The sequence below is a fragment of the Tursiops truncatus genome, chromosome 19 (genome assembly GCF_011762595.2).
Source record: "Tursiops truncatus isolate mTurTru1 chromosome 19, mTurTru1.mat.Y, whole genome shotgun sequence".
Classification (NCBI taxonomy): domain Eukaryota; kingdom Metazoa; phylum Chordata; class Mammalia; order Artiodactyla; family Delphinidae; genus Tursiops; species Tursiops truncatus.
The window spans coordinates 44,163,901-44,221,357 of record NC_047052.1 but is presented as its reverse complement, the minus strand read 5'-3'; the positions used below and the strand labels follow the sequence as shown (position 1 = coordinate 44,221,357).

The 57,457-nt window shown below is 39.4% G+C and overlaps 1 protein-coding gene and 2 long non-coding RNA genes across 8 annotated transcripts; 2 read left to right on the top strand and 1 right to left on the bottom strand.

Annotated features, from left to right (window-relative positions):
- Positions 1-9,867: 9,867 nt before the first annotated feature.
- ZNF527 (zinc finger protein 527) lies at positions 9,868-50,510 on the bottom strand. 6 transcript variants are annotated; one of them, XM_073796458.1, is made up of 8 exons: positions 50,408-50,510; positions 44,571-44,696; positions 43,970-44,068; positions 22,601-22,722; positions 21,507-21,581; positions 20,038-20,164; positions 19,311-19,406; positions 9,868-12,071 (listed from the first exon to the last, which is right to left on the bottom strand). In XM_073796458.1, exons 5-8 carry the CDS (start codon positions 21,537-21,539, stop codon positions 10,498-10,500), a joined length of 1,830 nt encoding a protein of 609 aa, XP_073652559.1. In that variant the 5' UTR covers positions 21,540-21,581; positions 22,601-22,722; positions 43,970-44,068; positions 44,571-44,696; positions 50,408-50,510; the 3' UTR covers positions 9,868-10,497. The 6 variants fall into 6 exon arrangements, with proteins under 6 accessions (XP_073652559.1, XP_073652558.1, XP_073652560.1 ...); XM_073796457.1 differs by having other exon boundaries at positions 43,970-44,065; XM_073796459.1 differs by having other exon boundaries at positions 20,048-20,164; positions 43,970-44,065.
- Positions 11,861-16,029, top strand: LOC141277195 (uncharacterized). The gene is made up of 2 exons (XR_012328178.1): positions 11,861-11,977; positions 14,003-16,029. It is a non-coding gene; the product is annotated as an uncharacterized lncRNA (long non-coding RNA).
- LOC141277199 (uncharacterized) lies at positions 25,899-29,043 on the top strand. Its single transcript, XR_012328182.1, has 3 exons — positions 25,899-26,019; positions 26,301-26,785; positions 28,044-29,043. It is a non-coding gene; the product is annotated as an uncharacterized lncRNA (long non-coding RNA).
- Positions 50,511-57,457: the final 6,947 nt, after the last annotated feature.

The following is a 57,457-nucleotide window of genomic DNA, read 5'->3' as shown; positions in this document are numbered from 1 at the left end:
ACGCTCAGGTGCGAAGGGCTCTGGGGCTTGTAGTTTAGGAGGGAGACGCCGGTGCTCGGAGAGCTGTAACGCGCGCGAGGGACGGCCCCGGATACGCCCCAGAGCTAAAGAAAGCCCCGACCCGTCCTCTGATCCGCTGGAAGAACTAGGGCTGGGGTCCCAAGTGGTGCCCTTGCACAGACAAGGGGCATTGCAGGGAGGGGTTGGACGGAAGGCACCGAAATCAGAAGTGGAAAGGAATAAGCTCCGTTCGGGGGAGTGGAGGAGGTGAGGAGAGGGTGAGTAGGGGTGAGACCGGAAGGAAGGGGTCAAGCCCCAGAGGTGGGAGGATCTTCCTAGGGGAGGAGCGCTCAGGTGATGCTTGTCCAGGGGGACCAACAAGCCAAGGAGCTAGCAGCTCACGTTAATTTTGGTAGCTCACTGCATTGTAACCGGGCTCAGAGTTGAAAGCTATACTTTGAGAGGCTCGTTTTTCTTGGTATCGTTGTTTGTCTCAGGCCAAGCAGAGCAGGAGAAAAAGACTTGTGAGGGCTGCGGAAACAATGAGAATGTCTTCTTGGGTGAGGCGGCTCTTGTCTCCCAAATAGGAAGGAAACCCTTGAGGAAACACTATGCCAGGGCAACCCATAATGCAGGTACAGTCTTTCATGGGTGCTGGACTCCTGGGGGGTTGGTGGAGGGGGGCTTCCAGCACCAGGGCCTGGGGGCTTCCAGCACCAGGGCCCACCAACCTTTATTTACCCCAGGTGCCTCCCAAGGCAAGGCAATATCTTCCTTTGGCCAACACCCATTATATGCTCAACTCTTCTACAAGAATTAAAGGTATTCAGTGTATATCTTGGGGCCAGAATAAGCTAAATACCTGGATGGATAGGAGAGAAAGGATTTTCCCCTTTATGACACTGAGGAGGAGGGGCTAGCAAAAGAGACCAAGAAGAAATGGTGCAGATCATGGTGCTTCCCAACCTTTATCATGGCACAAACAGAAAATGGTAATATTTGTATGGCACACTGGAGTTGTATAAGTTAGGGTGTAGATTATGCTGATATAATAAAGACCCCAAAATACTGTGACCTAAATATCATACATTTCTCCTTCATGTAAGAGTCTAAGGGTGAGCAGTCCAGGACTGGTGGGATAGCTCTGCCTTCCTGAACAAGTAGTTTCCATCTTTGGGGCAAAGGTGAGTATTAAAATTCTCAGTATCTCCCAGCAAATAGGGTAGAGGAAGGGCAGATAAAGCAGGCACAGAAATGATAATCATCCCTTTTGCTCACATCTCATTGGTTGGGTAAGATGGACTTCTTAAAAATAAAAATTAACTTTTGTGCATCAAAAGACATTATCAAGAAAGTGAAAAGATAACCGACAGAAAGGGAGAATATTTGCAAATTATGTATAGGATAAGGGTCTAGTATCCAATATATATAAATAACTTTTTATGACTCAACAACAAAAAGACAAACAACCCAATTAAAATTTGGGCAAAAGACTTGAATAGACATTTCTCCAAAGAAGATATACAAATGGCCAACAAGCACACAAAACGATGCTTAACATCATTAGTCATTAGGGAAATGCAAATCAAAACCACACGAAGTGCCACTTCACATCCACTACGATGGCTATAATTCTTAAAAAAGGAAAATAAGTGTTAGTGAGGATGTGTAAAAACTGGAAACCTTTTATACTGCTGGTGGGAATGTAAAATGCTTCAGCTACTGTAGACAGCAATTTGGCAGTTCCTCCAAAAGTTAAGCACAGAATTACCATATGATTCAACAATTCCACTTCTAGGTATATACCCAAAGAACTGAAAACAAGTACAAGTACACACATGTTCACAGCAGCACTATTCACAATAGCCAACAGGTGTAAATATACCAAACATCTAACAATGCACAGATAAACAAAATGTGGTACATACATACAGTGGAATATTAGTCAACCATAAAAAACTGAAGTACAAATAATGCTTACATGGATGAACCTGCAAAACATTAGGCTAAGGAAGCCATATACAAAATGTCACATATTGCATGATTCCATTTATGTGAAATATCCAAAACAAATAAATCCATAGAGATAGAATGCAGATTAGTGGTTGCCTTAGTGGGGCTGAGGGGAGAATGAGGAGAAACTGCTTAATGGGTAAGGGGTTTACTTTGGAATGATGAAAATGTTTTGGAACTAGACAGGTGGTGGATGAATAGCATTGTGAATGTACTAACTACTACTAAATTGTTCACTTAAAAATGGCTATTTTCATATTATGTAAATTTCACTTCAACAATTTTTTAAATGTGAATGGTGTAAACACTGCAATTAAACAGCAGAGACTTGCAGACTGAGTTTTAAAAACAATACCCAATTGTATGCTCTTCACGAGAAATGCATTTTAAATAGACACAAATAGATTAAAAGTAAAAGGATGGGAAAAGATATGCTATGTTAAGACTAATTAAAAGAAAGCTAGAGTGGGCATATTAATATCAGATAAAGTAGGTTTGGGAGCAAAGAATATTGCCAGGGACTAAGAAGTTCATTTTGTAATGATACGGGGATACATTAGTTAAGAGTACATAATCCCAAAGGTTTAGGCATTTAACACAAGAACTTCAAAACACATAAAGCAAAAGCTTATAGAACCAAAAAAGAAAAACAGACAAATTCACAATTATAGCCAGAGATGGCAAAATCCCCTTTCTGAAAACAATTGACAAGAGATAGTAGACTTAATATAACAGGTATTAAAAGAATAGAAAATACATAAATGTACCAAACTACATCTGTTTATTTAGTATATGCTTGAGTTGACATTTACAATAAGTGGGAAAGGTGGATTATTTGTAAATGATGCTGAGAAATGGGGTAGCCATATGGGGGTAAAATGAGATTCTTACAAAAAACTTAAAATGTAAAAATAATGAAAGCACAGAAGTAAAGGAGAAATCATGTGAAACATTTTAAATTGTCTCAAGATGTAGGCCTTTTAAATATGAATCTAAACTTAAGAGCCTTAAAAGAAAATATTGGCAAATTAAAAATCAATTTTGCATGGCAAAAGAGGACTGTAAGCAAATTCAAAAAACAAATAATACACTGGAAAAAAAATTGCAAATCACATCATAAGGAGCTAACTTCCCTACTATATAAGTAAAAGGTCACTTTCCAATTGAATATTGGGCAAGAAATATAGACAACTCACAGAAAAGAAGCTCAAACCCATTCATAATAAGAAAAAAGCAAATAAAAACTACACTGGGATATGATTTCCCACTTATCAGATTGATAAAGATCCAGTAGTTTAATGGTTTGCCCTAACAGATGAGAAATTTATAATCAAAAGCTCAAAATACATGTACTTTCTGAATATACATGTAACAGTTATAAAAATTGATTACATATGAGGCTATAAAGGAAGACTCATTCAATTCCAAACAATTAATATAAACCTCTAATGTAATAGCATTAGAAACAAATAACAAAAAGATAGCCAATAATTGTGAGTTAAAGAGGAACCCCTAAAATAAATTACAAAATGTGGAAATGCATATGCAACAGGGTAGGACAGAATACAACAATGAAAACACTAAATGCCAAAACTGTAGGACACAACTTATGTAGTAGAGGGAAACATACAACTTAAGTACATTTTCAGGGAAAACAAAAAACTAAATTTTCAATTCAAAAATGTAGATTTGGAATATACAATGGAATATTACTCAGCCATAAAAAGAAATTAAATTGAGTTATTTGTAGTGAGGTGGGTGGACCTAGAGTCTGTCATACAGAGTGAAGTCAGAGAGAGAAAAACAAATATCGTATGCTAACACATATATATATATGGAATCTAAAAAAAAAATGCTTCTGAAGAAGCTAGGGGCAGGACAGGAATAAAGATGCAGACGTAGAGAATGGACTTGAGGACATAGGGAGTGGGAAGGGTAAGCTGGGACGAAGTGAGAAAGTGGCATGGACATATATACACTACCAAATGTAAAACAGATAGCTAGTGGGAAGCAGCCGCATAGCACAGGGAGATCAGCTTGGTGCTTTGTGACCACGTAGAGGGGTGGGATAGGGAGGGTGGCAGGGAGACATAAGAGGGAGGAGATATGGGGATATATATATATATATATGTATAGCTGATTCACTTTGTTATAAAGCAGAAACTAACACACCATTGTAAAGCAATTATACTCCAATAAAGATTTTTTTAGAAACCACAAAAATGTAGATTAAGAGGACAGAGCACACTCAAAAAAGAATTAAATGACAAACATAAAGGGCAGAAGAAATCAATAAAGAATTAGGAAAAATAAGAGAAAAGGATAATAAAACCAAGAGATAGGTTTTTTGAAGATCAATGATCAATAAGTTAGGTAAACCTCTGTCAAAGCTGATAAAAATAAAAGAGCAAAGATGTAAATGAGAAAATGAGTAAGAATCCAAATGAAGTTAGAATAATTATAAAAGAATCTTATGAATGACTACTGGCAAACAAGTTTGACAACCTAAACAAAATTAATACATTTCTAGAAAATATAAAATACCAAAGTTGGCACAAGAAACAAAATTTGAATAAATCTGACACACTGAAATAGTATAGAAACATCCCCTCAAAAGAAGAAAAAGCCTAAAGCCCCGGTGGACTTACAAGTACATTTTAACTAAACTTTTGTAAATAGATTTGATGACCTATTTGATAAGAGATAAACATGGCTAAAAAAATAAAGACCCACTTGATAGAAGGTCCAAATGATGAGGAAGTATAGAGATATAAGCTTCAACTCACCAGTAGTCAATAACAATAATGCAAACTAAAACATTCAAGGAAGATAAAACTTATCAAGTGTTTACAAGGACACAGAGGTGCTCTTGGGGAGAATGTAAATAGTTGCAGCCATTTTAGAAAGTAATCTGGTTGTACCTTATAACATTGTGCAAAAAAATCCTTTGCACAATATTCTACAGCAAGTAGTCTAACCTAGTTCAGGTCCACAAGGGGACACATACCAGGATGTTCTTTGTGCCAGCCAGGAGTTGTATGCAGAAATGAATAAATTAAAAGTAGTAAACATTTACTATGAATTACTATGCAAATGTTAGAAGCACTGAATAGCATAACAGCACTGTGCACAGAACATGATCAATCCAAAATATGGTACTGAGTAGAAAAAAGTGACACTTTTATAGCATAACACCAATAATATAAATTTCAAACACACAACATGACTTATTTGATAGGGGATATATACACATTTAAGGATGCATACCAAACACTGCTGTGTATGTGCCCATGGGGGAGATTAGGAATTGGGAACGACAGGGGGAAGAACCAAGAAATGAGTGTTAGACTAAACAATTTTGGTAATATACTAGGAATTGAGGTCCAAAAATATAAATGCAAAATTTAAAAACCAAGAGCCATACACTTCCTGGCCTCTATTTTAATAGAAGGCAGAGTCCTAACAGCCCCATATATCCCAACAGGGAGCTCCGAAGAGACTCTGGAACTGCAGTTCCCTCTCCAGAATCAGAAAGAAGGGCTAGGAGCATGGCTGTCTGAGACTCCATACACTGGGAAACAGGACACAGGGGCAGAATTTGCAATTCTGTCTCATATAAGCAGCTGGCTCTCAGGCATGCAATTCAACTTCCTACTTAATTTCATCATTAATAATTGCCATGTTAACTGTTTACATATATTACAGTCAAGTAATCCTCACAAAAACATGGAAGGCTGTAATTATTTTAATTTTACAGATAACCAAACTGAGTCTGAAAGAAGTATAATCACCTTTTCAGGTTCTCCCAACTAAAAGACCTGACATCCATGTGAAGGTCTAATGCCAACAACTATACATGTGCCAATAATCAAGAGTGGATACTTCCACTACTCTTTCTGGAAGAACATGTGAGAAATTCCCCCACACAAATGCCTTAAGAAAGCTGACCAGGAAAGTGACTCATTCTTCTGTCACTAAAGTAGCCTCAACTCATGGCTTCAAGCAATCTGCTTTTCTCTATCATACAATTTATTGTCTCCCTGTCCTGAGCTCTGTGAATAAAGTAGGGTACGGCAAATATTCTAAGAACTAGAATCAATATGAAATGATGCTCTAAAAAGGAAACATTTTTTCCAGCTGTCTCTAAAAGGGACCCAGTCATAATAGCAGCAAATTTGCCCCCAATTCATGTGCAGTCCTAGCATCCAAATACAGTAACTGCTAAAAGGGTACAGGACTCCATGGAAAATTTACTTCTATCAATACATCACAAAAACCTTTGCATTTGCTCAGGAAGAGATGTCTGAAATACTTTTAAAAAGAAAGAAAACCTTCTATTAGGAGGAAGAGAGCAAGTGGAATTTTAACACACCTGAAGAAGCTTAGCCACATTTCCTTTTGACTCATTTACATCAATCGAGGCAATTTTAAATTATCAAGTTTCAAATGGTTGTTTTTTAACAATGTTATTGAAACAATATTCACAAATCCTAAAACTTCTTCAAGTTTTATAGAGTAATTAATATATATTTCTTATTAAAATGAGCTCTACTGTGGGCCATCTTTTTCTTCTTGGGCAAGAGGAACAATAGAAAATATAGTATATAAGGAAAATGCAATCTTACTTTACACTCTTTCTCAGGCCCCCAAATCCATCTAGCAAGACCTTTTGCTGAGGAAAATTATTTGAAAACTTCTATTTCTGATTTCATAACCTCTTTCTGTTCCTGACCAAGGTTCTTGGACTCCTTAATCAATAGAAATTGCTATGAGGCCAGATGAGAAATTCAGGCAGGTCTTTATTGGGACTCATGCTGCAGCACAAGGGAGCAAAAACAAGTAACAGATGCCCTTGCTCGCTCTTGGTGTGTGCGTGGGGATGTGAGCTGATCCCTAAATGGGGTGAGGGTCAGGCTGGAAGGGTGGCTTAGGTGGTCGGCCCACCTCCTTGGTGGTGCTGTGTGCAGGGATTATATGCAGTACCCTGATTTTGCCCTCGACACCTCAAAAGTGGCACTTGGGTTTTTGGTCTTTTTGTATCTTGTTGTTCATAATTTGCCCCAACTGCGCATGCATGCAGTTATTTTTAGTCCTATATAGTTTTTTTTGTATTCTGTTTCTCCAAGAGACATTTGTCCAGGTGCACGTACTGTAGCAAAGGGTGCCAGGTTCCAGGTCCCAGCCTGTCTCATTTCAAAAGTATATGCCTGTTTTCTCCCTCCCTAAATTCCTTGGAAGGTGGCTAACTTCATGACTTTGGACAGAAAACATTTAGGATGGGTCTGGAATACCCTTTTATTGCCAGAAAGTAAAGTTGCTTGCAGAGATGTCAGGGCAGCAGTGCTGAAGGGAGCAAGGAGTTAGCTTAAAGTGGCCCCAATGGCTAAATTCTGATAATTTGAGCATTAAAATATATATATACATTATAATTAAAATGTGTTAAGACTGTAGAAGGCCATGAGTTCATGACTAAAAGGAAAAATGTTAAAATGCAATACACAAATACAGAGGCATAATAAAATGAGAAAGAATTTAGTAAGAACAAAGTATAAAACATATATATACGCACACATACATATACATATATGCATTTCCTTTCTGTTAGGTAGATAAGGGCTATACATGTGTATATGTGTGTATGTGTATGTGTGTACGTGTATGTGTGTATATATGTAGCATGAATAGACACATCTCTTATCTGTCCCAGGTCTTTAATCAAAAGTTAACTTCAAAAGAGGCCTTCACTGGCCACACAATCTAAAATATCAACCTGGTCACCCAGCTCTTCCTTCATCTTTTTCTCCTTAGAAGTTACTCTTACATAGTATATGTTTTACTTATATATATTTTTTATTGTCTATCTTCTTTACTAGAAATTAGCTCTATGAAGGCAAGGATTTTTGTCTGTTTAACTCACAACTGTTACCTCCAAAGCCTGGATTAGAACAAAGCCTGCAACAGAGTAGGTGCTCAATACAAAAATTTTAAACAAAACACATACACATAAACACACAAATACAAACCTTCTACTTAAGCAAGAGTAAATAAAGAAAACTCTTCTATATGACAAGCAAAAACTGCATAAACTGTAACAAGGCAGAAAGATACGTTCAGCACAATAACCAGATTAAAAAAGAAATCCAAAAATTCATTGCCATTGATCACACTCAACCAAGTGGAAAAGGTTTAACCAGTGAGTCCTAAATGGATTAGTTCATGTCCTAAAGATAATTAACTAAACAGACTCAAACTCTTATCTCTTAGGATAGGAAATCTCTAGCTGGTCCTAATATCTATAACATACTAATAAAGCATGAGTTATAATGCTAAAAGATCAAGTCAATATATCACAATAAGACAATGGATTGTATAGTTGCAGATAAACAAAATTTAGGTACCTCATTATGAGAAGAAACATCAGATTGTAAAGTACAAACACCTGTGCTACAGGCATGGGTGTAACAGATTTTATCAACGTTAGAAGTGAAGTTTAACTGTAAAAACAGAATCAGTGGCTTGGGTTTATATCACCTTGGAGGAAGAAATCAGGTGCCATACTTAGATCAAGAATCAATTAGTGAACAACTCAGACTCATCACTGGTCTGAGTCATTATTTTTCTTCCTTTAAGCTTAGTAAGTTCAGAGTAATCCTGAGGAGCTTTCTGATGTAAGTTGTAACTAAACCCTTAAAACATATTCAAATAAGTGTTCCTATACCTCCAGAAAATATGAGAATAAAGGGATGATTACATGAATTTAGGTTACGATTATTAATATATTTTAGATTAGATATAATGCAAGTTTGGCAGTGTTTTAAAACCATTATATTTGTTTCTGCTCAAGGTTTGAAGTATTCAATTATACTAGGTCTGTAATTTAAGTTGTTCAAAGGGAATTTGTCTTAATATTTAAGAAAAACAATTTTCAGATTTTTATTAGATATAAGTATAAATTGACTATTAAAGAAATTATATTAGTACTCACTGTTTTGCTCCACGCACATATATACACATGTAAATCCTTCACTTTTTCATAATTCATTTGTCCTGATCTGTTTTTATAGATGCTCTCCAGACAATGCCCAAGATTATAACTGGTTCTAACTGTTCAAAGTGGCAACGTCTCCATATTAAAGTTTACCTTCGTATATACACTCAGATAAAACAGGAATATACTGCCCCACACCCTCCTGTTCCTCATTACTCTGAATAGTAATGAGTTATACTCTAAAAATTTTAGGCTCCAACTGCTTTACTTTAACCATTAGTTGAAAATGGCTCATTCTTTTTGTCTGCCAGCAATGTCTTGTCTAATATGTCTCGTTCCAAAGAAGTTATCTATAAACTTCTTAAACGAAGTTTACAACCCACCCACAAAAGACCTCATTTACAATTCTATCTTATTCTATCACATGATATGTTTAAACCCACGCTGAAAGTAGAAAATCAAATAATTCCTTTAAGATGAAGAGCCATTCATTAAACTGATGGATCCATTATTCTCTTAGCTGGCCAATCTTTCTTTAAAGGTCTATAGTGAGTCACTGCCACAAATGATTTTAATTCCCTATGAGAAAGCCTGGTAATAAGTTTCACTAAGTGAATTTTTAAAAATTCTTCCTTATTGTGAAACAGACTAATGAATACTAAATTAGTTTTTATCAACAAATAAAATGTAACAATTCTTTCAGCTTTATGAAGGCTGTGTATTTAACTTTCATATACTTGTTATGAGGCTTATCCTCAGGATAAACAATTATGCCATATAAAAGATTAAGGCTTTCTCACATGTGTAGCCAACATGGGGTGTATGAGTCAGGACTCTGATTCCAAGAGGCAAAAACCCAAGTCAAATTAACATAAGCAGAAAAAAGAAAATTTATTGGATCACAAAAATGAAAAAGTAAAAGATGGTGTAAACTTCAGACATGATTGGATCCAGAAGATCAAACAACATCCTCAGATTTCTGTCCCTGACCTCAGTTTTCCTTTGTGTTAGATTTATCCTGGGAAGGCTTTCTTCATATGGTGGCAAAAAGGCTACTGGTGAGTTTTTAACCTTACTAAATCCTTGAAACTTGCAATTCTGGGGTGGGGAAAAAAATCTTTTCTTACTACCCATAACAATGACCCCCTAGGACTCTACTGGTCTAGACAGGGCCATTTGTAAATCCCTTATCTATCATGAGGTTGAAGAAAATAATTGGCCTGCCTATGACCAATCTACTGCTCTTCCTGATTAAACAATTTCATCAGAATGATATGCATTGAGGGTGAGATAAGTCTCAAATAGGGTACAGAACAGAACCAAAAGTAACAGATGTCTACTACTCAGGCTATTTCAAATAAGGGATGCTCATGAACTGAAGGCTTCTCCATAGGTACTACATTCATAGAATTACTAACTGAAGAACTCACTGATATTTATTTAATAAGGACTGAATGGTGACTAAATGTTTTCTTTCTTATACTTGTTATACATAATCAGAGAGCTTCTCTATTATGAATTTTCTCATGTCGTCGAAGAGCTGAAGCACAGCTAAAATTGTTCCCACATTCATTACAGTTATAGGGTTTTTCTCCAGCATGAATTCTCTGGTGTAGCCTAAGGGACAAGATCTGATGGAAAGCCTTCCCACATTCATTACATTCATAAGGTTTCTCTCCAGTATGAATTCTCTGATGTTGATTAAGGTATGAGCCACAACTGAAGGCCTTCCCACATTTGTTACATTCATAGGGTTTCTCTCCTGCATGACTTCTCTTATGATGAATTAGAACTAAAGCATCACTGAAGGCTTTCCCACATTTACTGCATTCAAAAGGTCTCTCTCCAGTATGAATTCTATGATGTCGATTAAGTTGTGAGTCAGTCCTAAAAAACTTCCCACATTTGATGCACTCATAGGGCTTTTCACCAGTGTGAATTCTCTGATGTTGATTAAGGTGTGAGCGATAGCCAAAGGTCTTTCCACATTCATTACATTTAAAGGGTTTCTCTCCTGTGTGAATTCTTTGATGCAGAGTAAGGGCTATGCGTCTGCTGAAGGCTTTTCCACATTGATTACATTCATAGGGTTTCTCTCCAGTGTGAATTCTCTGATGTTGATTAAGGTGTGCACTCTGTCTGAAGGCTTTGTTACATTCCTTACATTCATATGGTTTCTCTCCTGTGTGAATTCTCTGATGTTCCACAAGGAAGGCATAACGGCTAAAGGCCTTCCCACATTCATTGCATGCAAAGGGTTTCTCTCCAGTGTGAATTCTCTGATGTTGAGCAAGGTGTGCACTCTGTCTGAAAGCTTTGTTACATTCCTTACATTCATATGGTTTCTCCCCAGTATGAGCTCTCTGATGCTCACTGAGAAAGAAGTCATGGCTAAAGGCTTTTCCACAGTCATTGCATGCATATGGTTTCTCTCTACTGTGAATTCTCTGAGGTTGAGTAAAGAACGAATAACAGCTAAAGGCAGCACCACATTCAACGTATCCATGGGATAATTTTCCAAGATGAGTTGTGTGATGTTGAGTAAGTAATGAGTGGAAACTTAAGAGATCTGAAAAATCATTACTTTCGTAATGTTTCTCCCCAGGAGGAATTTCTGCATCTTTACTAAGGTATGTATTCTGGTTGAATTCTTCACATTCATTACCTATCAAAGATTCCTTCTCAGCATGTAGTCCTTTATGTTCAGTTAGAACTGAATTTGGGGGGAACATTTTATCATAAATATCAAATTTATGTACTTGTTCTACTGTGGGAACTCTCTGTTGTGTTAAAAGTACTGAGTTCAAGAGAACATTTATCTCAGAATTATTATATTCATTGTCTCTTTTCATGGCAGAGATTTCCTTAAGAGTTGTCACTTGCCTGAAATGACTCTCCTGATTTCCCTGATGCTGCTCAAATTCACCCTTATATTTCCAGGCTTCTCTGAAACTGGAGGATTCAAGGCCATAACTTGTAAGTCTTTCCATTATCATCCCCTGGGATATTTCCTCTTCATCAATGTACCATTTTGGAGATAATGCCTTGATTTCATACAAAGAGTCCCATTCTGAAAAATATCAAGAAAGCAAATGTCTCCTTTTTACCCTTCCAAGGAGAAAGAAAACTGTTATAGAAGAAATTAAATAATTTACTTGGAGGAAAAAGGGGAGAAAGTCATGGTTCTGACTTTTTTTTTTTATCAATTTACATTCCTGTCAGCAACATGAAATATGTCTTCGAACCCATTCACACTGGCTAACAACATTCTAAAAATATTTGCCCTTACAAGTAAAGAGTACCTCATTATTGTTTTAATTTGCAATTCTATGATTATAAAATTGAGCATTTTCATATATATTTATGTACCTTTTATATATTTTGTGGTTTCTTCTTTGGTGAATTCCTTATTCAGGTACTTTGCATATATTTTAATTACACTGGCATTTCTTTTAAGTGGTTTATAGAAGTCATTATAAATTTAAGACATTAAGGCTTTTGAGCATTTTTCTCCCTCAAATCACATGTCATCTTCATTGATAATTTTATTGTCACATCATCTTGATTTATAATGCTTCTGATAAAATTTTTTAAAAATTTGTATGAACTCAAATCTTCCAATTTTTTCATTATAGAGCCTGGCCTTTATGTCATTTTAAGAAAGACTTTCCAAAACCCAATATTATACAAATATTATCCATAACTTTTAAGAAAATTTTTACACCACTAATGTGAAAAACTACCTTTATCTAATACTAAATTCTCATATATACATGGGTGTATTTTTGTACATTCTTCACTGTTCTACTGATCTATTTCACTGTTCTTATATCAGACCAATGTCATGGATAACAGGCAAAATTCTTAAATATTAAAAATTCAATCAAGCAGTATATTAAATAAATAATACACATGATGAAGTATGCAATTCAGAAATACAAAAATTGTTCATCAATAGGAAATCCTTTACTATATTATTAAATTATTATCTATACTTTCCTATATTTTTAACTTCATCAGTAAAAAAGAAAAAAATATTTCCAGAAATAAAACTTGACTCTCCATCCTGATAGAGAACGTATCTACCAGGAAAAAGTGACCCAAAATGGTCAAGGCTAAAACATGTCCTGATAAAATGACTTTAAAATGAAAGGTTAGGCCCGTGAGCCATGGCTGCTGAGCCTGTGCGTCCGGAGCCTGTGCTCTGCAACGGGAGAGGCCACAACAGTGAGAGGCCTGCGTATCGCAAAAAACAAAACAAACAAAAAAAAAATGTGAGAGCTAAATCTGTTTTTATACAGTGAGAAACATGATGTTCCAGATGTATAGAACACCTGGATAAAATAAGAAAGCTACACATTTATGCTGGTCGTTTCAGGGGGTGGGAAAGAATGGCAAGTGGTAAAATATTATCTTTTCCTTTAATCTTTTTAAATTTCACTTGTTACAAAGAATTTGAATTACAATTGTACTTTAAAAAAGTAACAATGGAAATTTAAAAGAAAAAAATATATTGTGTGTTTAATTACATTTCATAGAATTATTATCCCTGAATCATAATTCTGTTAGTACACCAGTATAGAGATTATTGCTTAATATTTAGGTGAGAACCATTTCCTTTTGTTTTTGAGAATAATTCTGTAAAATCATTTCCAGTAATGGCACTCTTCCCCAAATCAAAGGTTTAACAAGGGAGAGGCAAGCAGAATAATCATGAAAACACAAAGCAATACAACAGTAACAAAAAATTTCTAACTTCCAATAACAGCTCAATTTAGAAGAGGGTTTATGTCTTCAGAACAAAAGCATTCCTCCTTGACTTTCTAACCAGTCAAAATCTGTGTATTCTACAGAAAATCTGTGATGTTATTCCCATAAAACTACCCTTTACTGCTTCTGCCTCCATTAGATTTCCTAAGCACTAGTGTTTTAATGTACAGGTTTGAAACAAAATCCTAATGTGATTTATTTATAATGTGTGTGTTCTTTCTCTTATCCTAGTGTCTAAAGTCTTCTCCATGGCTGGACCCCGAATAATATACCTTTACATGCTGAGTGATATCTGGAGAGTGGGAGAGGTTTAATAAATACCCTAACCCTAAAGCGTACACTAACCCTAACCCATACCCTAACCCTAACCGATACCCTAACCATAACCCGTACCCTAACCATAAACCATACCCTAACCCGTACCCTAACCCTAACCCGTAGCCATACCCTAACCTGTACCCATCTAGGAGATCAGAACAAAATATAAAGACACTTATACATAAAGGGAAAGTATCAAGCTGGCATCAGACTTCTTTGTAACAACATTTAACACCAATACTATGCTATAAGCAACTTAAAGAAAGAATGGCCAATTATGAACAAGGTAGAGCTTAGGGGGACATTGTTTGCATGAACTCTTTTTGAGGAAACTGCTAGAGAGCAGATTTCAGCCAATCCAGAGATGTCCAGAGAAATTTCAGCAAAATGACCTAGTGGAAAACACTAAATATATATAACTACAGAATTAAGACAAAAGGAAAGGTTGGGATAAATGTGACACAAGAGCATGTAAATATAATATGCCTGGACAATGTAAAAAGCATACAAGTAACAAAATTTGGGAAAACAAGGTGGGGAGTATAATAAGGCTACTTATTGACACATCTGTAACAGGTAAAAAAATCAAAGGCTAGTTTTTAAAGCTGACCAATCAAGTAATAGAAGGAATAAATACTGTCTAAAGAAACAGAGCACTATAACCGTGAAGGCTCTAGAACAAAAGAAGAATCTTTCTAATTATTATAAAAACTATAGTATTACGCGACCAAAAAAAAGCCTAGGAAAACAGACAAGCTAAAGTCTTTTTTAAAAACTGTAAAAATCAGAAAATATAACACAAAACAATGTACAGAATTAAGCCCAAACATATTAAAAACATGGTTGGACTTTCACCTATTAAATTGAAATGATATCCAGACTGGTTCACAAAGCAAAACTCAATTCTATACTGCATATAAAGCTCACGTTTAAAACAAGGTGATTTTACAAAGTTGAAAATAAACAGATGATAAAGGCCCTAAAGAAAGCATAAAAAGGCAAGAAACAGATTCTCCCCGAGGGCCTTCAGAAGGAAGGCAGGCTGCCAACATCTTGATTTTAGCCCTGTAAGACCCATTTTGAACTTCTTACCTGAATCCAGAGCTGTATGATAATATTTTTGTGTTGTTTTCAGCCACTAAATTTGTGGCAATTTGTTACAGCAGCCATAAGAAACTAATACAAAAAGCAGACAGGTACAACATTTTTGGGGAGGAATTTGGCAATTCCTAAACTACATATGCACTTACTTAGCAATCCTACATCTACAAAACAACCCTGAAAATAAAGCCTCAACAACAGGAACATACATATTTACAAGGTAATTTATGGCAGCATTGTCTGTAATTGTAAACTACTGCAAACATCCTAAATGTTCACACATTATAGAATATTCAATAAATTACCATAACATCCACAGAATGGAGTATTCTGCAGCTGTCAGAAAAATGAGGAAGCTCTCCATGAACTCATGTGGAGTGATTTCCTGTACAGCTGACCCCCGAACAATGAAGGGGCTATGGGTATAACTTTACAGTTAGCCCTCCGAATCTGCAGTTCAGCATCCATGGATTCAACCTACCTCGGATCGTGTAGTAAGTATGTATTGAAAAAATTCGCATATAAGTGGACCCTCGCAGTTCAGACCATGTCGTTATAGCTAAGTGAAAAGAGCAAATGCAAATCTACAGGTATATCTGCTCATTTGTGCAAAAGAAACATAAAAAGGACAAACCTGAAAATAAAGACTGGTGATCTACAAGGGGTGGGTAAGAAAGGGGCAGGAAGAAGTAGGGAACAGAAACAAGACAGTAAGGATGAGGAGGGAGCGACACTTTTCTGAGGATACATTCTTGTAAAGGTCTGATTCTTAGGAGCATAGTAATGTTTCAGATACCAAAAAAAAAAAAAAAGTAAAATCAACCAGGATGTAGTAGGAATCAACAGAAACAAATGAACCTAGAAGAACTAACCTAAGTAACTCTGGAAAATAGTTTTTGACTGAATACTTAAGACTAAAAAAGTACATTTATACCTAAATACAAATAATGTAATCTACTTAGTAAATTTATTTCTCACAGAGGAATAGGTTAGAAATTCTGAAACTACTTTGTGTGTACACTTAAATGGAGGAAATAATTAAATACATTGCTTCTCACTGTCAGAAGAAGAAATTACAAACAAGTAAAGGAGAAAGGCTATGATAAACCCTGTGGAGGGTAGGACTAAAATCAAGGTATCACTATAAACCAATAATTTAATGTATTAAAAAAAATAAAGACAGAAATAAATATAAAAGTGTGTGTCTGTCTAAAAGTGTGTGTTGGTATACATACATATATTTTCCAGCTAAGTCTGCTGTGAGGTCCTAGAAGAAATCACTTCCAGTAGCAATAAGTACACCTAGTACCCAGACCTTGGTTTCTAAACCATTCTAAATCATTTCCCAATAAAAGGAACCAGGGCTCCTTGGAGAAGTGGTTGACTCAAGGCTGGGGAAAGGAAAACAAGATGAACCTGGAACACCTGGAACCATGAAGTGGGGCATGTTAAAAGGTCATAGGAACCAACTTGAAGAAGATCTAAATGGTCAAAGCTGGAACACTTTGAGCAACAAAATAATGATACAGCAGTTTTAACTCATAGGAAAAAAATACCCCACATTCCATAAATATGAAGAAATATTTTAATATATAAACAAATGGGAGAGATGAAACAGCTCTTCCAGACAGAACAATCCTAGTTAATATGTGTAAATAAAAGAAGGAAATAAAAATGTCAACATTAGGTCAATACCACAACAGCGGTAACTGTTGCAGACAAGATCCAACAGGGCTGTAGATGCTAAAATTAGTGGGCAAAAGTTTCAGAAGAAACTGAATAGTATCAAGTATCTTCCCCAAATATTTATTAATTATAAATAGAAAAATAGTAACTTTACAATGGAGAAACCAGGCAGATACCACCTTCACCAAGTGATGAAAATTAACATCACTGATAATAAGATATATCAATATTATCAATCCTTTGGTATGATGCACTCACTGCGAAGGATACAACCTTATTTCTGTGACACTCTTTTCAAAAATGTACTACCTCAATCTAATCATGAGAAAACGTTAGATAAACCCAAATAGAATGCAAGCAAATGTAATGAGCCATTTGTCTAGAGTGAAGCATATCTGAAGACTCTGGAGAGATTTCTCCAAGAAGGTAAAATCAATAGATAACCTAATGTGTCTGAGTGTCTTAAGAGATTTAAACAATTGATCGGGAGTTAAGAATTGAGTTAGGAATATGTATATAGAAAACTAAGGGAAAAAAATAGACAAAACCCCAGATAATTATTAGTGCCAAGAAAAAGAAAAAGTACAGAAAAAGTAACCTTGGTACATGCACAGCTCAGCTACGACTAGCACTTAATAGCCATAATAATGTAAACACTGAACAGTGGTTCAATAAAAATTAAGATATTGGTATGGGACCTAATCAAACTTACAAGCTTTTGCACAGCAAAGGAAACCATTAAAAAAAACCCAAAAGACAACCTATGGAATGGGAGAAAATGTTTGCAAATGATGCGACAAGGGCTTAATCTCCAAAATATACAAACAGCTCATGCAATTCAACAACAAAAAAACAAACAACTCAATCGAAAAATGGGCAGAAGACCTTAATAGACATTTCTCCAAAGAAGACATACAGATGGCAAGCAGGCCCATGAAAAGATGCTCAACATCACTAATTATTAGAGAAATGCAAATCAAAACTACAGTGAGGTACCACCTCACAACAGTCAGAATGGCCATGATTAAAAAGTCTACAAATAACAAATGCTGGAGAAGGTGTGGAGAAAAGGGAACCCTCCTACACTGCTGGTGGGAATGTAAGTTGGTGCAGCCACTATGGAAAACAGTATGGAGGTTCCTCAGAAAACTAAAAATACCATATGATTTTACCATATGATCGAGCAATCCCATTCCTGGGCATATACCTGGAAAAAACTATAATTCAAAAAGATAAATCCACCCTTATATTCATAGAAGCACTATTCACAATAGCCAAGACATGGAAACAACCTAAATGTCCATCTACAGATGAAAGGATAAAGAAGATGTGGTACACACACACACACACACACACACACACACACACAAAATGGAATACTACGCAGCCATAAAAAGAACGAAATAATGTTATTTGCAGCAACATGGATACAACTAAGAGATTACCATAATAAGTCATAAAGAGAAAGACAAATACCATATTATATCACTTATATATGGAATCTAAAAATATAGCACAAATGAACCTACCTACAAAACAGAAACAGACTCATAGACATAGAGAACAGACTTGTGGTTGCCAAAAGGGAGGGGGTGGGGGAGGGAAGAACTGGGAGTGTGGGATTAGCAGATGTAAACTATTACATATAGGATGGATAAACAACAAGGTCCTACTTATAGCACAGGGAACTATATTCAAAATCCTGTGATAAACCATAATGGAAAAGAATATTAAAAAAAAGAATGTCCATATGTGTATAACTGAGTCACTTTGCTGTACGGCAGAGATTGGCACAATGTGGTAAATCAACTACACTTCAATTAAAAAAATAAAACTTTAAAAATTATGATATCAGTGAGATAGGAAGACAGAAATTGTGTGTGTGCGCGTGCATGCTCACACACATGTTGGATTCAGGATAAAAAAGTACTAAATTCTTATTTTCTTAATGAAGATATTGGATGAGGACTAAACCTGAAAAAAACAATCAAGAAATAGCAACATAAACATATTTATTAGAGACGTGAAGGAGACACCAAAAGAAGCTGCAAAAGTAGAGAAAGTGGATCCCTCTAGGGAGAGGGAAACTGGGAAGCGGGCAAGAGACCTCCTTTTTTAAAGGAATAAGCCTTATAAAACAACTTGTCTCTTCAACCAATGTGCATGCATAACTTTGATAATAACTTTGATAAAATTAAAACTCTAAAAAGAAATCTAGAAATGTATATAACTCTATCCATAAAGGGGAAAGAAGAACTTAAAAGGAACAAGATTCAGGGTATAGGCTGAAATATTATTGAGAATATAACTTGATAGAAATAGAGAGGAAATGACCCCCTGAAGCCCAGGACAGCCTCCTCAAATGCAGGGCAGTCTTCTTATGACCACTTGTGCTGTCACCTTACAACAGCCCTCCCTGTTCCCCGTCACTCACCTGCATATTGACCATCTGACATCTCTCTCTCCACCATGCAAGGATCCTTCCCTTGCTCCAATAAGGAGATCATGTTGGGCTTAGAAACGGAAAGTCCTGTTTACAGGAGAAGAAAAATGAGAGCCAGCAAGACAGACAGATAGATAAACAAATCAACTTGCTATTGCTGTTCCAGACTCAGACTCAATCTCTTGGTCATTAGGCAAGAAAGGACATCAGAGGAAGGGCAAGAGAATGGAAAGATGCTTGAATGGAGAATGAGACAGACAAAGCTTCTTTCATAGCAGCAGTTCTCAAAGTACTAGAGCAGAAGAACCATCACCTAGGAACTTATTAGAAATGCAAATTCTCAGGCTGCCCCAACCAGACCTACTGAATCAGAAGCCACAGTGGTTCTCAAATTTTAATGGGTATCAGAACCACTTGGAGGGCTCATTAAAACCCAGACTATTAGGCCTATTCCCAGATTCTGTAGGTCTATAGTGGGACCCCATAATTTGCAATTAAAAAAATTTCCACGCCATACTAATGCTGCTATCCCAAACCATCATTCTAGAGCAAAGGGAACTATACTCATTTATAACTCTGTGAAACTACTTTGAATAATTTCCTGGGAACACGAAGTAGAAATCCAGCTAAGCATTTAAGATGTCCTAGATATTCCCAATGGAGGAAGCATAAACACCTCATAGGGAAGATTTGAATTATGGGGGATACATATCCTTACCAAGCCATACCAAGTTCCTGTAGTTCTCCAACATGACATCTCTGTACAAATCCTTCTGAGATGAGTCCAGCCATTCCCACTCCTCTTGGGAAAAATTTAGAGCCACATCCCTGAAGGTCACCAAACCCTGAAATTTAAAAAAAAATGCTGTTTGCCAAGTACTCCCATATGGTCCTAGCATCTTCCTCAGTCTCTCTCAGAAGAATTTAACTCAGTTGATCATCTCCTTGAAATGCTTTCCACTATTGACTCACGGGACCCACACTCTCCTGGTTTTCCTTCTACATCAGTCCCTCTTAGTCTCTTTTGCTGGTTCCTCCTCTTCTTGTCAGCCTCTTATATCGAATGCCTTAAGCTCAGTCCTTGGACCTCTTTCCTATCTACATTCGCCAAAACCCTACCCTCAAGATAATCTCATCCTGTCGCATGGCTTTAAATACACTAATGACTCTCAAATTCACATCTCCAGTCCTGAACTCTAGATATATAATCAATACTTTACTTGGATATCCAACAGGTCTCTCGAATTTAATATATCTAGAACTCAATTCTTGATTCTTATCTCATTCCTCCCTGTCTTCCCATCTCAGTAAATGGCATGACCATTTACACAATTGCCCAGGTCAAAAATCTTTGTAGTCATTCATGATTTCTTTCTTCCTCTCATACTCCACAACCAATCCCTGATCAAATCCCATATTTTATATCTCCAATATACACCCAGAATCTCACCAGCTCCAATGCCACCACCATGGTCCAGGAAGCTATCACCTCCCACCTGGATTATTGCAGCAGTCTCCTGACTGGCCTCCCTGCTTCCACTGTTACTTCTCTGCTATTTATTTTCCTTTTAAAACATAAATCAAATCACATCACAAATACCCTAATGGTTCTCCTTCACCTCTAGAACAAAAGTCAAAGTTCTGGTCATGACTTTTAAGGGCCTGCATAATTTGGTTCCCAGCTACTGCTCTAATCTCACAGTGCACATTTCTGTCTGAGGATACTGGCTTATTGCTATCCCTGGAACACATCAAACATGCTCCCAACACAGTAACTTTGTACTTGCTATTCCTTCTACTTTTTTAAAGCTCTTCCCAGATCGCCACAAAACTTACTCCCTACTTTCACTCAGGTTTTTCTTTGCTCAACTGTCACTTTCTCAGAAAAACCATCCTTGACCTCCCTATTTGATAATCACACTCCATCCTTTATTTCACTTGCATTCATCTCCAACACAACAAATCGTGATTCATCTAAAGAGGAAAAGTTCTGTTCTATCATACATTTAAGCACAACACTGAGTAAAAATAGCAACTAAATGTTTTGTAGAAGGATTATATGAACAAATAGTGGAGAGAGAGAAGTGAAGAGTGCGCTCACTGGGCTACTTGTGACTCTCTCTGAGGTCCCAAAGTCCTGAGAAATGATGTGGAATTTCTGGAAACAAAGTGAAAACATCAACTTACCTGGGACATGGATTTACATAGTCCAACAGCCATTCTTCCTTCCTTCTTCAATTTTCTCTTTTGGAGAACAAAGTCCTGAGAAGGGAGAGTTAAACAAGAAAAAAAAATGGCAGAGCAGCCCTATGTTGCTGATCTGAGACTCACAGAGTTTTTTGGCCCTTTATGGTCGCTAGTTTCTTTACATGGACCAGCCCTACCCTGTTCCAAGATCTGACAAAAAAGGCCAAAGCTGAACTTAACCCCTGAACTCCTGACTGATATTAAGGACACACAACCTGAAGTCAACAAAATCTAAAGTCCATCCTATCACCAATAAGACAATTTATGATCTAGCCCTGGCTGCCCCTTAGACCTCATTTCCCACTCTTCTCCCCCTTATTCACCCTACTCCAGGCATACAGATTTCCTTATAGTTCCTCAAACATTGTCCACACTCCTTTTTCAAGGCTGTGGCCTTGGCTTTTCCTTCTGCCTGGACACGGCACATTCCCTCTCTTCATTCTTATCTGTGCTCAATTGTTAACAACATTGGAGGGACCTCCCTATTCTACCTAAAGGGAATCTCCCTCCCAGTTATTATTTTTCCTTATCTTGATTTATTTTTCTTCTTAGCATTTAACATCATTGGACATGTTACTTTTTTTTTTTCTGTTAACTGTTGTCTTCCCAAACAACAGTATAAGATTTAAGACAGCCAGGATTTGTTGGGTTCACTGGTATATCTCTAGTGCTACAATAATGCCAGAACCACTGTAAGTGCTAAAAACATATTTGATAAACAAATAAATAAATCTTACTGTGGCTCCTGTAATATAAATAGCAATGTTACACATGTTGTGTATGTCATTATCTTATTTAATCTTCACAAAACTGCAAAGGTAGGTATTTTATCCCCATTTTACCACCAAGTGAAATTGAGGTTCAAAAAGCTTAAACAGCTAACTCAAAGTCATAACAGTCAAACTGCAGTGTGGCTCAAAAACTGGTCCTCTTTCAAGAGACCACAATGTTTGTATGGGAAATATTCAGCATAACCTGAGAAATCAATGCTATATGTTTTTCAGCGAAGCATATTCGGAGGTGGCAGGTGTTACCTCTATTACTCCACAGAAATTCAGCCTGAGGCAAACATTGACAAATTTCAATACCAAACCAACAAGAAACTGCACAGCCTGAAACAAGTTCCTTGTCTTCTCAGAGCCAACATTTCTTCACTCTGAAAACAAAGATAGTTGTGTTTGACTTAGAATTTAAGATATACAACCCCCTAATTCTGGGCTACTCTGCACTAACCAACTCAATCTGTAAGAAAATTATTTCCTTAGTGTAATGCAGCTTGAATTTGTTTATAAAAGCCTTTGCAACCCAAGAGGAGAATTAGTGAAGTCTTCTCAGCACCTGGGAGCTCTAAGTAGCACCTGCATAAAAAAAAATAGCTTTTAAATTGCTGTTTCAAATCGCTGTGTATCATTTGAATAATACTTTTCAAGTTTGAGATGAACCATCAGTCACTGAAAGGTGCTGTGAAAGACTTGTGCTTTATATAGACCCCCAGACACACACTGACTCTCCATTCCTTTCCTCATTGGCTACGTGACCTTGGGCAAATCAACCCAACTGTCAGAACCTTTCCTCACTGTCAAGATTGCTTGAGCCAACTCCTGGCATAGAGAAGTGCCACCCTTATTGCCACTTAGATTTTACACACACAGTTGAAAAGGAAATGAGAGCATTTTTCTTTATTACGTGAAGTCAGAACCAAACACTTAGTTCACTTGGTATGTGAGAAAAAGAGCCATGGATCAGCCTCTCTCAGCACCAAACATGTAAGAGTTTTGACAAGGACAAACCTAAAATCTCAAACTCCATGGCCTAAGGAGAGGAAGACTGGGCTTTCAGGTTGGATTTTCCTCCCCCAAAGGCAGCCAATATGAGGATGGTTTCACCACAGTGTCTTTAGATTGGGTTCTGTTACTCACAAGGGGACCAAACAAAGAGACCCAGGTTAAGTTCTATGTCCAGAAGGGTCCTAGTCCAAGACCACAGACAATACTCTCCAACACCCTCAGAACTCAGGGCCCCCATTTTTCACCCTCACAGCGTGGGAAAGATCAAGAGAGTTTAGCAATTAAAAGCAAGGCCTCTGGAGCCAAATTGCCTGGGCTTAAGTCCTGATTCTGTCATTTAGTAACTGTGTGAATGTGGGTGAGTAATTTTAATCTTTCTGTGTCTCACAATCACACACTAGGTCTGACATACACATACAAATTCTCACCCAATCACACACATATATATGGTCACATAATTGCGACTGTAATGTCACATACATACACAGTGGTATTAACACAAAGATAGAGATGACGATACACAGTTACTCCAACAGAGAGACAGTCACACACAATCTCATGCATAGTGACATACCACACAAAGTCACACATCCTGTCACAGTTACTCACACAAAATTATACCTGCAGATATAGATGGTCATGGGCACGTAATGACACCTTCTGTCACACACATTCAAACGCAGTTATATCCACAGGGACAAAGGGTCAAACACAGTCACACACACACCCACACAGCGACACACACACACACAAAGTCACACCCGCAATCTCTCACAAACCCATACACAATAACACAGTTACACCTGCGGAGACAGTCACGCACAAACACACATAGACTCGGAGTTTTATACCGGAGACAGACGGTCACAGTCGCACACAATTACATACACGGTGACACACAAGATCACACCCTGTCACACCCGCAGCCTGTCACACAGTCTCCTCGGCGGCGCCCTCCTGGTTCCTACCCCGTTCCCTGCCGGTCCACCCCAAGCCCGGCCCTGCCCTCTGGCTCTCGCGCGTAGCAAGGCCCTACTCACCTCCCAGCCCCGCTGGCTCTGGAAACACGCCCAACGACCCAAGACCGGCGATGTCGCCTCCCAGAATCCCCTGCGGGGCGGAGCGGGGCGGGGACTGAGGCGCGCGGGACACCGAGCTCCGCTGGGTAAACTCCAGCTGCAGGAACCTGGACTAGCGACTCGGCTTTTCCTTCCGACCCCGCGGACCACGAGCCCCAGAACGCTTTGCGCCTCGGCCTCTTTGCGGAAAGAACAACATTTCCCACAGGGCCCCGAGACAAGCCTCGACATCGCGCCTGCGCTACAGGTGACCGCGGCCGCAGGTGCGGGTACACGGAACGCTGTGTGCGACCCTGGGCGATCTTGGGCACTCAAATGACTCTGGGCTACTGTGTGTGAGGGAGTGGTGAAGCTGTGCACGTCCGTGACTGTTATTGAATGCTCAGATGGGGCGGTTTGTGTGTGCGACTGTCGCTGCACACTTTTGTGCTTGCTCACTACGGGGCAACGGGTTCTGTCGGTGTAGTGAGCTTCTGTATTTTCAGTCACGCCCATGAGTGTGGGTCGTTGTGTGACAGATTGTGGATCTGTCACGCCAAGAATGAGAGAGTGATTGTGGGTGTGTGAAGAACTGTGGCTGACTTTGGGCATGACGTTTCTGTAACTGTGTTCTTATCCCAGAGATCGCAGGAGTTTACCCATAATGGGCGGTGTTTCTGGGCTTTTCTTTAGGGTTGAGTACGTGGGAGAAGAGTGTTTGTGTGTCTGTGTGTGTGCCTGTCTCCAGGTCTAACTGTTCTCCCACCCCCACCCAACCCCTCACCTCCGGCCATGGGTGGGGTCAGTGTTATCCTCATTGTTACTATCCCTTCTCTGATTGCCCCATATGTGATGCCAGGCACAGAGGGTAATTATATTCCAGTTGTAGGAAGATGCTCATTTGCACCAAAGCTATTTATAGTGTTGTAGCCAACAGCTCTGGGGTTTATTGCTGTTTCTCCTTTTCACTTTAAAACTTTAATTAGGGCCCAGCTTTAAGAAAAACTGTCTACAGTCAGGAGGAGAAGAATGTGAACCCCTGAGTGATGTTAAAGAAAACCAGAGCTGAACAGTAGTTGAGGGGTTTTTGTTTTGTTTTGTTTTTTTAATTCAGGAAATATTGCAATAGGGGGAAAGAGACTTCAGTATAGAACTGGGCTCAATTCCAAATATAGCAAGAACAAGTGGGGATTTATAGGCAAGGAGCAAGTTGGGGTTGGGGGGTGGTCAGTTCATGGGAAATTACAAAGAGGAGACATAAAGGGTAGGGGGGAATTCTCACTATACTGACCAACAGGATTCTTGCTGAGGGCTGGCCAGAGTGATCAGATACCACCTGGGTGGATGAGGAATTTAATTAGATATTGAGACTGATCAGATATCAAGAACTCAAGCTAAACTGACATGACAGAATTCTTGCGAAAAGTGGGTGTTGCAAAGACAAACATTGAAGCCCAAAGGTTGAAGCCTAGTTAAGAAGAGGGTTCAGAGGAGTCTGACTAAAAGTTTGGTCAAGGAGATAGTCTTTGTCAGTGAAGGTTCCAAACAAACCAACATTCTTCCCCAGACCTTGGAAGATCTGGAAGGTGCACCCAAGTCAAGATCTCGGTAAGTGGGGGTGTGTGGAAGCAAAGGGAAGTTCTTGAAATAAGAACACATCCTTGGAGATTCCCTCCAATCCCCTCCCGAGAAAGAGCCCTCTAATAGCTAAAGCCCCAGAGTCTTGGACAAAGGGAGTCTGGCTACTAGGACTAAAGTGATTTGCACTTTACTCTGTGAAACTGTTGTTACATTGCATTGTTACATTCAGAAGAAAGCAAGTAATTATTTTTTAAGGCTCCACAAACATTTAATAGTTGGGTTGCTTTAATGGGAAATTTACCCTTTAGGAATTCTTTGGATGATGGGACTTCCCTGGTGGTCCAGTGGTAAAGAATCCGCCTTCCAATTCAGGGGACGCAGGTTTGATCCCTGGTCAGGGAACTAACACCCCACATGCTGTGGGGCAACTAAGCCTGCCCGCCACAACTGCTGAGCTGGGGTGCCTCAACGAGAGAGCCCACGTGCCTCAAACTACAAAGTCCACATGCTCTGGAGCCCGAGCACCACAACTACAGAGCCCATGTGCCCTGGAACCCATGTGCCACAACTAGAGAGAGAAAATCTGCATGCCACAACTAGAGAGAAGCCCTCATGTCACAAGAGCCCACGCTGCAATGAAAAATCGCACATGCCTCAATGAAGATCCTACATGCCACAACTAAGACCCGACACAGCCAAAAAAAAAAAAAAAAGAATTCTTTGGATGATAATTGTGGTTTGGTGCTTGACAAATGCATCACACAGCTCTTCCCTGGACTTAACTATCATGCAGGTTAGAGATCTTCTTGGATGTTTCATTCTAAAGTGCTAGAAATTTAAGATACTTCCTGACTGGTAAGGTGTACCTTCAGAGAAACTGTATGTATGACTATCTCTTCATATGTCAGTAATTGATCATAAGAAGACTTTTTGTCCTTTATTTTTCTTGTCTCATACCACCAAGTCCAACACTGGTTTGAGCCCAGTCATCTCCAGTAGAGTACAGCAGTGGTCCTCAAAGTATGTCAACTAAGTGTTTGTACTGCTCAAAGAAATTGTCGTAGGACTCTGTTTATCAGGGTCTAATCAAGAAAGCAGAACTATGCTGGGAATTTCAAACAGAAGATTTAATTACAGGAAATTGATTACACAATTTTGAAGGAAGGCCTCAAAGAGCAAAAAGGGGAGAGATTTGTAACTTCAGGAAGCAGCTAAACCCTAGAGCTTGGGGAACAAAGGGGAAGAGATGGGTTTACTAGAACCTAAAAGCTCTGAAGAGGGGTGTCAGGCTGGCTGTTAACTAGGTTTGGTACTGGTGCTGGGAAAGCAGAAAGATTCTACAGGCAAGCTAGAGAGATTCTGCTAGAGATATACTAGATATATCTAGATGCTGCTAGAGAGATACTAAAAAATCTGGAAAATAGGAGGCGGGTTCCTTCTCCCTTTCTGTCTCCCAAAATCCCTTTAATGCCTCCATTGGCAAACTATAACAGGAAGCCAACTAGCAAGGGAGAATAGGAAATGTCTTTGTCAGAGTCCCAGCCCTAGCATCACAGAATAAGAGAAAGACATGCTTGGAGCTGAAACAACAACAGGGAAGTAATCAGCATATGAGCGTTTTAAAATTTGCTGGAAAATAAATTAATATAACTTTCCAAGTTATATTTCTTCCCAGGAACTTTTCTTAACAATGTTTCTACTTCCTTATAAAGGAATCTTAGTAGGTAACAAAAACTGGCTCATATTTAGTAATGGTGTCTTAATAACAAAGCAATACAAATTGTGAAATAGTTTACATCTAGTTTAATATGTAGTTATTTCGATGCACTGATGTTTTTACCTATTTTGTTGTAATTTTTATAATGAATATATATTTCCCCAACTTTACTTATTATCGAATATAAATATTTCATGGTAAACCACTAATTGCCCTCATGATGTCACAGTCCTCAGTATCCTAACAAGTGTGAGAATCATGGTATGTGATTTGTTTTGTAGACTATTATGTATATTAGTTATTGATGTATAATTGACTTTTACATTTGTTTCAGGTACACAATGGAATGATTTGATATTTGTAAGTATTGCAAAGTGATCACTTCAGTAAGTCTAGTTAACATCCATCACCATACATAGTTACAAAAAAATTTTTTTTCTTATGGTAAGAACTTTTAAGATCTACTCTCTTAGCAATTTTCAAATATGCAATACGGTATTATTAACTATAGTTACCATGCTGTACATGTACATCCCCATGATTTATTTTATAACGGATCCTCTTCACCCATTTTGCCCAACCCCCGCACCCTGCCCCTGGCAACCACCAAACTGTACTCTGTATTTATAAGCTCTGTTTTTTCAGTTGTTTCTTATTTGAAGGCAGTAGTTCTTCTTTGTATTGAGAATGAAGTAAAATTGAGAGTGAAGAAACCAAGAACAACTTCTTGTCTTAGTTATTTTAATTGACCATCCGTATTCTTTGCCCTAGAATGTTTTTATATAACCCTGTGGACTGAAGAATAAAGCACGATTTTACCAGGGCTTACTAGACACGGCTTATTGAGATGTTTGGAAAGCATTTATATCCTAACATTAACGCTAGTGAAGAACCTCCCACACCAAAATTTGTGATTGTCAAATCCAGATACATATAAAACCCACTACTAATTTCTAGGGAAGAGAATTTAAATTTAATGGGTAACTTCTAAGAGCCAAGAACTGTGTAATTTCCTTTATATCAGAAGTGTGACAACTTATGAAAGTTCAGATAGCTGGTTTGGTACAGGGGTCAACCTTATTTACTTCTCAATAGCATACATGTCTGTGATGGTATACCTTGACACATCATTAACTAAGCTTGATCTTCCTTTATCAGAGCAGTGGTCTTTCATATATTTTGTTACATTCCCCTTGAAACAATTTTTAAAAATAATGTACTCCCTTTTACATTTTTAAGTTGACACCTACAATGTTTTCATAAGTTTAAATAATGCAAAGATATAATTTCTAGCATGTTTTCAATAGGCTAGATATCTTCATCATTCATTAAACACACACGAGCAAGCTCTTTTTTTTTTTTTTGCGGAATGCGGGCCTCTCACTGCTGTGGCCTCTCTCGCTGCGGAGCACAGGCTCCAGACGCGCAGGCTCAGCGGCCACGGCTCACGGGCTCAGCCGCTCCGCGGCACGTGGGATCCTCCCGGACCAGGGCACAAACCCGCGCCCCCTGCATTGGCAGGTGGACTCTCAACCACTGCGCCACCAGGGAAGACCTCTTTTTTAACATTTAGAAATTTTACATGGTACCTTTTACTTGAAATCATTTCCACTCCACTTTCATCACTCAATTTTATCTTAATGTAACAACTGCTTATCCTCAAAAATCTTTTATTAAATCTTGTTTTACTTCTCTGCAACAAAAATGAAATTTTAATTCTTATCCTGTGACCAAAATGCTCTGTGTCAAGGTTCCTTAAAGATTTAGTTATTATAATTATTAGTACCCAGTTGATTAAAATAACAAATACCTCTAACATTTTAATAATTATTAACATACAAAGAGTCACACCGGGACTTCCCTAGTGGTCCAGTTGTTAAGACCCCACGCTCCCAAAGCAGGGGGCCCAGGTTCGATCCCTGGTCAGGGAACTAGATCCCACACGCACCTAAGAGCCCGCATGCCACAACTAAAAAAATAAAAAATCCTGCATGCCACAACTAAAAAGATCCCACAAGGGACTTCCCTGGTGGTGCAGTGGTTAAGAATCCGCCTGCCAATGCAGGGGACATGGGTTTGATCCCTGGTCTGGGAAGATCCCACATGCTGCGGGGCAGCTAAGCCCGTGCGCCACAACTACTGAGCCTGCATGCCATAACCACTTAAGTCCGTGCGCCTAGAGCCCTTGCTCCACAACAAGAGAAGCCACTGCAATGAGAGGCCCACGCACCGCAATGGAGAGTAGCCCCCACTCGCCGCAACTAGAGGAAGCCCACATGCAGCAACGGAGACCCAATGCAGCCAAAAATAAATAAATTAATTAAAAAAAAAAAAAGATCCCACATGGCAACAAAAATCTCACACTCAGCAACGAAAATCCTGCATGCTGCAACTAAGACCCGGCACAGCCAAATAAATAAATATATTTCAAAAAAACAAAAAGCTACAATTTGGCCCTCCTTTGGCCAAGACCTTTCCTTCCTGATGAGAAGTCCATATGCAAAGAGACATGCATGTCCAGAGCTCACAAACCCCTTCAGACCATGCTTTGGGTATCTGAGAATTCCTCACTCAAGTAGCATCAAGCTTGCTTCCAGAGCCTGTACACCTCTTCTGTGTCCAAAGCTCCATCCCTTGATCTGTCCTACAAAAGGTGAAAGTGTTGCCTATGTGTACATGGTGGTCAAGCGGAAGCTATTTGGTAAGATTAGACAGAGCTTAGACATGCAAGCTGGAGTGTCCAAACCTAAGGCTCATTTTGGCATGGGACAGGGATGGGGGTGGGAAGAGAAGGACCTGGCTGGGGACTTCCACTTGTCCTGTTGACTCAGGTCTCTAATTGTCAGTGGGCAATTTTGCTTCTATATGATTTATTTTAGAGACCACTGGTCTTAAGATATGAATGTGGTTTGAATTAGGGTAGTAAATGGTAAAGTCAATGAAAAATGGTCAAATTGGGATGCAATTTAACTGTAGAACTAACAGGAATGGCTGATGCTTGGATGTGCATATGAAGAAAAGAATAAGTTAGATATAATGCCTAAATTTTTGTCCTGAACATCTGGATGAATGGTAGTGTCATTTGCCAAGACAGAAAACAACAAGTATGTAGCAGGTGTCTAGGATGGGGGTGGGGGTCATGTTAACTTTGAGATGCTTGTTGGGTATCAAAGAGGTGATATCAAGTAGGCATTTAGATATATGTGTGTATAGCTCAGTGGAAAGGTTGGTACAAGAATAATAATTTAGGAATTTCAATTAAGATGGAAGTTATATAATGACCAACAGGAACTGGCTTTTACAATGAAGGTATTTGTTTCTCCACTTAGCAAGAAGTTCATCTGGCTTATCAGCTGAACAGTTATATCAAATGCATTTTATATCATTTATTTTCATAGTGGATACCTTTTATCAAGTGCAATCAGTTGATTAATTACAGAAGCTTGGTTTTAGTGGGAAATCATGTAAAACGATACACACTAAAACATTTAGATTTTATCCTACATTTACCATTGCAACAAAAAGAATAAAATATCTAGGAATAAACCTACCTAAGGAGACAAAAGACCTGTATGAAGAAAATTATAAGACACTGATGAAAGAAATTAAAGATGATACAAATAGATGGAGAGATATACCATGTTCTTGGATTGGAAGAATCAACATTGTGAAAATGGCTCTACTACCCAAAGCAATCTACAGATTCAATGCAATCCCTATCAAACTACCACTGGCATTTTTCACAGAACTAGAACAAAAAATTTCACAATTTGTATGGAAAAACAAAAGACCCCGAATAGCCAAAGCAATCTTGAGAACGAAAAACGGAGCTGGAGGAATCAGGCTCCCTTACTTCAGACTATACTACAAAGCTACAGCAATCAAGACAGTATGGTACTGGCACAGAAACAGAAAGATAGATCAATAGAACAGGATAGAAAGCCCAGAGATAAACCCACACACATATGATCACCTTATCTTTGATAAAGGAGGCAGGAATGTACAGTGGAGAAAGGACAGCCTCTTCAATAAGTGGTGCTGGGAAAACTGGACAGGTACATGTAAAAGTAGGAGATTAGATCACTCCCTAACACCATACACAAAAATAAGCTCAAAATGGATTAAAGGCCTAAATGTAAGGCCAGAAACTATCAAACTCTTAGAGGAAAACATAGGCAGAACACTCTATGACATAAATCACAGCAAGATCCTTTTTGACCCACCTCCTAGAGAAATGGAAATAAAAGCAAAAATAAACAAATGGGACCTAATGAAACTTCAAAGCTTTTGCACAGCAAAGGAAACCATAAACAAGACCAAAAGACAACCCTCAGAATGGGAGAAAATATTTGCCAATGAAGCAACTGACAAAGGATTAATTTCCAAAATTTACAAGCAGCTCATGCAGCTCAATAACAAAAAAACAAACAACCCAATCCAAAAATGGGCAGAAGACCTAAATAGACATTTCTCCAAAGAAGATACACAGACTGCCAACAAACACATGAAAGAATGCTCAACATCATTAGAGAAATGCAAATCAAAACTACAATGATGGGAGGAAAGGAAGATGGCGGAAGAGTAAGACGCGGAGATCACCTTCCTCTCCACAGATACACCAGAAATACATCTACACGTGGAACAACTCCTGCAGAACACCTACTGAAGGCTGGCAGAAGACCTCAGACCTCCCAAAAGGCAAGAAACTCCCCACGTACCTGGGTAGGGCAAAAGGAAAAAAGAATAAACAGAGACAAAAGAATAGGGACGGCACCTGCACCAGTGGGAGGGAGCTGTGAAGGAGGAAAAGTTTCCACACACTAGGAAGCCCCTTCGCGGGCGGAGACTGCGGGAGGCGGAGGGGGGAGCTTCGAAGCCGCGGAGGAGTGCACAGCAACGGGTGCGGAGGGCAAAGCGGGGAGATTCCCGCACAGAGGATCGGTGCCGACCGGCACTCACCAGCCCGAGAGGCTTGTCTGCTCACCCGCCGGGACGGGCGGGGCTGCGAGCTGAGGCTCTGAGGCTAGGGTTTCGGTTTCGGACGGAGCGCAGGGAAAGGACTGGGGTTGGCGGCTTGAACATAGCCTGAAGGGGTTAGTGCACCACAGCTAGCCGGGAGGGAGTCCGGGGAAAAGCCTGCACCTGCCGAAGAGGCAAGAGACTTTTTCTTCCCTCTTTGTTTCCTGGTGCGTGAGGAGAGGGGTTTAAGAACGCTGCTTAAAGGAACTCCAGAGAAGGGCGCGAGCCGCGGCTAAAAGCGCGAACCCCAGTGACGGGCGCGAGCCGCGGCTGAAAGCGCGGACCCCAGAGACGGGCGCGAGCCGCGGCTGAAAGCGCGGACCCCAGAGACGGGCGCGAGCCGCGGCTGAAAGCGCGGACCCCAGAGACGGGCGCGAGCCGCGGCTGAAAGCGCGGACCCCAGAGACGGGCGCGAGCCGCGGCTGAGGGCGCGGACCCCAGAGACGGGCGCGAGCCGCGGCTGAGGGCGCGGACCCCAGAGACGGGCGCGAGCCGCGGCTGAGGGCGCTGACTCCAGAGACGGGCGCAAGCCGCGGCTGGAGGCGCGGACCCCAAGGCGGGCGGGAGACGTTGGGGCTGCTGCTGCCGCCACCAAGGGGCCTGTGTGCGAGCGCAGGTCGCTCTCCACTCCCCTCTTCCGCGGAGCCTGTGCAGCCCGCCACTGCCGGGTTCCCGGGATCCGGAGACGACTTCCCCGGGAGAGCGCACGGCGGGCCTCGGACTGGTGCAGAGTCACGCCGGACTTTGCCGCCGCAGGCCCGCCCCGCATTCCGTGCCCCTCCCTCCCCGCCGCGGGCCTCCGTACGCCAGAACCTCCGAATCAGCGGCTCCTTTAACCCCGTCCTGTCTGAGCAAAAAACAGACGCCCTCCAGCGACCTACACGCAGAGGCGGGGCCAAATCCAAAGCTGAGCCCCTGGGAGCTGTGAGAACAAAGAAGAGAAAGGGAAATCTCTCCCAGCAGCCTCAGAAGCAGCGGATTAAAGCTCCACAATTAACTTGATGTACCCTGCATCTGTGGAATACATGAACAGACAGCCAATCATCCCAAATTAAGGAGGTGGACTTTGGGAGCAAGATCTATGATTTTTCTCCCTATTCCTCTTTTTGTGAATGTGTATGTGTATGCTTCTGTGTGAGATCTTGTCTGTATAGTCTCGCTTCCACCATTTGTCCTAGGTTCTATCCGTCCATGGTTTTTTCTTAAAATTTTTTTTCTTAATAATCAATTTTAATTTTAAGAACGTTATTATACTTTACCTTCGTCCTTTCTTTCTTTCTTTCTTTCCTTCCTTCCTTCCCTCCTTTAGACAACGAATCATCCCAAATTGAGGAGGTGGTCTCTGACAGCAAGATTTATGATTTTTCCCCCTTTACCTCTTTTTGTGAGGGTGTATGTGTACGCTTCTGTGTAAGACTTTGTCTGTATAGCTTTGCTTCCAACATTTGTCCTAAGGTTCTATCCGTCCCTTTTTTTTTTTTTTTCTAATTAAGAATTTTTATAATTCAATAACTTTATTATACTCTATTTTATTTTTACTGTATCTTCTTTCTGTTTTCCCTTCTTTCCCTCCTTCCTTCCTTCCTCCCTCCCTCCTTTCGTTCCTTCTTGCCTTCTTTCCTTCCTTGCTTCTTTCTTTCTTCCTTCCTTCCTTCCTTCCTTCCCTCCTTCCTTCCCTCCTTTAGACAACGAATCATCCCAAATTGAGGAGGTGGTCTCTGACAGCAAGATTTATGATTTTTCCCCCTTTACCTCTTTTTGTGAGGGTGTATGTGTACGCTTCTGTGTAAGACTTTGTCTGTACAGCTTTGCTTCCAACATTTGTCCTAAGGTTCTACCCGTCCTTTTTTTTTTCTAATTAAGAATTTTTTAATTCAATAACTTTATTATACTTTATTTTATTTTTACTGTATCTTCTTTCTTTTTGTTTTTCCTTCTTTCCCTCCTTCCTTCCTCCCTCCCTCCCTCCCTCCTTTCGTTCCTTCTTGCCTTCTTTCCTTCTTTGCTTCTTTCTTTCTTTCTTCCTTCCTTCCTTCCTTCCTTCCTTCCTTCCTTCCCTCCTTCCTTCCCTCCTTTCCTTCTTTCTTTCCTCATACGTCTACTAATTCCCTCTACTTTTTCTCCCTTTTATTCTGAGCCGTGTGGATGAAAGGCTCTTGGTGCTCCAGCCAGGAGGCAGGGCTCTGCCTCTGAGGTAGGAGAGCCAACTTCAAGACACTGGTTCACAAGAGACCTCCCAGCTCCAGATAATATCAAACGGCGAAAATCTCCCAGAGACCTCCATCTTAACACCAGCACCCAGCTTCACTCAACGACCAGCAAGCCACAGTGCTGGACAACCTGTGCCAAACAACTAGCAAAACAGGAACACAACCCCACCCATTAGCAGAGAGGCTGCCTAAAATCATAATAAGGCCACAGACACCCCAAAACACACCACCAGACGTGAACCTGCCCACTAGAGAGACAAGATCCAGCCTCTTCCACCACAACACAGGCACTAGTCCCCTCCACCAGGAAGCCTACACAACCCACTGAACCAACCTTAGCCATTGGAGACAGACATCAAAAACAGGAGGAACTACGAACCTGCAGCCTGCAAAAAGGAGACCCCAAACACAGTAAGATAAGCAAAATGAGAAAACAGAAAAACACACAGCAGATAAAGGAGCAAAATAAAAATGCTCCAGACCTAACAAATGAAGAGGAAATAGGCAGTCTACCTGAAAAAGAATTCAGAATAATGATAGTAAGGTTGATCCGAAATCTTGGAGATAGAATGGACAATAGAATGGACAAAATGCAAGAATCAGTTAACAAGGACCTAGAAGAACTAAAGATGAAACAAGCAACGATGAACAACACAATAAATGAAATTAAAAGTACTCTAGATGGGATCAATAGCAGAATAACTGAGGCAGAAGAACGGATAAGTGACCTGGAAGATAAAATAGTGGAAATAACTACTGCAGAGCAGAATAAAGAAAAAAGAATGAAAAGAACTGAGGACAGTCTCAGAGACCTCTGGGACAACATTAAACGCACCAACATTCGAATTATAGGGGTTCCAGAAGAAGAAGAGAAAAAGAAAGGGACTGAGAAAATATTTGAAGAGATTATAGTTGAAAACTTCCCTAATATGGGAAAGGAAATAGTTAATCAAGTCCAGGAAGCACAGAGAGTCCCATACAGGATAAATACAAGGAGAAATACGCCAAGACACATATTAATCAAACTGTCAAAAATTAAATACAAAGAAAGCATATTAAAAGCAGCAAGGGAAAAACAACAAATAACACATAAGGGAATCCCCATAAGGTTAACAGCTGATCTTTCAGCAGAAACCCTACAAGCCAGAAGGGAGTGGCAGGACATACTGAAAGTGATGAAGGAGAAAAACCTGCAACCAAGACTACTCTACCCAGCAAGGATCTCATTCAGATTTGATGGAGAAATAAAAACCTTTACAGACAAGCAAAAGCTGAGAGAGTTCAGCACCACCAAACCAGCTTTACAACAAATGCTAAAGGATCTTCTCTAGGCAAGAAACACAAGAGAAGGAAAAGACCTATAATAACGAACCCAAAACAATATAGAAAATGGGAATAGGAACATACATATCGATAATTACCTTAAATGTAAATGGACTAAATGCTCCCACCAAAAGACACAGATTAGCTGAATGGATACAAAAACAAGACCCTTACATATGCTGTCTACAAGAGACCCACTTCAGACCTAGAGACACATACAGACTAAAAGTAAGGGGATGGAAAAAGATATTCCATGCAAATGGAAACCAAAAGAAAGCTGGAGTAGCAATTCTCATATCAGACAAAATAGACTTTAAAATAAGGACTATTAAAAGAGACAAAGAAGGACACTACATAATGATCAAGGGATCGATCCAAGAAGAAGATATAACAATTGTAAATATTTATGCACCCAACATAGGAGCACCTCAATACATAAGGCAAATACTAACAGCCATAAAAGGGGAAATTGACAGTAACACATTCATAGTAGGGGACTTAAACACCCCACTTTCACCCATGGACAGATCATCCAAAATGAAAATAAATAAGGAAACACAAGCTTTAAATGATACATTAAACAAGATGGACTTAATTGATATTTATAGGACACTCCATCCAAAAACAACAGAATACACATTTTTCTCAAGTGCTCACGGAACATTCTCCAGGATAGATCATATCTTGGGTCACAAATCAAGCCTTGGCAAATTTAAGAAAATTGAAATTGTATCAAGTATCTTTTCTGACCACAACGCCATGAGACTAGATATCAATTACAGGAAAAGATCTGTAAAAAATACAAACACATGGAGGCTAAACAATACACTACTTAATAATGAAGTGATCACTGAAGAAATCAAAGAGGAAATCAAAAAATACCTAGAAACAAATGACAATGGAGACACAACGACCCAAAACCTGTGGGATGCAGCAAAAGCAGTTCTAAGGGGGAAGTTTATAGCAATACAAGCCCACCTTAAGAAGCAGGAAACATCTAGAATAAACAACCTAACCTTGCACCTCAAGCAATTAGAGAAAGAAGAACAAAAAAACCCCAAAGCTAGCAGAAGGAAAGAAATCATAAAAATCAGATCAGAAATAAATGAAAAAGAAATGAAGGAAACAATAGCAAAGATCAATGAAACTAAAAGCTGGTTCTTTGAGAAGATAAACAAAATAGATAAACCACTAGCCAGACTTACCAAGAAAAAAAGGGAGAAGACTCAAATCAATAGAATTAGAAATGAAAAAGGAGAGGTAACAACTGACACTGCAGAAATAAAAGAGATCATGAGAGATTACTACAAGCAACTCTATGCCAATAAAATGGACAATCTGGAAGAAATGGACAAATTCTTAGAAATGCACAACCTGCCAAGACTGAATCAGGAAGAAATAGAAAATATGAACAGACCAATCACAAGCACTGAAATTGAAACAGTGATTAAAAATCTTCCAACAAAGAAAAGCCCAGGACCAGATGGCTTCACAGGCGAATTCTATCAAACATTTAGAGAAGAGCTAACACCTATCCTTCTCAAACTCTTCCAAAATATAGCAGAGGGAGGAACACTCCCAAACTCATTCTACGAGGCCACCATCACCTTGATACCAAAACCAGGCAAGGATGTCACAAAGAAAGAAAACTACAGACCAATATCACTGATGAACATAGATGCAAAAATCCTCAACAAAATACTAGCAAACAGAATCCAACAGCACATTAAAAGGATCATACACCATGATCAGGTGGGGTTTGTTCCAGGAATGCAAGGATTCTTCAATATACGCAAATCTATCAATGTGATAAACCATATTAACAAACTGAAGGAGAAAAACCATATGATCATCTCAATAGATGCAGAGAAAGCTTTTGACAAAATTCAACACCCATTTATGATAAAAACCCTGCAGAAAGTAGGCATAGAGGGAACTTTCCTCAACATAATAAAGGCCATATACGACAAGCCCACAGCAAACATCATCCTCAATGGTGAAAAACTGAAAGCATTTCCACTAAGATCAGGAACAAGACAAGGGTGCCCACTCTCACCACTCTTATTCAACATAGTTTTGGAAGTTTTAGCCACAGCAATCAGAGAAGAGAAGGAAATAAAAGGAATACAAATCGGAAAAGAAGAAGTAAAGCTGTCACTGTTTGCAGATGACATGATCCTATACATAGAGAATCCTAAAGATGCTACCAGAAAACTACTAGAGCTAATCAATGAATTTGGTAAAGTAGCAGGATACAAAATTAATGCACAGAAATCTCTGGCATTCCTATATACTAATGATGAAAAATCTGAAAGTGAAATCAAGAAAACACTCCCATTTACCATTGCAACAAAAAGAATAAAATATCTAGGAATAAACCTACCTAAGGAGACAAAAGACCTGTATGCAGAAAACTATAAGACACTGATGAAAGAAATTAAAGATGATACAAATAGATGGAGACATATACCATGTTCTTGGATTGGAAGAATCAACATTGTGAAAATGACTCTACTACCCAAAGCAATCTATAGATTCAATGCAATCCCTATCAAACTACCACTGGCATTTTTCACAGAACTAGAACAAAAAATTTCGCAATTTGTATGGAAACACAAAAGACCCCGAATAGCCAAAGCAATCTTGAGAACAAAAAAAGGAACTGGAGGAATCAGGCTCCCTGACTTCAGACTATACTACAAAGCTACAGTTATCAAGACAGTATGGTACTGGCACAAAAACAGAAAGATAGATCAATGGAACAGGATAGAAAGCCCAGAGATAAACCCATGCACATATGGACACCTTATCTTTGATAAAGGTGGCAGGAATGTACAGTGGAAAAAGGACAGCCTCTTCAATAAATGGTGCTGGGAAAACTGGACAGGTACATGTAAAAGAATGAAATTAGAACACTCCCTAACACCATATACAAAAATAAGCTCAAAATGGATTAAAGACCTAAATATAAGGCCAGAAACTATCAAACTATTAGAGGAAAACTTAGGCAGAACACTCTATGACATAAATCACAGCAAGATTCTTTCTGACCCACCCCCTAGAGTAATGGAAATAAAAACAAAAATAAACAAATGGGACCTAATGAAACTTCAAAGCTTTTGCACAGCAAAGGAAACCATAAACAAGACCAAAAGACAACCCTCAGAATGGGAGAAAATATTTGCAAATGAAGCAACTGACAAAGGATTAATCTCCAAAATTTACAAGCAGCTCATGCAGCTCAACAACAAAAAAACAAACAACCCAATCCAAAAATGGGCAGAAGACCTAAATAGACATTTCTCCAAAGAAGATATACAGACTGCCAACAAACACATGAAAGAATGCTCAACATCATTAATCATTAGAGAAATGCAAATCAAAACTACAATGAGATATCATCTCACACCAGTCAGAATGGCCATCATCAATAAATCTAGAAACAATAAATGCTGGAGAGGGTGTGGAGAAAAGGGAACCCTCTTGCACTGCTGGTGGGAATGTGAATTGGTTCAGCCACTATGGAGAACAGTATGGAGGTTCCTTAAAAAACTACAAATAGAACTACCATATGACCCAGCAATCCCACTACTGGGCATATACCCTGAGAAAACCGAAATTCAAAAAGAGTCATGTACCAAAATGTTCATCGCAGCTCTATTTACAATAGCCCGGAGATGGAAACAACCTAAGTGCCCATCATCGGATGAATGGATAAAGAAGATGTGGCACATATATACAATGGAATATTACTCAGCCATAAAAAGAAACGAAATTGAGCTATTTGTAATGAGGTGGATAGACCTAGAGTCTGTCATACACAGTGAAGTAAGTCAGAAAGAAAAAGACAAATACAGTATGCTAACACATATATATGGAATTTAAGAAAAAAAAATGTCATGAAGAACCTAGGGGTAAGGCAGGAATAAAGACGCAGACCTCCTAGAGAACGGACTTGAGGTTATGGGGAGGGGGAAGGGTGAGCTGTGACGGGGCGAGAGAGAGTCATGGACATATACACACTAACAAACGTAGTAAGGTAGATAGCTAGTGGGAAGCAGCCACATGGCACGGGGATATTGGCTCGGTGCTCTGTGACAGCCTGGAGGGGTGGGATAGGGAGGGTGGGAGGGAGGGAGACGCAAGAGGGAAGAGATATGGGAACATATGTATATGTATAACTGATTCACTTTGTTATATAGCAGAAACTAACACACCATTGTAAAGTAATTATACCCCAATAAAGATGTTAAAAAAATAAAAAAAAAAAAAAAAAAAAAAACTACAATGAAATATCATCTCACACCAGTCAGAATCAAAAAATCTAGAAACAATAAATGTTAGAGAGGGTGTGGAGAAAAGGGAACCCTCTTGCACTGTTGGTGGGAATGTGAATTGGTGCAACCACTATGGAGAACAGTATGGAGGTTCCTTAAAAAACTACAAATAGAACTACCATATAACCCAGCAATCCCACTACTGGGCATATACCCTGAGAAAACCATAATTCAAAAAGAGTCATGTACCAAAATGTTCATTGCAGCTCTATTTACAATAGCCCGGAGATGGAAACAACCTAAGTGTCCATCATCGGATGAATGGATAAAGATGATGTGGTACATATATACAATGGAATATTACTCAGCCATAAAAAGAAACGAAATTGAGCTATTTGTAATGAGGTGGATAGACCTAGAGTCTGTCATACAGAGTGAAGTAAGTCAGAAAGAGAAAGACAAATACCGTATGCTAACACATATATATGGAATTTAAGGAAAAAAAATTTCATGAAGAACCTAGTGGTAAGACAGGAATAGAGACACAGACCTACTAGAGAACAGACTTGAGGATATGGGGAGGGGGAAGGGTGAGCTGTGACAAAGCGAGAGAGAGGCACGGACATATATACACTACCAAACGTAAGGCAGATAGCTAGTGGGAAGCAGCCGCATAGCACAGGGAGATCAGCTCGGTACTTTGTGACCGCCTGGAGGGGTGGGATAGGGAGGGTGGGAGGGAGGGAGATGCAAGAGGGAAGAGATATGGGAACATATGTATATGTATAACTGATTCACTTTGTTATAAAGCAGAAACTAACACACCATTGTAAAGCAATTATACCCCAATAAAGATGTTAAAAAAAAAAACCACATAAAGTCCCAACAAAGCAATAAGTGATGTTGACCAAAAGTGAAATGAATTTAAGCAATATGGGTATGTATATGTGCACTGGCAAACTTACATCGTGTGTGGACAGAATGGACAGATATGGACAGTCTATAACTGGTCATATACTCAACAGTACATTATGGACACATTCCAATGGAAATTGATTATAGATCAGCATCACTGTATTTAAAGGATATAGCATTGCATTATTGGAATTTACTTTGATTGACTGATTCTATAAAAACACTTTGGACAAAAACACTGTGTCATATATTTATGCATGATGATGATTTGTCTAAGAGAACTTTTTAGACATGAGATTGCCAGCTTAAAGGGAATACCTATTAAAAGTGTGAATGTTGGGCTTCCCTGGTGGCGCAGTGGTTGAGAGTCCGCCTGCCGATGCAGGGGACACAGGTTCGTGCCCTGGTCCGGGAAGATCCCGCATGCCGCGGAGCAGCTAGGTCCGTAAGCCATGGCCGCTGAGTCTGCGTGTCTGGAGCCTGTGCTCCGCAACGGGAGAGGCCAAAACAGTGAGAGGCCTGCGTACCACAGAAAAAAAAAAAAGTGTGCATGTGTGTATAAAAGTCACACATATATGCATTGTTCCCAAAACAATGAAAAATTTAAACTCACCAACAGCCACAAGTTTTCATCACAGTCACATAAACATGTTTTCATCCCATTCCTTATGTCAGCAACCTGTGACATTGCTGATCACTTCCTTATTCCAGAGAGCAGAAATGTGATTTCAGGAACCTATCATGCTCTTTCTCCTATTTTTTTTTGTTTGTTTGCTCCATCTTCTAAACTGAGACAGTCATATCATCTTCACCATTTTTCTCTTGTGATCCTATGCTACATCAACTCTAAGGATCCCATCTATGTGTGCCAGGGTAATACCACAATATATTAAGCAGTATGATTTTATCACTACCATTTTCTCAGACTTAATGAGCCTTTGCCTCTCGGACAAAATGCCAGGGGTCTTAGAGCACATCAAGAGCGTATTCTTATAAGAGAACCAGGGGAACACAATCCAAAAGGCTCAACTTTAGATTTACAAATGTAATTTCTCCCTGCTGCATCCCAAGGCATTAAGAGAACGGGTATCTGGCAGAGTCAGTCTTTCCCGCTCACCCTTGACTGAATGAAGCTATGTACTTGATGAGTGAACAGAAATCTGAATGAAGCATGCAGGTTAAACCTACACGACTATAACCATCAAGGTAAGTACTTTAAGTCAATAATAAAACAGCCACATAGTGTTTGGGGTTTAAATAAGAGATGTTTTCTTCCCCAGGAATGGATAATGATGTGCCTAGAATCTCCCCAACTCATAAAGTGAACAATTCAGTAGAGAAGACATAGCTATGGACATGTCTAGGCAGGGAAGGCCTGACATTATAGGTCTGCAGAGATCCTACATGCATTAGGCCAGAAGCCAGTTTTTCTCATGCTTCTGATAATGTTTGAGAAGTACAGTAGAAACAGAACTGATAAAAGTCCTAGATTTAGGAACAAGGGCTATAGCTGTGATGATTGAAGACTGATAAATAAGGATCAGACGGCTCCTACAGATGTCATCAGAGAGCAATGTGAATGGATTACATTAAAATAATAGCCCGATAAATTAAATGCATGTTATTACATTTTATGAGCTCAATCTAGGTAAATTCAGAGCCTAACTGTGTGGGGAAGGGAGTGGTGAAAAGACCCTGAATTGGCTAAAGAAATACTGAATTTCTTAGGTTTTTCCAGATGTGACAGAAATTCAGTTTCTGTCATCTAACAGGTTGAGGAGTCAAAAAATTATGCATTATTTAAACTAATTTTTGTTTGCTGAAATTTTGACACTGAAATTCCTAATTGAAACATATGGGTGAAATAGATAAAGTAAATAATGCTGAAGTATAAAAATTCACCTTTTCGGGACTTCCCTCGTGGCGCAGTGGTTAGGAATCTGCCTGCCAATGCAGGGGACACGGGTTCGGGCCCTGGTCCAGGAGGATCCCACATGCTGTGGAGCAAATAAGCCCGAGCACCACAGCTACTGAAGCCCGTGCCTAGAGCCCATGCTCTTCAACAAGAGAAACCACCACAGTGCGAAGCCCACGCACTGCAGCAAAGAGTAGCCCCCGCTCACTGCAACTAGAGAAAACCCATGCGCAGCAACAAAGACCCAACGCAGCCAAAAATAAATTAATTAATTTTTAAAAAATTCACCTCTTCTACTACATAGTTTTCTGTGGAGCATTTTTTTAAAAACTTTTTAAATTTAGCTACTGGAATAGTACACAGTAATGCCTTTGTGAGACACCAAAAATAAAGAATATTGCTTTACATAGCAAAGAGATTACCAGAAAAGGAATATGAAGACTGTAATTTGGAGATAAGAACCACCTAAGAGAAGAATTTCTCCAAAGATGTTAACAGTAAGATTCCTTTAGATGGTCAAAAAATATAAGCTGACACTTCACCTCAGGTCTCCTCTCTGATCAGCTGATGTGTTACTCCTGCCTCACTCCTTTTCACTTACCTAAGCTTGTGGTTCCTGTCACCATTCTCTCTTCCAGCCATGGCTCTTTCCCATTCTCAAGTAAGGAGATTACAGATGGTTTAGGCCTTCTGGTTCCTGCTTGAGAGAAGAAAAAGAACTTATCAATGCTATGAACTTCCCAGAATTGGGAAGCAATGCTTTGATAGCCCAGAATAAGGAGAGTTATAGCTACCTTAGAATTCTTTTTCACACAATACTATCCCCAGCCAACTCTATCAGAATGCAGATTCCAGGGACCCATGTCCAACGTTCTCAAAATGAATCACCATGGGATGGATGTTCAAAATCAGAATTTTTACCATGCTTAAGGAGACTTAATATAAATCAAAAATTTAAAACTAATGGCCAAATAAGGATAAGAAAATCATCTGAAGAATAGGTAAGATCAAGGTCCCAGCATTCTGAACATTATGAAACAGGCAACATGAACCTGCCCATTTCTAATTCCACAAAGCACCTAAAGCTTCAGAGTATAGGAAACATACTGGCATACAAATCATAATTTCCCCCCGAGTCATAACGTAGCAAACAAAGGAATATGGAACTCTTATTTTGAGTTTAGAAAGAATGATATACTTACCCAGTGAAACCAGGTTGCTTTAGTTCTCCAACATCACACCTTTGTACAAGTCCCTCTGAGCAGGGTCCAGGAATTCCCACTCCTCCTGAGAGAAGTCAATGGACACATCCCGAAATTCACCAACCTCTAAAATGAGAAACCCTTTATGAGTATGATTGTGTATGCCACTTTTATCACAGAGAAAACTTTTTATTAAGGGCATTAATAAAAAGTCTTAATTTAAGGATTGTCTATAGTAGTGTTTCTGGTGTAGCTCCAAGAAAGGTAATTTTGAGTGTCTGCAATAATCCTAGTTTTTTAAACTCTACCTTAGCTACTTCAGATTTTACTATATTTTAAAGAACATAGAGTTTTTACACATAAGAAAAAATAGCAAACAACAAACAAAACTGAAGATTCAATCAAAAACAAAAATGTATATGATACACACTGAATGCTTTAAAATCCTTACACATGAGAGATGAGGGTGGGCTATAGTACAGACCTGCAGGCAGTCTTCTATAAATTGCAGGGTCAAATCCCATCATTCCTCAAAGAAAATAGTTCCTGGCTCACTGTCATTTACTCCGACTCAACTCTTGTCTTAATTCATGGGAATTTCATATAGGTTAAAGACTTATATGCTGAAAACTATAAAACACTGATAAGGAAAATGGAATATGATTCAAAGAATGATATCCCATGCTCTTGGATTGGAAGAATTAATATTTTTAAAATGACCATACTACCCAAAACAATCTACAGATTTAATGTGATCCCTATCAAAATACCCATGACATTTTTCACAGAACTAGAACAAATACTCCTAAAGTTTACATGGAACCACAAAAGACCCAGAATTCCCAAAGCAATCCTGAGGAAAAAGAACAAAGCTGGAGGCATAACCCTTCCATACTTCAGACTATATTACTAAGCTACAGTAATCAAAACTGTAGTACTGGCACAAAAACAGATATGTAGATCAATGGAAAAGAATAGACAGCCCAGAAATAAACCCACACACCTTGTCAGTTAATCTGTGACAAAGGAGGCAAGAATATACAATGGAGAAAAGACAGTCTCTTCAAGAAGTGGTGTTGGGAAAGGTGGAGAGCTACATCTAAATCAATGAAATTAAAACACTCTAACACCATATACAAACATACACTCAAAATCATTTAAAGACCTAAATATAAGACATGATACCATAAAACCCCTAGAAGAGAACACAGGCAAAACATTCTGTGACATCATAAATCATAGCAATATTTTCTTAGATCAGTCTTCCAAGGCAAAAGAAATAAAAGCAAAAATACAGACGAGATCCAGCACATTCAGGGTGGTATGGCTGTAGACGGGAACAAAGACACAGATCTACTAGAGAATGGACTTGAGGATACGGGGAGGTGGAAGGGTAAGCTGGGACAAAGTGAGAGAGTGTCATGGACGTATATACACTACCAAACTTAAAATAGATAGCTAGTAGGAAGCAGTCGCATAGCACAGGGAGATCAGCTCTGTGCTTTGTAACCACCTAGAGGGGTGGGAGAGGGAGGGTGGGAGGGAGGGAGATGCAGGAGGGAAGAAATATGGGGACATATGTATATGTATAACTGACTCACTTTGTTATAAAGCAGAAACTAACACACCATTGTAAAGCAATTATACTCCAATAAAGATGTTTAAAAAGAAAAAAAAGCAAAACTACACAAATGGAACCTCATCAAACTTAAAAGCTTTTGCACAGCAAAGAAAACCATCAACAAAATGAAAAGACAGCCTACAACATGGGAAAAAATATCTGCAAATGATGTGACAGACAAGGGCTTAATATCCAAAATATACAAACAGCTCACACAACTCATTATCAAAAAACAAACAAACCACCGAATAAAAAAATGGGCAAAAGACATAAACAGACATTTCTCCAAAGAAGACATACAGATGGCAACAGGCACATGAAAAGATTTTCAACATCACTAATCATTAGAGAAATGTAAATCAAAATTACAATGAGGTATCACCTCACATGGGTCAGAATGGCCATCATTCAAAAGTCTACAAATAATAAATGCTGGAGAGGGTGTGGAGAAAAGGGAACCCTCCTACACTGTTGGTGGGAAAGTAAATTGGTGCAGCCACTATGGAAAACAGTATGGAGCTTCCTTAAAAAAACTAAAAGTGGAGCTATCATATGATCCAGCAATCCCACTCCTGGGTAAATATCTGGAAAAGATGAAAACTCTAACTTGAAAACATACATGCACCCCAATGTTCATTGCAGCACTATTTACAATAGCCAGGTCATGGAAACAACCTAAATGCCCATCGACAGACAAATGGATAAAGAAGATGTGGTACATATATACAATGGAATATTACTCAGCCATAAAAAGGAACAAAATTGGGTCATTTGTAGAGATGTGGATGAATCTAGAGACTGTCATACAGAATGAAGTAAGTCAGAAAGAGAAAAACAAATATCGCATATTAACGCATATATTTGGAACCTAGAAAAGTGCTATAGATGAACCGGTTTGCAGGGCAGAAATTGAGACACAGATGTAGAGAACAAATGTATGGACACCAAGGGGGGAAAGTGGCGGGGTGGTTGTGGTGGTTGTGGTGTGATGAATTGCGAGATTGGGATTGACATGTATACAATGATGTGTATCAAATGGATGACTAATAAGAACCTGCTGTATAAAAAAATAAATAAAATAAAATTCAAAAAAAGGGGAGTGTTTCCTTAATAACTCTTCCAGATTTTTCATCGTTAGTGTATAGGAACGCAAGAGATTTCTGTGCATTAATTTTGTATCCTGCTACTTTACCAAACTCATTGATTAGCTCTAGTAGTTTTCTGGTAGCATCTTTGGGATTCTCTATGTATAGTATCATGTCGTCTGCAAACAGTGACAGTTTTACTTCTTCTTTTCCAATTTGGATTCCTTTTATTTCTTTTTCTTCTCTGATTGCCATGGCTAAAAGGATTAATCTCCAAAATATACAAGCAGCTCATGCAGTTCAATACCAAAAAAAAAACCAAACAACCCAATCCAAAAATGGGCAGAATATCTAAATAGACATTTCTCCAAAGAAGATATACAGATTGACAACAAACACATGAAAGGATGCTCAACATCACCAATCATTAGAGAAATGCAAATCAAAACCACAGTGAGGTGTCATCTCACACCAGTCAGAATGGCCATCATCAGAAAATCTACAAACAATAAATGCTGGAGAGTGTGGAGAAAAGGGAACCCTCTTGCACTGTTGGTGGGAATGTAAATTGGTACAGCCACTATGGAGAACAGTATGGAGGTTTCTTAAAAAACTAAAAATAGAACTACCATATGACTCAGCAATCCCACTACTGGGCATATACCCTGAGAAAACCATAGTTCAAAAAGAGTCATGTGCCACAATGTTCATTGCAGCTCTATTTACAATAGTCAGAACACGGAAGCAACCTAAGTGTCCATCGACAGATGAATGGATAAAGGAGATGTGGCACATATATACAATGGAATATTACTCAGCCATAAAAAAATGAAACTGAGTTATTTGTAGTGAGGTGGATGGACCTAGAGTCTGTCATACAGAGTGAAGTAAGTCAAAAAGAGAAAAACAAATACTGTATGCTAACACATATATATGGAATCTAAAAATAAAAAAGCTTCTGAAGAAGCTAGGGGCAGGACAGGAATAAAGACGCAGACGTAGATGTGGAGAATGGACTTGAGGACCCGGGGAGGGGGAAGGATAAGCTGGAAGAAGTGAGAGAGTGGCATGGACATATATACACTACCAAATGTAAAATAGATAGCTAGCGGGAAGCAGCTGCATAGCACAGGGAGGTCAGTTTGGTGCTTTGTGACCACCTAGAGGGGTGGGATAGGGAGGGAGGGAGGGAGGCACAAAAGGGAGGGGATATGGGGATATATGTATACATATAGCTGGTTCACTTTGTTATACAGCAGGAACTAACACAACATTTTAAAGCAATTATACTCCAATAAAGATGTTAAAAAAAAGAAAACAAATGTATGGTTACCAAAGGGGAGAGGGAGCAGGGAGGCATAAATTAGGATCATGGGATTAACAGATACAAACTACTATACATAAAATAGATAAGAAACAATCACAGGGACTTATATTCAATATCTTATAATAACCTATAATAAAAAATAATATGAAAAATGTATATAGAGAGATATACAGATATATAAAAAACTGAATCACTTTGCTGTACACCTGAAACTAATACAATATTGTACATCAACTATACTTCAATTAAAAAAGAAGAATGAAATATCATACAAATGAGGAACTCTGAGCTATAAGTGTTGGCTGACATCTAAACTGATTCGTTTTAACCTGTCTAAAAACATGTAAATCTCCACCACAGAAAGCAAATTAGAATCAAGTGAAGAGCGCTTTCTCTGCAAAATATCTGAACATAGTATAATCAAGGGAGATATGAGTAGTAAACCACTCCACATCAAAACCACAGTGCATCTTTTCTGGAGATAATCAGTACAAAAGTGCTTAGCATGCTATCTACGTACTTGTTCAGTAAATGTTAAATGCATCCAGGTAAGTTAATTTCATCAAACCAATTCCAAGGGTAAGACAGTTTGTCCTTTGGCCCCTTTAGTATCTTTACCCAAATCATGGATTTAAGCATATCAAAGCCTTTATCACAAACCTTCAAAACACAGCTTACTCTAAGGTACAGTCCCCACTCCAGCCTGGCATTCAGACTCTGGCTGACCTGTGCCCACCTAAGCTAAGAGGTGGTGAATCCAAAAAGAACTTCCCAGGCCAGGCAGGGGAAAGTCAAGGAGTGAGGCAAGGAGGGAGGGATTTGGTCAGTGGTTTCCACCTCAGTGTCCAGCGGAGCAAAGGGAAAGGTAGGAAGTGGAACTTGCTACCACTTGTGGACTTGGCAGGCCACGTCTAATTGGAAACTTCGCCAACCCAGAATGTGGACCAAGCACAGTAAGAATGACCTGTTGACAGAGAAACAGATTATCCAGATTTTTAGGTGAAAATTCCCTATTATTAATGCTGAAAACTCATTCTAACTTAATAACTGTTTTCATCAAACCAAGTCCCTCCCTGGTGGACATGTGTACAGCTATTGTATCTTCAGCTGGCTTGCTTAAAAAAAAAAAATCAACCTTAAATAAGCCCACAGGCCATGACACTCTCCAAAACTTTGGCAAGGGCAGTGTATTTCCTGCCTTCCTCTTTCCCCCTGGCATGTCTTCTCTAGCCTACCAAATCCTGGAAGGCAGTCTGCCCGTTCCCCCTGCAAGTCCTCCCACACTTCTCCAGCCCACGGGAGTCTCTGATACCTCTGCCCTCCTCCTACATCAACCACCACTGGCATTTAAGCACTGACATCCCTATTTTTTTGTTTGTGTGTTTGTTTATCATTTAACTTAGATTTATTATACTTTAAAAGAAATTTTATTGGAGTATAGTTGATTTATAATATTATGTTAGTTTCAGGTATACAGTAAAGTGAATCAGTTATACATATACGTATATCCACTCCTCTTTTAGACTCTTTTCCCATATAAACCATTATAGAGTACTGAGTAGAGTTCCCTGTGCTATGTAGTAGGTCCTTATTAGTTACCTACCTATTTTTTCTTTAAATGCTCCATCTGTGCTGTTCAAAGGAAACCACTTTGTGAAATGCCACACGGATGGAGCAGAGAGAGCTGCCCCAGCAGGCTCCAAGATCAGAGCAGTTCAGACTGACCACAAGGCAGTGTCCAGGGCAGGAGAAGGAAATGGATGTACCAAAGGACAGTGAGGGTGAAATTTCAGTAAATACCCACCTTTCTTCTAATTCTCCTGAGCCTATCAGCCATTTTCACGTCTCCCTGAGAGCTTTCCCAGAGATGAGCATAGCCTCCAAAACGCAGATCTGAGGAACTGAAAAGAAATGAGAGGTGCTGGGAGAAAGGCCTTCTGTACCAGCTGAAGAGGGGCCTGTCCAAGGCCGCAAAATGAAGCCGAGGATTGCAGAACACGCTGGCACTTCCCAGACCTCAGCTGATGGAAAAACGAGAGTCGAGAGGGGCCACAAGGCCAGTGGCACTAACTTCCAGTACTCCAGTCAGAGGAAGAGCCTCCAGCACCCACATGAGTTTAAAATGCCTCTGAGGGCTTCCCTGGTAGTGCAGTGGTTAAGAATCCACCTGCCAATGCAGGGGACACGGGTTTGAGCCCTGGTCGGGGAAGATCCCACATGTCGCAGAGCAACTAAGCCCATGCCCCACAACTGCTGAGCCTGCGCTCTAGAGCCTGCGAGCCACAACTACTGAGCCTACGTGCCACAACTATTGAAGCCCGCGTGCCTAGAGCCTGTGCTCCACAACAAGAGAAGCCACCACAATGAGAGGCCCGCGCACCGCAACGAAGAGTAGCCCCTGCTCGCCACAACTAGAGAAAGCCCACGCACAGCAACGAAGACCCAATGCAGCCAAAAATAAAAATAAATAAAATAAAATAAAATAAATAATAAGCTGCCTCTGAGCCCCCCAGCTGCAGGAAAGGCCGGTTTCGAAACCCCTTTCCAGCAGCTAGTTCCAAGTACGCGAGGCGCATGCGCAAGCGCATCACGTGGGCTGCTGTGCTTCAGGCTGGTTGGTGGGTTGATGGAGGGCGGGTGGACTGCAGGCTCCCCGGAAGCGAAAGTGGGGAGCTAGGACCTTGACGGGAGGTAGGCCTTTGAGGCAGAGAGGTATGAATATGTTTTTCTTTCGTATGCCTCATATTAGGGTCCCGATATCTGGGGTTCACTTAGAATTCAGGATTAGGTCACACAGAAACTGTCTTAGTTTGCAGCAAGTCCGTTTCACGAAGAAATTTGTTAAATGGTGAGGTCAGAACAGTGCTAAATCAAAAAGAAGAGACAATTCATACCTGAAATACCATGTGTGGGCTTTAACTGGGTTCTGGTTTGCACAAGTCACCTGCAAAAGACATTTTGAGAAACATTATGTAAATTTTAACCTAAACTGAAAATTAGATTTTGTTGGGGCATTATTGTTAGTTTTGTTAGGTAACCAGGGAAGCGGCCAAGGAGGAAAAATAATTCTAATTTTCAGAGACACATGCTGAAGTATTAACCGTCTAATGATGTCTGGAATTTGTTTCAGAATATTTAAACTTTTGCTAAACCAAGGATATGGAGTAAAATGGAAGGAGAAGAACTGTTATGGAAGAAACAAACCCAAAATACTTAGGACCATGTGAACTGAATGCAATAGATGGACCTTGCTTGGATCAGTATTTTTCTCTGTGAGAAAGCAGTTATCACAATCGGAGAAATTTGAACATTGACTTTTTATTATACAACATTAAAAACAATCTTATTATTAGGTGTATTAGGCTGCTTAGCTAGGTATTTTTAAGTTTTTACATATTAGATAGATACATGGGAGAATTTATCATTAAAAATGTTATCTGGGATTTGCTTTAAACTCTTCCAGGAAAAATGTTGGTGGAGAAATAGATAAAACAAGATTGGAAGTATTTATAATTGCTAAAACTGAGAAATAGGTACATGGGCAGGCTTATTATAGTATTCTCAAATATTTTCATATGTTTGAAATTTTCATAATGAATGTTTGAAGTGTACAATTTTCAATAGTGTAGTTTAGATAAAAAACAAACACTGTAGAGAGAACACTGTTTTAGTGCCTGAAGCTGTTCATGCAAATAATCAATACATAATCTATAATAAGAATAGAAGAGAGTTTTGATTGCACCAAACTGAGGACTGTAGCCCAGGAATGCTGCCTCCACCAAGGAAGAAATTTCTCCAGAGAAGCATGGTTTTCAGCCCAGCTTCATATCTTATCAGAACAAATATCAAAAGGACAGTGTTACACTCCTTCAAGTTTTCCAAAGAGACAGATTAGCACATACATAATGAGTCAGCATGACCTTGGTGTCTGGGAAGGGAGCCTTATCTTCAAAGGAGTACTAGCATTGACATCATGGAGGGGGGTGGGCATTTATCCCTATCTTCAAAGTGGACCTTCTAAGCAATCTGGTAAATGTATTCTTTTCTTTAATGGTTAAAGGAGATGTACAAAATGCATGTTTGACAGGCCATGAGACAGGCTGTTCTCATTAGCATAAAGTTCAAGCCATATCGTGTATAAGCCAGAATGACTTCCCCATACCTTAACATGTAAAAATTTCTTCCATCAAAGCAATAACTGTGAAAATTATTACTGTGGCTATCATGTGGAAATTGGAGGACAAAAGTTAGCCCAGGATACAAATTATTAATTTTGAAATATTGAAGTCCAACTTTTTAAGTTAAACCAGGGTTCAGCAAACGACAGCCTCTGAGCCAAATTCAGTCCACTGCTTGATTTTGTAAATAAAGTGTTACTGGAACAAAGCTGTGCACATTTGTTTATGTATTTTCTATGGTTGCTTTCCTGCAAGAAGAGAGTTGTATGGTAGAGATTGTATGGCCAACAGAGCCTAAAATTTTATTAAAAGGCCCTTTATAGAAAAAAATTTCCAACACCAGGGTTAAATGAAAGAATATAGTTGGTAAGGGAAGTGATTACAGAGGAAAAAGAATGAAATTGAAAACTGTATCAATTATCCTTTGCTGTGTAACAAACCTGTCCAAAACTTAGAGGCTTGAAACAACAGTGATTGATTAGCTATCACCTGAATGGTTTTCCTGCTGGTCTCACCTGGACTCAACCTTAAAATTCAGTTAGGGCCAGGTGGTTTGGGATGGCCTAGGAATGCATTACTTACATGACACCTGATAAGCTGGTTGGTGAAGGGAGCCTCAGTTGGGAAGGCTCATCTCTACTTCATATCCAAAGAATGTGTGCCCATTTGCAATTTACCACAAACATCTTCCATAAGGACAGCAAAAGGCATTTTTGTTTTTAATGGGTTTTTCCCCAACATATTTGACATACAATTACCTGCACATATTTAAAGTATATAATTTTGATATTACCTGGCTTGTGTAAATATAGAATAATAGAAAAATATATTCAATATAATTCAAAATATATATTATATAGTATATATAATCACTAGTAGCAAGGTAGTGAATATATATTCTGTCACTGTAGATTAGTTTTCATTTTCTAGAGCTTTCTATAAATGGAATCATATAGCATATACTCCTTTTTTGTCTGTCGTCTTACACTCAGCATAATTATTTTGAGATGCATCTGTTGGTGGATATTTGGGTTGTTTCCACTTTGGGGGTATTACAAATAAAGCTCCTAGGAGCATACCTGTAAAACTCTTTTTCTAGATGTATGTTTTAATTATTCTCAGGTGAATATCTATGAGTAAAATGGCTGGATCATTTGGTTAGTGTATGTTTATTTTTTTTATTTTTTGAGGTACGCGGGCCTCTCACTGTGGTGGCCTCTCCCGTTGCGGAGCACAGGCTCCGGATGCGCAGGCTCAGCGGCCATGGCTCACGGGCCCAGCCGCTCCGCAGCATGTGGGATCTTCCCGGACCGGGGCACGAACCCGTGTCCCCTGCATCGGCAGGCGGACTCTCAACCACTGCGCCACCAGGGAAGCCCTGTATGTTTAATTTTTAAAGAAACTGCCAAACTATTCCCCAAATTAGTTGTACCATTTTACATTCTCACCAGCAGTGTGTGAGAGTTCCAAATCCTCCAGATCCTTGCTAACCCTTGGTATGGGCAGGCTGTCTAATTTTAGTTACTATAATTAATTAATATTTTATGGCTGGGTAGAATCCAGAGGATGCAAAAGAGTATAAAGTCAAAAGTCAGATTTCCCTCAGTACTCCTTACCAAGTCAATCTCTTCCCCAAGGGTAATCTCTGCTAACTATTTAGTGAGCATCTTCAATTCTGTGCATTTGTACACACACACACACACACACACACACACACACACACACACACATACACTTGCATAGGTAGTTTATTTCCATAAGTGGGAAACATGAGCAATGCTCTAACGTTCACTTTCTTAATTTACTCTCTTGGTAATATTCCACACACAGAGCTGAACTATAAGTGTGGGTATACTTTATTTGGGAGTATCATATCTTTTTAAAGAATTCCCGGGCTTCCCTGGTGGCGCAGTGGTTGAGAGTCCGCCTGCCGATGCAGGGGACACGGGTTCGTGCCCCGGTCAGGGAAGATCCCACATGCCGCGAAGCGGCTGTGCCCGTGAGCCATGGCCGCTGAGCCTGCGCGTCCGGAGCCTGTGCTCCGCAACGGGAGAGGCCACAGCAGTGAGACGCCCGCGTATCGCAAAAAAAAAAAAAAAAAATTCCCTGATACTTGAGTATGAGGATATTTCCAGGAATTCTCTATTATAGACAATGCTCCAATCAGCAGTCACACGTATTATACTTGTACATATGAGCAAGAGTTTCCTTATGAGAGATAAGGAAAAAGATTCTCTGAATACATTTTAAATACTTTAGATCTTGCCAAATTGCCCTTCAGAAAGACTGTACTAACTTAATTGCACCAACAAAGCTTGACAATGCCTCTTGCTCAGGATTGCCATATACTCCGAGTTTCAATACTTGGGATATACTGACAAATTAGTCACTGTTTATCACAAATTCAAATTAAACTGAGCATCCTGCATTTTTATTTGCTAAATCTGGCAATGCTTCTTTTTCCTGACATCTTACTGATACTCAATATTTTACATTTGTAAAAATCTGAAGGGAAAAATATTACACTACTGTTTTGATTTGTGTTCAGATCATATAAGTAGGAGAACAACATAATGAAACTAATGAAAAAGTAATATATAAAAGAACAGAAATAAATGAAATTTAAAACTGTAGCATAAATATATCAATCCAAAATCTGGCATTAGAAAATAAAATAAAATAAATAAATCACCTACTAATATTATCAAAAAGAATAGAAGAAGCACAAACACAAAAATAAAAAAAAAGGGGGGGGGGGAATAACCAGAAATACAAAAGGTGTTACAAGAGTTATTACTCATATATAAATCTGTATAAGTGTATAAAAATAAATATGAATATCTGCTAGAAATAGATGTTATGCTTGTATTATAAAAGTTGACTCTAAAGGTATAAACAAACTAAAAGGCTAATAACTATGGAAGAAATCAAAGAAGTATCAAAATGCTTAACTCCCAGAAGCTACCAGGTTTGGAGAGTTCACTGGTGAACTCGTTTCAAATTTTCAAGGAAAAAAATTACCAGTATAATTTTAAATTTCTAATGCTTTAAAGACAGGACTTTTCATGATTTAAAAAAATGGACTAATTTTTGGAACAGTTTTAGGTTCACAGCAAAACTGAGCGCCAAGTACAAGAGTTCCCATATACTCGCTGTTCCAAAACGTGTACAACCTCCCCCACTACCACATTCCAAATCTCAGTGGTACCTTTGTTACAATTGGTGAACCTACATTGACACATCATTATCACCCAAAGTCCGTAATTTACATTACAATTCACTTTTAGTGTTGTACAGTCTATGGGTTTTGACAAATATATAATGATATGTATCCACAATTGTAGTATCATGCAGAATGGTTTGACTACCCTAAAAATCCTCTGCGTCCTGTCTATTCAGCCCTCTCCCTAACCCCTAGCAACCACTCATCTTTTTGCTGTCTCCATAGTTTTGCCTCTTCTGAAATGTCATGTGGTTGGAAGTACATGGCCTTTTCAGATTTTCATTTAGTAATATACATTTAAATTTCTCCATGCCTTTTTGTGACTTGGTAACTCATTTCTTTTTAATGCTGAAAAATACTCCACTGTCTGGATGTACTAGAGTTTATCTAGCCATTCATCTACTGAAGGACATCTTGGTTGCTTCCAAATTTTGGCAATTTTGAATAAAGTTGCTATAAACATAACTATGCAGGTTTTTGTGTGGACCTAAGTTTTCAACTCCTTTGGGTAAATATGAAGAAGCATGATTGCTAGATCATATGGTAAGAGTATTAGTTTTATAAGAAACTGTCAAACTGTCTTTCAATGTAGCTATACCATTTGGATGGGTGTGGCTCCCATCAGGTCCCTGGAAGGGCTGCTACTTAGTCACTGGATGGGCCCCTGGGTGGTAAGGACGGGCTCTGGACTGTGGCTGAGAGGGGCTACAACCAAGCCCCAGGGCTGTTTCAGTTTCCACAGCTAAAATTGAGGTCTACAAACCTGGCTGTGGAGGTACAGATGGGTGTTTCTCCTGCCAGGTCCCTGGATTAGCTGGACTGCTCCCTGACTGTGGCTAGAGAGGCTGGAGCCAAGCATAGGGCCATTTCAGGATCTCCTGAGATGCAGATGTGTCTCCCATAGGGTCCCTGTGCCAGCAGAGCTGCTCATGGACTGTGGCTGGAAGGAGCTGGAGCCAAGTATAGGGCCTTTTCAGGATCTCTGGGGATGGAAATGAAGTGTCTCCTACTGGGAACCTGGACCCTCAGGACAGTTGACAGACTGTAGCTGCTGAGGGCCCTTTCAGGATCTACAGGGTCAGAGATGGGAATGTCTCCTGCAAAGTCCCTGTGCCAACAAGACTTCATGGACTGTGGCTGTGACGGCCTGGAGCCCAGTTATAAGTCTTTCAGAATCTACAATCTGACTGAGCTCAGATTGCTTTGGTGGGCTTACCTCCAGGGACTCCTGAACCCTGGCTGAAAAGGAATAGAACTTGTTCACACACCAATTCAGGGTCTACAGCTGGGACTGAGGTCTATTACCCAATGCATAGGTGCACGTTCATCCTTCCAGGTTCCTTAGTGTATGGTACTGGTGACAGAACCAAAGTCAAATGGGACTTTAGCTGAATTCTTGGGGGTACAGAGCCGTTTCTTGGTCTGTAGCCAGGACCATGGTTGGTGGGTCAGT

What these genes read in the sequence shown, in the direction of transcription:
- ZNF527 (XM_019941083.3), bottom strand. Translation starts at nt 25,023, where the DNA reads ATGCCCAAAGTCAGCCACAGTTCTTCACACACCCACAATCACTCTCTC. An exon ending in TATGTAAATCCATGTCCCAG is followed by an intron (nt 20,165 to 21,506) that starts GTAAGTTGATGT and finishes TTTAAATTTCAG; the next exon opens with GGTTTGGTGACCTTCAGGGA. An exon ending in CAGGAACTTGGTATGGCTTG is followed by an intron (nt 19,407 to 20,037) that starts GTAAGGATATGT and finishes TCCTGTAAACAG; the next exon opens with GACTTTCCGTTTCTAAGCCC.